The 72089-nt window shown below is 34.8% G+C and overlaps 5 protein-coding genes across 5 annotated transcripts; 3 read left to right on the plus strand and 2 right to left on the minus strand.

Moving 5' to 3' along the window:
• Nucleotides 1-743: 743 nt before the first annotated feature.
• On the minus strand, nucleotides 744-1376 carry LOC129940979 (5-hydroxyisourate hydrolase). The gene is made up of 2 exons (XM_056049512.1): nucleotides 1238-1376; nucleotides 744-1151 (listed from the first exon to the last, which is right to left on the minus strand). The coding sequence occupies exons 1-2, from the start codon at nucleotides 1280-1282 to the stop codon at nucleotides 777-779; spliced, it is 420 nt and encodes a 139-aa protein (XP_055905487.1). The 5' UTR covers nucleotides 1283-1376; the 3' UTR covers nucleotides 744-776.
• Nucleotides 1377-22704: 21328 nt separating this feature from the next.
• On the plus strand, nucleotides 22705-23822 carry LOC129939586 (RIP-like protein). Its single transcript, XM_056047654.1, has 4 exons — nucleotides 22705-23041; nucleotides 23113-23190; nucleotides 23246-23496; nucleotides 23566-23822. The coding sequence occupies exons 1-4, from the start codon at nucleotides 22910-22912 to the stop codon at nucleotides 23744-23746; spliced, it is 642 nt and encodes a 213-aa protein (XP_055903629.1). The 5' UTR covers nucleotides 22705-22909; the 3' UTR covers nucleotides 23747-23822.
• Nucleotides 23823-27297: 3475 nt separating this feature from the next.
• Nucleotides 27298-28453, plus strand: LOC129941774 (60S ribosomal protein L7). Its single transcript, XM_056050501.1, has 3 exons — nucleotides 27298-27454; nucleotides 27538-27843; nucleotides 27941-28453. Exons 2-3 carry the CDS (start codon nucleotides 27539-27541, stop codon nucleotides 28398-28400), a joined length of 765 nt encoding a protein of 254 aa, XP_055906476.1. The 5' UTR covers nucleotides 27298-27454; nucleotide 27538; the 3' UTR covers nucleotides 28401-28453.
• Nucleotides 28454-36080: 7627 nt separating this feature from the next.
• LOC129953977 (DNA topoisomerase 2) lies at nucleotides 36081-52586 on the minus strand. Its single transcript, XM_056067546.1, has 5 exons — nucleotides 52313-52586; nucleotides 40818-44837; nucleotides 40605-40736; nucleotides 40316-40540; nucleotides 36081-36964 (listed from the first exon to the last, which is right to left on the minus strand). The coding sequence occupies exons 2-5, from the start codon at nucleotides 44823-44825 to the stop codon at nucleotides 36899-36901; spliced, it is 4431 nt and encodes a 1476-aa protein (XP_055923521.1). The 5' UTR covers nucleotides 44826-44837; nucleotides 52313-52586; the 3' UTR covers nucleotides 36081-36898.
• Nucleotides 52587-57658: 5072 nt separating this feature from the next.
• LOC129941100 (MAPK regulated corepressor interacting protein 2) lies at nucleotides 57659-68023 on the plus strand. The gene is made up of 3 exons (XM_056049649.1): nucleotides 57659-58441; nucleotides 66803-66944; nucleotides 67171-68023. Exons 1-3 carry the CDS (start codon nucleotides 58425-58427, stop codon nucleotides 67312-67314), a joined length of 303 nt encoding a protein of 100 aa, XP_055905624.1. The 5' UTR covers nucleotides 57659-58424; the 3' UTR covers nucleotides 67315-68023.
• The last annotated feature ends 4066 nt before the right edge of the window (nucleotides 68024-72089 follow it).

The following is a 72089-nucleotide window of genomic DNA, read 5'->3' on the forward strand; positions in this document are numbered from 1 at the left end:
AAAGGTAGCGACTGCATTGCAGGCCAAGCAATGTAGTTGAATCCGCTCACACCAGAAGGAAGAAGAACTGGACGACGAGAAGCTAATGGCACATTACAGTCGAGGCGGAATCAGCGTCACTAGGCAAAAGTTGGAGGGAGCTGAAACACATCTCCGGAAACCGTACTCGATGGCGCGTAGGCGTAGTAGAGGCCCTATGCCCCTTAAGGCGTTCCCAACGGACTTAACAGGTCTGAGGACCTAAGTGAGTAAGTAACAAACCGGTTATGTGTCTGTCGTCCTAATCACAAATTCAATCCCACATACAAAATTTGAAATCCTCTTAAAGTCTTACTAATGATTGATAATATGTACGTCCCTTAAGTATATTGTTTATAGAAACACTAGTTTAAGTGCGAGAACGAACTGTACTGGGAACTAAAAGATAAATATATGGGTTTCGTATTTGAACCGCAAGCCACAATAAGGTCACTTGCATTCCTACATTTTTACAAGTTTATTGATAACAGGTTTGGTAGACCATAAATTGACCTTAATAGCGATTTTGCTTTTAAATATTGGTTGATGGTTGACCTGTAACGCTTATCTTTTGTTTATGAATATTAAACACTTAACATGAACCTCATGTAAATTAGAGACAGCTTCCGAATTCTTTTCCACACCAAGTGCAATATCTTATCTTTAAGTCTTTTATCTTATGACTTTTGAGATAAGAGAGTCTAATCCAAACAAAAAAAGATACATTATTTTATTGTCAACTCAATTTTATTACTTCATTATGTTCCACGATAAGTTGAATAACCAAATGGATTCAAAAGTAATGGAACATGATAGTGTTGTCCACGTTCACATTCAACAATCACTTCAATTAGAGGATAAAAACTCTTGATTTGATTGGCTTCAAAATACTTTCGCACATCGAAACTTAATTTAAAAACACCACTTTGAAATTGTTCCTGGGTTAGGAGCTTCCAAGCTCGACCATCATGATCTGTCTGCGATTGATTTAGCTTGATCCATGAGTCATTTTCAAGACGAAAAACTGTTAGAGGTACATTTGGTGCAGGTGTTCCCTTCGAAGTGTCTAAGATGTGAGTTGAAAGTGTTCGATCATCATCTGCCATTTTAACTGGTTGCACTTCTTCAAGGTTCTTAAATATAATTAACAGAAATAAGAAAACCAAATTTAACAATTCAAAAATAAACAATTCAAAGAATTTAAATCAGTATTTTTAACCTGCTTAGTTTCAATGCGAAGACGTACTCGCTCCCAACTACTCATAATGAAGACTGTCTGTTTATTTTATAGCTTCAAGTCTTATTGGATTTTTTGTTATCCAAGCTTGACAGTATTTGAGTGAACAGTAATCGTAATCGTATGCATTTTAAATATAAGTGTACTCACTCACAGTTAGTCAAAGCTTTTATTGTAGTCTTTTCGTAGATCTTCGTTTGCAGTTGCAAAATTGGCAGAAGTGTAGCCTATCATACATTAAAAGTTTTTTTTGTTTGTCTTTAAAGCGGGTTCACATTTTAATCTTTTTGAGACGACTTATTCTGACGTTCTATCAATTTATGTATATCTCCTTTTAACGATGAAAATGCAAAGACCTTACCTTAATTAAGTCCAATAAAACGCCACTGCCGTCAAAGAATAGTGTGCTTTTTGTATTATCATGAAGACATTTGTTAACGTTCTTTATGGCCGCAATGTGGCGTTGTGAGGTTTTATATACGAATCTCAAGTTAAAAAAAATTGCTATAGCTAATGTCACCACAGCCGCTAGGTGCCGCCCATTAGAGTTTCCAGACAAAAGATGAAGGTGCTCAATTTTAAACGATTTATTAAAAAATTAAAGCCATTTTTAGCTTTTTAAATTAAGTCTAAAAAATGATTTCTCTATAATTTAAAATTATTTAAACAAAGTAAAACCACCACGGAATTGCAACTTTAATTTTTAGCAAATTGCTAATTATATATGACATATAAACAATTAATCTTATAAGAGCCAAATAAAAAGGTCCGTACTGTTTAGACATGTTTGAATAAGTTTTTTTTATAAAAGGCAACATAATTGACAATTTAACAAAACCAAAATAAGGTTTAACATAAAGTTTCTACTTAGTAAAATTTTAAGCCCTTCACAATAAGTTGTTTAAAATTTTGCACCAAAGATTTAAACAATGTTCATAAAATTTCACATAATTTTTAGTTTCCAATGAAAAGTAATTTTCTTCCGTTTTTAAATCGAAACGGAATTTAATAAAAATATGTAAAACGAGCAAAACATTATATATTAGGTTTGGAAAGCACGCACACAATTAATGTTGGGATCAATTCATCGCACACATAGAAAATTGTAATCAATCTTCCACTAATTTATCAGAAATTCATGACAATGTTCAAAAAGTATGAAAATGCGAAAAACTCATTTAAAACTGCTTCCCTGACCATAAATGGACAATTTTTTTTCCCAACAGCTGGTTTATGTTAAAAGAACATGGGAATTATAACCCAAATGGAAAGGGTTAAAATGTTTTGTTCCTTTCTATCGGATTATTGTGTTTAACGTTTTCTTCTTTTTTTTGTAGGGAAACGCCAATACCAAAATGAATTTGGTGGAGCAACAGTCCCTAGAGAACTTTGGCCTAATGACTTACAACAATCAAACATTCCTGTGTACGACTAATGTCAGGAATGGAGGGGACCTATAATTTATATGCCGAATCCGAATGGCTAAAAAAAGAACTGCATGACTTACATTGACTTACTTTTGACGCACCAATTTGATCTATGTAAGGCGTATGACGTTTCTGTCGCAATAAAAATAGAGCTACCAAATACTTCATTTGGTTTATCTTTGTTTTTTTTTTGCATTAAAAAATTTGTAAAGAAAGCTTATTACTACTATAAATAAATAAATTGCGTGGCGCAACAGTCCGTTGAGAACTAGGGCCAAGTGACTTACAACTCTCAACCATTTTTGTTTGCGAGTAGTGTTGTCAGGAATGGAGGGGACCAACAGTTTATATGCCGAATCCGAACGGCTAAAAAAGAACTTCATGACATAAATTACTCTTAGGGGATTTGTAAATTCCTCGTAAGAGGTAGCACCCGTAAAAAAATAAACTATAGGTGCACAAAACATCCTACGGAATAATAATAATTTGTATCGGAAAATTTTTCAGTGAGCCTTTTGTTTATTGACTAAATTTTGACGAACCGAATTGATCTATGTAAGGAATTTGACGTGTTGGTCGCAATAAAAATAGACCTACAAAACGCTTTATTTGGTTATCTTTGTTTCTTTATAAAAAAGTTTGTAGAGAAAGCTTAATATTATTTCTCCAGTAATTTGGGAAACTCTCAGCGATAGATAAACATTTTTTAAAAACGATAGTTTACGATAAATTTCCTTTTTTGTTCAAAGGAATAATATTTCCTTACCAAGATGGTTTTGTGAGAGGAAGATTCACCTCTACTATTCTTGCTCTACTTTCAAATTATGTCCCCAAACAGTTCCATTAAGGTTATCAAATTGATGTCATTTATATAGATTTTTCCAATGTGAAAATTGTAGGCATCCATTCCGGAACGCTGTCGTGGCTTTCTTCCTACTTAACGAAACGTAACCTATTTGTTTCGAAAGATAATATTCATTGTTCTCCTACCATCTAGCGTACCGCAAGGTAGTCATCTAGGACCATTATTATTCTTAATATTTATTATTGACATGACTAATGTCTGTAACGTGGCATGATGGTTAGTGCGATGGACTGTCAAGCGAGAGGTCTTGGGTTCGATCCCTTGCGAGGAATTGACAAATTCTCCAAGAGTAATTCTTGTCATGAAAAGTGCTTTCTCAAATTTGCCGTTCGGATTCGGCTTTGAAACTGTAGGTCCCTTCCATCCCTGACAGCAGTACTCGCACACAGGAATGGTTGAGAGTTGTCAGTCACTAGGCCCTAGTTCTCAAACGGACTGCTGCGCCACCCAATTTTTGTAATGTCTGTAAAAATTCATACCGTCTTCTTTTTAAATTCTTTAGAATCATTAAATCTTCTAGAGACTGTCAACTTGTCAAAGACGATCTTGATCGTTTGACTAATTATTGTACGACCAGTGACTTGTTTGAATGTCTCCAAATGTCATTGTTTTATAGACGTCAATAGCTGGGTTTTTTTGGTATTCCATATAAGAAACGTAATTAGTTACGCGAAAAAGGTCTTTGGAAAAAAGAGTTTTTTATTTAACCACGTCTCGCTATCAACTGCCAGCTTTATCAATTATTTAATTCAATGAGAATTTCTTCAGCAGATTTGATTTACAAAATATTATATTAGAACAATTTCATCATACATTTTTACGTGCGGTTTGGGTTACAATAAATTGGAGGTAAATGAATGCAAGGCACAAAAAATGCGCGTGCTTTGGGAACTAGCTTTCCGTGGGAAGTGTACTGATATTTGATATTAACAAATGTTAACGGACTTTAGCTCTATGGGAAGCGGATTGAGTTTAAAGGGGAAAATATAGAATGAGTATGGGGTGAATGAAAAGGATATGTAACCTATATAGTACAGTGAGAAATTGCCAAAAAGCGATCAGCAGTAGTCCAGTTTTTACATTTGAAAGTTGATACAATTGAATATTTGCCAGAATAATTTATCAAAAATTCAAAAAAATAGCGATAGACCAGGGGTGAACTCGGGTAAGCTAATTTTTAATATTTGCCTATCAAAATCAAGAAAGTACGACATGAAATAAAAAATTCAAGAAGGGGGTTTGTTCGTAGACTACTACATAAACATGTGGTGTTGAAGCGAGCTTCAAGCTCTTCTCAATTCTTTATATACCTACCTGAACCAAGTTGAAATGATGTTGATTCCCCGATCGGAACCGAGTCAAGGAACCTGCGTGGAGGAGTAGCTTTTACAGATAATGGTGTGTTTATTTACATGTTTGTGTACACAAAATATAGTTTTGTTTTAATCAAATAAAAAAAATGTATATGGAGTGGGTAGCATATTCTTATATGGTGCTGAACTATTCTGTTCTTCATTCACACGAATCTGAGATAGTTTGATTCGCTGTCAAACTTAATAATTTTTAAATCTTCCTGTATGGTGGAAACATCAAAAAGATTTATTTAATCTTAAGTGAGATAAACGTTTGGTTTTATATTGTTTTCTCTTGCAAAATAAGCCCAGCTAGTGCATTTTCATCAACAAAACTAAATAATATCAACAGTAACACATCGATTTTTTTCGCCAATGGAAAACACATTATTCCAATTGCACATCTACTCAACGAACACAGCCATCTAGAGACAAATGCAATATCAATCGTACCAACATTTGAGAATAAAAACACATAATATCCATTCGAGACTCGTATAAATGTCAAAAAACCATCCGTAGTAAGATTCTGCTTTAACTTTTATAGGAAGTATCCATACTGCGGGTATTGTTTTTTTCCAACAAAACAGAAGTAATATTTAAGAAAGAGTTTTAAAAAAAAAAAGATTAGGGACTTCTATTTGATTGCCAATTAACTCCATAAAAAATATCGAATATGCCATCGCAAAATCCAACTCTATGCAGTGGGTTCATAAAACGTAATTCATCTGATTGAACAGATTTCATATCTATCTTAGAATATGGATGTGTTATACGGAACCCTCATTACAACATTTATTCTATTAGAATTTAAAACATTCAGAGAAAGTTCACTAGGTTCGTTATATGGAAGCTTGACTGACTTCTAGATGTAAAATTGTTGATAGTCAGTCACTCGAAACCCGTCGAGAAAAATGTACTCTGTATTTTTTGTCAGCGATATTTTGTCCTGTCGTATAAATAGGTTGTCTCTTCTGTCTTTAATAGATTTATATGATCCAAGTCTGCTTCTGAGAAATAGTTCTCAATTTTTTAAAACGATCATAGGACAAGTTATGCCAAAAATGAACCAAAAACTCGCTGTGTCCGTGAAGTTGATCGCATTTCTTATGTTTTCGATTTTAACTCTTATATTAGTCATTTTATCCTTAAATCTAATATACAACGTAATTTTATAATACATTTTAAACATTAATATAAATGTACATATGTACATACCACGTTTTTGTTGAAATTTTGTTTCTAGTAGTCTTTAAGAATGCATCGTCGAAAAAATGCACGTTTCGAAAAATGGTCCAACAAATCGAAACCTTCACAAATGAACTACAAAAAGTGCGAAAGATGAAAGCTCGAGAACCTTCTGGTGAGGTTCGACAACGATTCTACTGCCAGGGAAGATGTCGAGAAGTGGTGCCGAAAATGCGATACCTGTGCTGCCACCAAAGGCCCGGACAAAAAGAACCACATCAAAATGCAGCAATATAATGTCGGAGCACCCTTCGAAAGGATTGCAGTAGACGACGTGGCGGGTCCATTTCCGGAAACAAATAATGGAAATCGTTATATTCTGGTCGTCATGAATTACTTCAGCAAGTGGCCCGAAGCATACGCCATTCCAAATCAAAAAGCCACAGTCGTAGACCAAATTGTCTTCAACTGGGTGAGCAGATTCCGCGTTCCATTAGAATTGCTATCCGACCAGGGAAGGAATTTGGAATCAAACATATTCCAGGACGTTTGTGGGCTTCTTCACATCAAAAAGACAAAAGCAACACCACTCCACCCACTTATGGTCGAACGGTTCAACCAAACCCTGGGGGAACATCTTTGCAAAGATGTGGACGACAACCAGCGAGATTGGGATCGACACATTCTACTGATTTTGATGGCGTATCGAAGTGCAAGATATAGCTCCGTCTGAGATTTTGATGGAAAGGAACATCAGGCTGCGGAGCGAAATAAAATATGGATGTCCCAAGTCGGAGCCACAAGTCGAGGATGACTATATGGATGACCTCAGAGAAAGACTCTTTTGGATCTACGACAAAACCAGGTTGAAAATAAAGATGTGCAGTGACCGAATGAACACACGCTACTATATATAGGAGCGACAACAACAGAGTTCCAGACAGGAGATCAAGTGTGGCCTTACAATCCCTATCGACTAAAGGGGTTGTAACCGAAACTTCAATGGGACTGGGAAGGTCCATAAAAAGTCATTACAAAAATTAACAACGTCTTGTACCAGATACAAAAGGGAGTCAGAGGAAAACCTACATTGCTGCAGTGGTGATAAGAATGATGTATTTGTTTGGGACGATCAATCCTAACGAGGGGGCAATGTATCTCTTTTACTCTAATATCGCGTTATAGTAGAAAAAGAACGTAGCACCCGTTTTATTTGTAGTAGTAAGCACTTGTGTAGAAAATTTATATTAAGTGGCATCATCTAGTGATTAAGAGGAGAACTCGCTTCGTTAAGTATCGAGAACATTCAGCGCCTACAAGAACCTAGTAGTTTCTCGAACCGATTTGAGGTATATAAAAAGGCGCTCAGGAACGAAGCGAATCATTATTGATTGTGAAGTGCCATAAAGTAAAGACTGTGTTTGTAAAGTAATAATTGAAAGTGTTGACTAAATAAGCTTAGAGCGATTGAAGTAAAGTGAATTTGTGTTTTATTTACAAAGTGTAAATAAGTTCCAATTGTCGGACCAAGCCGAATATTACAGTATTATCATGGAGCTATTTTTGTTTTGTACATTCGCCGCAGCCTCAAGGTGGCGGTGGATGTTTTACATATAAAGTTAAGTCAATCTGCAACTTAGATCAATTCATTTTATGAGCTGTTTTAGGCAAGTAAAGCTAAGGGATAAAGATCTTTAATTGTTAGATTTTACAGCATAAATATGGCACACTTATACAAAATTAATTTTTGACCAAAAACTTAAAGAGTCATCAGTTTAATTTATATAAGGCATTCGGTTGCGAAAGTTCTTAATCAAGATTTGAACACCAATAAAAACTAACGCCCATGTTCCGGATTTAGATAGAAAGTGAATTGAACTCACTTTTGAATTTCACGTGAAATGAAATTGCATGTTCTTCAATTCGATCGATTTCAAAAACTTCGAAATTGCTTCGAACTGTCAGAACTGAAGGATCAACGATTTTTATTTTGTTTCTGAAGTTAAATTTTTGCTGTTGTGAAGATGGATGCAATGTTATTGGCAATTTTAAGTGAAAGAAGGAAGCAGAATTCAAGTAAAAAAATAAGAAGATGAATTTTTCGAGACAAATCAAATATATTGGATTTACTTGACAGAATGTGTGTGAAAATTACGTAGAATTGCTCTGATAAATATAGTAAATTCTTGATTCCCTCTTTTAAGCTTTCATTGTAATTTTAGATTAAGCAAAGGCGCTTTTTTATATGTTCTAAGGGAAATAAAACCTTTTATAATACCGTCGTCGATTTCGTCGAACTTGCTGCAACACTCCGATTTCTAACAGAAGGAAGCTATCAAAGATTTGAATGCTTTCAAAAAATGGAACAAACCGAAATACAGAACGTCCATTTGCATGTTCGAAAATCGACGAATTGTGGAACACCCCAGTTCACTTTGGCAAAGTGTATTCACAATAAGTTAAATGAAGAAGATGGGCATGAGACTATCCACAGAAAGTTTAAGGCACACGATAAATTTTTAATGATTTCTAAAAACAATATTTGAGTGTAGGAGTTCATGCCTGGATACTCTAGTATATTATTTCGGGAGATGTGTGTTAATTGGATACAATTTTCGATTACATTTACGATAATATTTTGAAACTTAAAGATTCAATCTCGAATGGTAGTTATTACGAAATGCAAGAAGACCAAAATCACTTTCCACAATTAAATTAATTCAAATTATCAAAGATACCTTTATGTCAGATTTCTTAGATCAAATTTTTGGAGTTACAACATTGTTTTAAAAGAGCGAACTATTAAGTCTAACTTTAAATCAATACAAAAACTTCGTTCTTGAAACTCTTTTACAATATTTAGGTTAGGTAGTTTTTCAATTAGTTCGCATTTTCAGCCATACCTACAAAACTATGTATGTATGTAAATACTTTTGAAACAAAAGCAAAAATCTATGCCTTCGTCGAAAAGAAACTTTTTTTGAGTACAACATAGATTTCAATTCTTATTCAAGTCGATAACTTTGTTACGATACTCGTAGTAGGTTAGGTATTGTGAAATCGAATTTTTCAATTTTTTATTTTATTTAGGGAATTCGAAATGTTCTTGCATTCTACTTCTAGAGTCTACTTCAGAAAATGAACGTAGTCATCATCATCGTCTCCGTCGTCGTCGTCCTCGTCATCAGTTCCAGTTCTATATAAAAGTCTGAGTCTTCGTTTTTGTTACAAAAATATATTTCCCTGAAAAGGTTGCAATATTTTCGAAGAAAAATATATGTATATATGTAAATGAAGTTATTATTCCGACAAAGTTTACTATGGGCTTATAACGTTTACCAAACCAATTCTGTACTCTCTGTATAGTCTTCGAGGCTACAATAACAACAACTATGAACGAACTATGCTGAAATACATTTTAATTGGCTTCAATCTGAAAACATTTGAACTCAGTCAACTTTTAGTTATTGGCAAGGCGATTTTAAAAGGATATCTGGTTCTGGCGATGAAACACAAATTGTTTCGATAACTTGAAAATCGGTGAATTTTTAATTGCCAAGAGAGCTTGAAATTGAATATTGTTTAATAAAAATTTATTGTTGTGTGATTTTATGTATAAGTGAGAATGCATATTCAGGACCGCGAATATCGTTTATAGTGTCTTCAGCTCAGCACTTTAACATAAAAGTCACCGTCAGTTATTATGATGAGGGAGTGTTTTTCCTTATTCAGTGGCGTTGCAAAAAGGGTAGACTATAAAAATACCCAAGAATCATCCATAGCTCAGCAGTTTGAGTTCACTGGCTTGAGCAGATTAACACCAGTTGAGGCAACATTGAATTTCAGTTAACTTGCCAACTTAGTTGTTAAATAACAAGGCGTTTTTTATTTTGTGGCGTCATGTTTAGCACGTAGGGCTGTGATGCTAGAGGGCATGGGTTCCATATTGTGCCCTTTAAAAAGATTTTTCACGGTTAACACATGTTTTGACTAATTGACAAATCCTTCAAGAACAATTCTTGTAATGAAAAGTGCTTTCTCAAACTTGCCGTTCGGATTCGGCATAAAAAACTGTAGGTCCCCTCCATCCCTGTCATGAATTGCACACACAAATGGTTTTAGTTGTAAGTCACTAGGCCCTGGTTCTCTATGGACTGTTGCGCCACCTAATGTGTATATAGATGAATCCTGATTTTGATTTTAAATTTAACTTAACTAGCCTAGGGTTACCACTCCCAAATACTTTTAAAAATTTGACGTTAGTTAATTGTCGGATTGAAACCAAAAGAATTCATATTTGCAAATGTGTTGTCAAACATTGCTTCCTAATTGAATTTTTACCGATATTGACCTACTCAGAATACCAATTAAATTTTAAAAGATGAATAAATTTCGTTATGTTTTTCTTATGCTGGGCAACGCTTGAGATCTTCCAATTAAATGAAACTAGCTTAAGGTTTGATGTTCAAATGGTTGACATGTGCATTCAAGAGGACACAAGCGTCCACAGGTTTTTCTCAAAACCCTCCTCTGTCTATCAACTCCTACTCTCACCACGCGTGGTGAACATCGGGTGCCTAGTACCTCAACTGGAGATTGGACTCTAACCCCAGTGGAAAGTTGTTGAGGGCAGCAAACGAGAGAGGGGGGAGGTATTTCCCTTAAGGCCTTATCCAGACGGCAGCGAAAAATTTCCCGAGATGAAATCAACGGTGGCGTCTACAGTTCGAGTGAGGCTGAACTCCTTAGCGAACACCTTATAGGTCTTCTACGACTTGTTCGGAGCCCAGGCATATAAGGAGCGGTTTATCCGGCTCCCCGTCCTTGGAGTTATACTAAGGATCTGGCCCTCCAGGTTGGGTGTTGTGCCGTCTAGGTGACTTCCTGACCACGTACAAATCTCTTAGTTGCGAAGCACCAACAAGCTTTGGATACGGACTGATTTACTCTTGACAATCTACGCAAATGAATTAAGGACAACGAACTTCGTATATGCACGTGGAATGTTATGTCCCTTAATAGACCACGTGCAGCCGAAGAATTAGCGGAGGCCCTAGACTGCTATAAAGCAGACATTACCCCCATCCAGGAAATACGATGGGATAGGCCGAGCAAAAAGAAGATGAAAACCTGCGATATTTACTATGGTGACTGTTACCGAGAAAATTAACAGCGCTTATTTGGATGCGGGTTTGTCATTGGAGCCAGACTTAGGCAACAAGTCTTGAGCTATAGGTGCATCAACAAGCTAGAAAGAGAAGACATCTTTGGTGGAATAATCGGGAAGAACAGCCTGCACGACAACACTTCCGACAACGGGTAGCCAGTACGCGTTTTCCACACCTCAACATCCACAAAGTAACTTGGAGTTCTCCAGATCAATCTACTGTCAACCAACTTTCCGAGGAGCTAACATCGACTCGGACCACTACCTCGTTGTAGCCAAGCTAGCATTTCGGGTTTCCAGAACAACTGCAGTCAATGCTGAGGATAAGGAAGGAAAACTTCTGCAGACTGTATACTGGCGACAACGAACCGAATTCCGCTGTCAGGCAGGATGATCCATTCAACATAGACGACGAAACCCAACAATCCCGTCCAACCGACTTAGACGAAGTAAAGATTGCCATATCTAAGCTGAAGTCTAATAAAGCCGCTGGAGCGGATGGCTTGGATGCCAAGCTCTTTAAAGCAGCTGAAAATAATTTGTTAGGAGCATGCACCAACTTATTCTTACAAATAAGTTGATGCATGCCCGATGAATGTAACCTTAGTATTGTTTGCCCAATCCTGAAAAAATGAGACCCTCTAGACGAATCAATATACTTAACATTGCTTACAAAATCTTCTTTGCCATAATATGTAAACGTCTAAAGCAAATCGTCAACAACTTGATAGGTCCTTATCAGTGTGGTTTTAGACCAGAAAAGTCCACAGTCGATCAATTATTCACATTACGGCAGATCGTGGACAAAAACCCAAGGACAACCAAAACGACACCCGCCATCTTTTCATCGATTTCAAGGTCGCATATGACAGTATCTACAAATTTGTCCGTTTTTGCAGGATGACCACGGAGAATTCACGCCGCTCCATAAAGGTTGGAAACAACTTAACAGAACATTTCGATGTCAAAAAAAGTTTTAGACAAGGTGATGCGCCGAGCTCACACGTCAACACTAGCGTATGCTGATGACATTGACATAATCGGAAGGACTCAGCTTGATGTCTTTTGTGAGTATTGAGGCAGAGGCGGCAAAGAAAGATCCCACAACACCGACGTCTTGGTCAAAATGTCACCATCGACAGAAGTAACTTGACTTCGTCTACTTTGGGTCGTTTCGAGAGAAAAGTTCTTAGTGTGATCTACGGTCCCGTATGCATCGAAGGGAAGTAGAGGAAAAGATGGAACGACGAGCTGTGAGGGCTGTGAGGGCTGTACAGCGACGTTAATTAAGCCAGAAGGGTAAAAGTCCAACGACTAAGATGGCTGGGTCACGTAGACTGCATGGAAACCAATGCTCCGGACCGGAAAGTCCTCGAATCCATACCCACAGAACCGCGTAGTAGAGGAAGACCCCGAATCAGGTGGATCGCACAAGTGGAAAATGAACTCACCCAACATGTAGCGCGAAACTGGAGACATCTAGCTATGGACCGAGTTAGATGGAGAAGTTTGTTGGGTGAGGCCCTAGTTTACATAGGACTGTAGCACCACCTTAAGTAAGTAAGTAAGCTTCAGGTTTGACGAGCATGCTTCTCAAATATGATAATGTTAACCTATCAAGCCATATATGTATTTAATATTTAACAATCCATTTTATCAAATCGCATTAGAAAAGCAAACAAGTAGCTCAATCAACTTAAGGGCTCTCTTGCACTACATCAAAAAAAAATTCTATTTTTTAGTTTTAAAGACATTTTTTTGTTTAAATCTCTTCTTCGGTTCCCTATCTCACATTTTGGCATTTTTAATCAATCTTCTACTACACTACGCCACTGTTTTTAACATTCGAACTGAACGGACTGAAGGAAGTAGGTTCCTCTTTGTTAAAGAAAAATCAAGCTATATGGATGCATTTATCATTGTAGCGACGGACAATAATTGGTATCTTGACCTTAAATATGAAAAATAATTTTGTATTATTACTCAACAAAATGGTGAAGGGAAACATGAAAACCCTGAAGTGAGAATGATATTCGAAAAATTGTCATTAACACGAAAGATAAAAAGGTATTTACGAAGTGTAAAAATTTATGTTAAAAAAATCAGTTCACATAATTTTCATACGTTCAGACTTTATCCTTTTAACACCTTTCGACTCTTTTATGACGTTTCATCAAGCATTAAATTGTCGGAACGTAACTTTTTTTCCGTTAGCTGCAATGAGGAATGTCTTTTAAGGACATAAATATACATACGAAAGAACATCTTAAGGGTTTTTTTGAATGCAGAGTTCATTTAAGAAACCGAACGAATGTCTAGAACATGTATCGAGTCTAATGACATCTGTCATTGGGCGTGTTCCGGCACCATTTGCAGTTTGCATTCTTTGAATACAAATTTACATGAAGGAAATTAGTTACAGTTTGAGGTGTCATTAATTTCAAACTTGGAATTTTACACAAATGTGGACTTAAGTTACTAATAAAAGAGATTTTTCTAGTCTAATTTTTTAGTCAACTTTCCAATTAAATTTTTAACAGCTGTCTAATCGTATATTTGACACTTGGCTTACTTTCATTACCTTCGTTTGATCCTGCACATTACTTTATTCTTTTGACGTTTGATTATTGTATCCTTTTTTTAATTTTTTTGCTTGAAATAATTGGTAGCCAAACACAACAAAGAATGTCAAGTCGTCTTACAAGAGTGAAGTGTAAACACCGTCTTAAAAGCTTGATGGAGAAAGAATTTACTGAGGTCCAATTTAATTCCACATTAAAGAGTTCTATCGTGAATCTTTTGTATTCAGGTCAAACAGTTAATTGAATAAGTTAATGACATTTAAAGGTCTGTTTGATAACATGAAAATTCATTCAAAATTCAGCTTGAATCGAAATGGTTTTTAATCTTGCAATTTAAATGAAAATTAAAGATTTGTTTAATTGTTTTTCATTTAAAACTCGAAATATCAGTCGATGTCTGTCTTTATACTGTCAAGCTTTATGTCCTTAAAGAGAATCCATCTGAGATAATAAGAGGTGTTGATGTTGGCAGTCACCCATCAGCGTCAGAGTCGTTGGTTCATTCGTACAATAATAACGAAATCCTGATGCCTGACTGTATCTACAAAAATTTATATATATACTCGTAGTACGTTCATCTGGGAGCAGACACAGCAGATATGGAACTGGTGGAGCAATCATTTTGGAAGCGGCAGAAACACTAAAAATGACTACGAAAAATTTCATGGTAACAGTTTCCATGAGAATACTACATATCTACAAATGGCAACTACATTACACGACAATATAGCAGCACAAAAGGGATGCCCCAGTTTGTGTCCATGTCACCACCCCATTATCGCATACAACAAGAATTTTCTCTCAGGCCAAATCACAAAGTGTGCCCAGCCAGAAAACCGGGAATAGACCTCCTCTATAACCAGACAGTGTTGAAACTTAAAATATCTTTAAAATTGTTTCACTATATAGGTACTTTTTAGGTTTACATATACCTATGCACATTTTATATGACACAAAACGACTCCTTGTATTTTGGAGAAATGAAGGAGTGGATCATTTTGCATGTGCAAGTTGATTTGCAGGACGTTGATAATAGCAATTTCGGTCATGTCTATGTAGCTTGTGCTACCGGCAAAATCCTCATTCAAACCCTCCAAGTGGGTGCCAGGCGGGCAATGATCACCACAGTAGTCCTGTGCGTTTTTGGCAGGATGGTGATTAGCTAAGGTTGAGTTGGATCGCTGAATTGTTGTAACTCCTCAATAGTGCAACGTTCGGAAACCCAATTTAATCATAGTTTAGAGGTTCCTAATTTCAGTGGTGGTGTGAGCGTACTAGTACGAAAACCGTGCCGAAGAATGAAAGGCTGGGGGATAAACCAGCCGTTAACGAGCTCTTTCGGATGCTGTGGCAAGGTCCGTCATATTTCTGCCTTACCCCGGCAAGCGGCTCTGCCGGGGCTGACCGTCTTTCCGCTCTACTCGTGGGAATAAAATGAAAAAATCTAAAAATAAACAAACAAACAAAACAATTATTAAACAAAAAAATCGCACCAAGGCTGCCAATGCGGTCACATCACCTGAAAAGGCTGTCGAGCCAAATCAGGTGTGTGAACGTGTTGTCAACCCTGTGGTTGCAACTAGTGGCGAGAGTCCTTCTCCCTCTACTAGCCGCAACATATACTTAAAGGAATTACCCGTCAGTGGAACAGCTGTGACGCTCGGCAGTCCCAATGGCGGAAATTCCACACCCCACCTCTTCCCCGCTCCTGCTAGGACGTCGCAAGCGACCCCAAAAAGGGACACCCCATCCGGAGAGACAAAATCTGCGACATGTGGAATTGACTCAAAGGGTGAGGGCACACCCGGATTGGCATCGGTAGCGATTAAATCTGGAGGTGGACCCACATCTGTGATACACGGACATAGTTCTGGGCCGGCCAAAAAGAAGTCCAAGAAGTCACAGGCCAATCGAGACCAACGCAACGCCGAAAGGATTCTAGCCGCAGTCGGTGTCATACCGGCGGCGGAAAGAACCCCAGAGCAAACGCGTAAACTCGAGTGGGCTAGTGGCTTTCTTAGCAAAAAAGCTAAACCGACCTGCGGAGACTCAACGTCAAAGCGAGATAGGTCTTTCGAGGGTGACAAGCCCGAACCAAAAAGGCAGAAGGTGCTTTCCAACAGCACATCAGCCGTCAACAAAGATCTCTCCTTCAGCGACGCGCTCAAAGGTAAGATCATTGCCGCGGTCATTGACAGGAGTCATGTGGATGGTAACATCTCTCATGATCATTGGGCAGAGGTCAAGGCTCACCTCGGTTTCAGATTTTTATCTGTTATCGAGGAAAATCCGGGGCCTCTCCCAGACACAGCCGATGCAGGATGGTACCAAAATCGCATCAAACTCATCGCCTGTGGTGATCAGAGATCTTTCGATCTATACAGGGCTGCTGTCAATGGCTTGCCAGAAGTCTGGCCGGGTGCCAAGCTCGAGGTTGTTGCAAGGGAGAATATTCCTTGCCGGCCAAGAGCACGTATAATGGTCCCGGCTCTTCACAACTGTCCAGACATGATCATGAAACTGATCAAAACAAGTAATCCGGACCTGCCTACTCACGACTGGAAAGTACCAAAGGTTGAGAAGGAGACAGTGGGTCACTATAGATCGGCTCTCGTGCTGATCAATAGGGAATCACTGGCTCCACTGGCCGCGACCAAAGGTGTGATTAGGTATGGTTTCGATGAAATCATGATGCGTATTTATAAAAAAGATGAAGATACGCTAAACACGCCCCCCACAGAAGCCTCTTCAGCGGAGGGAATCGATTCATTGGCAACGAAAATGGAGGTCGATGCAACACCAAAAGTGGAACCATCGACATCCACTGCCCCAAATAAGCCATCCGACGTGGAGGCTAAAACTAAAGTCGACAGTAACTCCGACATGGAGACTGAAGACGCCACCTTAGGCATCACCCAGAGTGAGGAAGACCTGCTTAGGTCCTCCTCAGACGAGGAAAACGCCGACAAAACAGTGGTGGAGGTTGATCTGACTAATAGTAGCAATGCTGCGATTAGTACAGATTAATCTCCATCACGCCATCATGGCCACAAACAACCTGATACTCCGACTGCATAAGAACAAGGAAGACATCGTCTTAATACAGGAGCCGTGGGTCTCAAACTCCATCATCAGAGGTCTCAGGACTCCTGGCTATAAAATATTATATGCATCGGAGAAAGGTGAACCAAGGTCATGCATGTTAGTAAAAAATGACTTAAACATATTTTTACTCCCCAATTACAGCGACAAGGACACCACCACCGCTGTCCTAACAACAGATAAAGCCACCTACTGGCTCATATCCTCCTACCTTGGCCACGACAGCCCAATTCCAGGAAACACCTTGAGGAAGGCAATTGCGGACGCGCAATCGAAAAAAGTTGGTCTCCTAATTGGTTCAGACGCTAACGCCCATCACACGGTATGGGGTAGCTCTGATATAAATGAGAGAGGTGAGTACTTATTTGATTATTTACTAAGCACTAACCTACTCATAAGTAATATTGGTAATGAACCCACATTTGTAACCAAGAATAGGAAAGAGGTACTTGATATTACACTTACCTCTGACTCGATCCACAATATGATTTCAAACTGGCATGTCTCAAAAGAGAATTCCTTCTCTGACCACAAATACATTCAGTTTGAGCTCAAAGATGTAGCAAATACATCTACGGGATTTCGAAATCACCGGAATACCAACTGGGAGCGTTATAGGGAGGTACTAGCACAACTGCTTAATCATAACCTTCTTAAAAGCTCCTCCAGTAAAGATGAACTAGACCTTTCTGTAAATCATCTCACCGAAGCCTTAAATGAATCAATGAGATCTTCATGCCCTGTAACCATTTTAAAGGGTAAAAAGAAACCTCATTGGTGGCATAAAGAATTAGAACCATTCAGAAAGAGCTGTCGTAAACTCTTCAATAGATCTAAGTACACTAGATCTCCTTCTGACTGGGACTTATACAAACAAGCTCTAAAGCAATATAAAAAAGAATTAAGAAAGAGTAAGAGGTCTTCTTGGAGAAATTTTTGTGGTAAAATAGAAAATACTTCAGAAGCCTCAAGACTCAGGAAAATTCTCTCAAAAAGTCCAACAATACCTAGTGCTTTAAAGACAGAAACAGGCACATGGACTATCACAGATGAAGAATCTCTTAACCTGTTATTAGACACCCACTTTCCAGGTAGTTCTAACATACTCAACGACTTAACATCAGAGTCTCAAGCTTCTACAAGCGATTTAGTTGATCTAATAACGCGGGAAAAACTGCAATGGGCCATAGACAGCTTTGATCCATATAAATCTCCAGGACCAGATGGAATCATTCCGGCCGAACTACAAAAATGCTCAGACATGATTATTCCACCATTGGAAATCATTCTGACAAGCTGTGTAAGGTTGAGATATATTCCCAAAGCCTGGAGAATGGCAAAAGTAGTCTTCATTCCCAAAGCAGGGAAACCCTCACACGTTAACCCTAAAGATCTACGACCAATCAGCCTATCATCCTTCCTTCTTAAAACCTTGGAAAGATTGATTGAAATTTATATCAGACATAATTTAAAACCATGTCTCATTTCCACAGCTCAACATGCTTACTCTAAGGGAAAATCAGTAGAATCAGCACTTCACTCACTGGTACGTACTATTGAACATTCCCTCGAATACAAAGAATATAACCTGGTAGCGTTCCTAGATATTGAAGGAGCTTTCAACAACGTCAGTTACCAGGCGATCACAACAGCAATGGATAAGCTGAAATTAGAGAAGTCACTCATAGATCTTATAAGTCTCATGCTCAAAAGCAGGACAATAATTTCTAACATGAGAAGTTTTACTACCACCAGATCGGTGAATCGGGGCACTCCCCAAGGTGGAGTCCTTTCGCCTCTTTTATGGAACATGGTAGTAAACGACTTACTTACAACATTGGAAACAGAAGGTTTCAAGGTGATTGCCTACGCTGATGACGTTGCGATATCCGTATCTGGGAAGCACCCCCAAGTTCTCTCGGAACTCCTACAAAATGCCCTAAACAGGCTAACTAAATGGGCTAATCAATGTGGATTGGACGTCAACCCACACAAAACAGAATTAATACTCTTCTCGAGAAGATATAAAATTCCTCAGATTAGCCCACCAAAGATTAAAGGAATACCATTAAGCTTTTCCGATCAAGCTAAATATTTGGGCCTCATTTTAGACAAAAAACTAAATTGGAAGGCAAATATTGATGAAAGAGTCAAAAAGGCTACTGTAGCGCTTTTTACTTGTAAAAAGGCCATAGGATCAAAATGGGGCTTCTCCCCAAAAATAACCCACTGGCTATACACTTCGGTAATCAGGCCGATACTCATTTATGGAGCCGTCGTATGGTGGACGCACTGGATAAGATGGTAAATCTAAATAAACTCATTAAAGTCCAGCGGTCAGCAGGTATGTGCATCACAGGAGCACTTCGCACAACACCAACTGCAGCACTGGAAGTGCTTTTAAACCTAACACCACTTGACATCTTCTCTAAAAAGGTGGCTGCCAACTCATGTGTAAGGCTTAGAGCCACCTCTCAATGGACCAGTAACAATACTGGACATACAACCATTCTAGATAATTTCAGATCTATCCCAGATCGCTTAGACTATACCACCCCAAAAATGGTATTTGGTAAAAGATTCCATGTGTCCATCCCTTCAAGATCCTCCTGGGAAGAAGAGGGACCCCTGGAAGACGATGCGGTACACTTCTACACTGACGGTTCAAAGACCGATCACGGAGTTGGAAGTGGTATCTTTTCAGAACAACTGAATCTCAGTCTATCCTATAGACTTCCCAATCAATGTAGTGTGTTCCAGGCAGAAGTAATGGCGATAAAAGAAGCACTATCCTGGCTCAAAGAAAACGTTATATCTTGTAAGGATATACGTATCTTCTCGGACAGCCAAGCCGCTCTTAAATCTCTCGCGTCTGTCTCCACAAACTCTCGAACAGTCCACGATTGTCAATCATCTCTGAAGGAGATGACGGAACAGTTTAACATTCACCTCATTTGGGTGCCGGGCCACAGAGACATTCCGGGAAATTGCAAAGCCGATGAGCTCGCCAAAAACGGAACACTTCTGCCTTATGTTAGACAAAAACATAACATAGGAACACCACTTGCTACATGCAAATATCTTCTCAAGCAATATGCTTTAGAAACAACAAATACTAGATGGTCACGAAGTACCACCTGCCTGGCAACCAAGCAAATATGGCCAAGTATTGACTTAAAACGGTCAAAAGGCTTGATATCACTAAGCAGACAAAGTATAAGCTCTACAATTGGAGTAATAACGGGACACTGCCTCATAGGTAGACATGCTCTGAGGCTAGGGGTCTACACAAATGACTTCTGTAGAAGCTGCATGGACGAGGAGGAAGAGGAAACAGTCCAACACCTTCTATGTACATGTCCAGCACTCTCCATTAGAAGGAATTACTTTCTCGGTAATCCCTTCTTCGATAATACCAGTGAACTGGCAAATATTGACACAAAACGTCTCTCTAACTTTATTAAAAGCACAAAATGGTTTGTTTAAATTCATTACTCCCATGAGTAACCTCATTAGTGGTATCACAATGGACCCTTGAGGTCTACGTGTGTCAATGATATCTAGACAGCCACTCTAACCTAACCTAACCTATGTAGCTTGTGCAATTTATACATATAACTATTTTATTTTGAAAAGTTCTCGTCTTGGTCTTCAGCAAAGCAAATCCTGTGAGCAATTAGTTGGTGGTTTTTGGGGAAAGATGAGGCTCATTATTGGGTGATATTACCCTGACATGAAAAACCTCTAATGGGAAATCAAGTGTACGTCATTTTGAGTAAATAAACTTTGTTTATTAGTTAAAAAGAGAAAGAAGTGGTAAGCAGAACCAAGAAACTGAGTCAAGAAGGTATCAATCAGGAGAACAGGATGTACTTGAGGTTAAAAATACGAAATTGGTCTAAATTCGTACCCGAACTTTTGGATAATATCACAGAGAGCGGACACATTACAAAGTTAATATACGCAGCTTTACAAAATATAATGGGTGTTTTTAAAAAAAAAATAAAATTTTAATTTAAAATTAATATCTGTATTTAATTATTTAAGGTGGCGCTACACAAACCTGGGCCTCAACCAACATGCATCTCCAGCCAGCTCGGTCCCTAGCTAGCTGTCTCCAATTTGGCATGCCAAGTTGCTGCATGCGCCACTTGAGTCTTCCTCCACTGCGCCGTCCCTATGGATTGGATTCAAAGACATTCCGGAGTGTTGATTTCCAAATCAAACATCTTATTCGTTGGATTTTTATTCTTTTAATCAGGTCATTGTTCTTCGTTGTATCTTCTCTTCCACTCCCCATTTATTCAGACGGCATCAAAAATACCTCGAAGAATTTTTTTTTTCTCGAAGCATCCTAAGACACTCCCATCACTCTTTGACAAGGTTCAAGCCATAAATGAGAACTGGGATAATGAGCGTGTTATAGATGGTGACTTTAGATACTCGAGAGAAGATTTTACTACTCAATTGCCTTCTAAGTCCAAAGAAACATCGATTTGCAAGAGTTATTCCTCGTTTAATTTCAGCGCTGATGTTCTTAACTACATCGAGGTTATAGCTGTCCATGACGTTGACGTTTTGTCTAAGATGTAGTCTTCAATGAACTTTCTTGATGACAGTATATTCTAAAGAGACATTTGAAGTTCATGGGTTTTTTCAAAAAAACTACCCTAATGGAATTTGTCAGCTGTCAACTGATTTATTCATAGTCAGCCTCAATAACGCTTCCAAATTGTGTAAATTTATATCGAAAATCATGTTATTTTTTCAAAACTTAATTTTATTTAGCGTTTAAGCTCACTTTTAGTTGAATGGTAACGTCAATAATTTAAATGTCGTACTTAGAGTTATTATAATTCTTAAGTATATTTTAAGACATGTATCGGTCGGTACATTTAAAATTCTAAGTGGTGACAGCTATAGAACCACAGAAGCTGTGCTTTGGGGCGCCTTTCTATTACCGCAGCACGAATTTCCTTCTGATTTTTTTTTACAGTTAGGTAGAGGTCTCAATAGAATATGTTTTAAATATTAAGGTGAGGAAACATCTTTAAGTCATACAAAAAATATTTTATTTTTGTATTCCGTATCTTTAGCCTTAAACAATTTGTTTAACCCCCCCTGCTTGGGGTCACTTTAGGATTTGGGGTGGGTGCGATTTTGGGTATATGCAAAGTACTTTATACATTTGAGCACTAAAATCAAAGAAATCCCCAACAAAAAAAAACAAGTACGGCAACACCGACCAAAAAAAGAGAAGATATGTCAAAATCAACCATTGTTTTGTATGTGAAAAAGTGAATAGTGAATGTGAAATTTAAAATAGAAATAAATGTTTCCTCGCTCTGAAATTGCTATAGTTATTGTTTATTTGCACATATCTATCAAATAAAAAACAGCGAGTCAAAATTCATCCTGCGGTAATGGAACGTTGAGCATTGCTGTAAACATTATTTTTGTCCGCATATCTATCAAATAAAGAAAAAAATCACATGTGAACATTCGTTTTTTGTAAAGGACAGTTACCCTGTAATGATGTTACTTGTTTCCTTATTTACAAAGTATGTATTAATATGTCGATTAAAAATTCCCTTAATGCACAAAACTCACTTCCAAAGTCACGTCATGTAAACGTAGTCAATATTGTATTCTTTTTAGTCTTTACTCACCTTTATAAGATGTAAACACAAACAAATCAACGAACACACCCGATTCTAACTTCCGGTTCATTCAATGTACTAGATTAATGCAATTGGAAAACAATACACAACACAGCTGATTTTGATTGTCACTTATCGCGCTCGCGCTTGTTTTAAAAGTTTTGATCAATTATTTTTGTTTGTTTTTGTCTTCGGATTTGGATTTTTTTTATATTTTGATATTTTTGTACAATTAAACAATTTCTATTGAGTCTATCAATTCAAAACACAAACTAATACACTTCGCATGAACATTCATTAGTTCTTTGATAATGTCTTATGTTCAATGTCCAACGAGCCCAATTTTCAACACCAGTGTTGAACAAAAGAAACATTCACGGCAAGCCGCGAAAGTAAGACAATTTCAATTCGGTTCCCCACAACTTCGTGAATTACTACGAGAGGTATGTTTTCATTTCAATTTTGAAAAAAGTCCTAACAAAGAATTTATCAAATCATTTAACCAACCAAACAGAAGTGTCGAATCCGAGTCAGAGAAGCCCGAAAAACAAAATTCGATGGATCCCGTTGTGTAGGAAAACCGGGAGAGAATGTAAGTGTAGTTGATTGACCATTCTTGACTTTTCTAATTTGAATTGATTTTCCAGAGTTTTGTGAGTAAAATCCTACGACAAGAATTAGCCGACCTAGAAACTGACTTTGATCTACAAGAACTCATCTACACAGAGTTAATTGACGAGATGAACATGTGGTTTGTCCAGCAAATGGAAGATGAAGAGGAATATCTAATAAATGTCGGTGACAATAATGACGAAATTGTATTCTGCCCAGTGTGCCAAAAGTCTGAGATGAAACTCCATCCAGACACCAAGCTAGTCGTATGCCAATGTGGAGTTTCGTAAGTCATTTAAAGTTCTTCTCGAAGTCTTTTAAATAAGTTTATCATTTTGAAATTTTGTTTCCTTAGGTTCAATTTCAATGGAAACCTTCTACTTCTTGGAGAGACTTTGAAAAAGACTTTTGCCCAACATGAATTGAACTGTGGTCAGATGTTGAACTTTTTTGTGGAACAAAATTCATCGAATGGAAGCGGAGCAATTCTCAATACGATGTGCGAAAGTTGCGATTACTTTATCAGCGTTACTTAACTTTGTTCTTTACTCGTTTTGTTTTTTAATTGTAGTCTCCATTTATTCATGTTTATAAATTATAGTTTTTCTTGAAGTTTGTTTTGTTTATTTGAACGTCCATTTGTGTATGAATTTCAACAGATGTAGAGTGTCAAGTCAATCGGTGAAGGCTCAATAGGGCGCCTAGCGCCGTTATCAAACACCAAGGTAAATTGGTTTGTGATAAGGGCCGGACAAAGCATATGTGCAAATGCACAGGGCGCACAATTCTGGGGGCACATTACCAGGAGAAAGATAATGTAATCTGATCAGTTTATTTTTTTAAGTTAATGACTGTTGTAAAGTCTACTTTCAATGTATATCTAGCCTGATGCAGAATGCAGATTGTTTCAATTGTTTTTTCTCTTTCTTGGTTAATTAAGATTAAATAAATAGATAACAGTTTTTAATAGAAGCGATGTATTTTGTGACAAGACAAGGCCGGAGTGTGACTGACTCAGTTGATTTTAGACAAGCTGAGTAACATGGAATTTTAATAAGAAACTGACGAAGCCAAAGTTATGATAATGGTTCGAATATGAAAGGTAAAGAAGCGGGTGTTCAGAATCGAATTCAAACAGTGGAAGCAGGACCATTTTTTGTTCCATGCTCGCATTCCTTAAATTTAGTGGTTAATGATGCTGCTCGGTGCTCATTGTATACAGTTAAATTTTTCGATACAATTCAAAGTTTGTGTACCTTTTTTTCAAGTTCCACAACGAGTGGGATATTTATACGAAACAAATTAAAAGTTATACTTTGAAACCCTTTTCTAAAACTAGATGGGAGAGCATGTTAGAAGCATTGAGGCCTTTAACTGGCATAAAAGTTTTAGAAAATACAAAAAAAAAAACAGTTTAATTTTAATGCGTTCCGATGAAAAATTTAATAGGTAGGTTTATTCAATTAACCGAGCTTATTGCTAGTTCCCTAGAAATACTAAATATGTTTCCTGAAGCTTTAGTACCCGTGGCATGATGGTTAGTGCGTTGGACTGTCATGCAAGGGGTCTTGGGTTCAATCCCTGCCTGTGCCAGCTTAACTTAAAAAAATTAATTTTCGCGGGTACTGCCTCTTGCGAGGAATTGACAAATCCTTCAAGAGTAATTCTTGTCATGAAAAAGTGCTTTCTCAAACTAGCCGTTCGGATTCGGCCTTAAATTGTAGGTCCCTTCCATTCCTGACAACAGTACTCGCACACAGGAATGGTTGAGAGTTGTAAGTCACTAGGCCCTGGTTCACAACGGACTGTTGCGCCACCCCATTTGATTTTTTGTTTCCTGAAGCTTCATTATTGCGATTTCAACGGAGAAAAAGAATTTATGCTGATGAATGTAATCAAACTATATCAGACACGAAACAAAGCTTTAAAGTAGATTTTTTTTTTCAAAATTCTTAATGAAGCCATTCAATCAATTACAAAAGGTTTGAACAGCTTGATACACATAACATCAATTTTTCATTTGTATGTAACATAAGCGGATGTTTAAAAAATAAAAATGTATGTGCCTTATGCCTTAATTTGCATAATTTTATAACATTAGGTAGTTTTAAGGAATTACATGGAGAAGAATTGTTTCAAGAGTTAACCGTAATATCCTCGCTTGTTACACTACAAAGCTCAAGTGTAGATATGCTAAATTTAATTTTTAGTTCAAACCTTGAAGATTTTGCTCTCCAAATACAATCCCGGTCTCTATAGCTTCAGGAGAACGTAGTTTTTCTAAACTTAAAATTATTAAAAATTGTCTTGGGGCCACCATGACTCACGAGAGATTGGTAGGCTTTTCTATAATGTTCATTGAAATGGAATTATTAAATTCCTTAGACTGTGATGTTCTCATTTCTGAATTTGCAAAATGTAATGCCAGAAAAGTAAGTTTCCAAGTTTTAACGTTTTACTCTGTTCATTTCATCGCTGCATTTAAGTTTATGATTTAGGGCTCCTTGGGATACCTCAATAACAAAAACAGACACTGAAAGCCTACCTTCTGGGTAATGTGTGAAAGGCTTATGCTTGTATCAGTTTGTGTGTGAAAATATAAAAAAGGGGCGCTTTCTACTAATCTTGCACAGGGCGCAAGATTGTCTGGGGTCGGCCCTGTTTGTGATGCAGCTTGAATCATACTTAAGTTTTTAACATTGAATCACTTTTTAAAAGAGCTGATTTATGTAAGAGAATACTTAAATTTGGGGGAAGATTCTGAACTACTGAAGAGTATGACTAATGTAGTACGAACTGACATGAGGTAACTCGGTAGGTTATGTTTTTAACAGAACTTTTAGAGGCTTTAGTTCATTGGTGCTAATAAATCGAAATCTAACGCATTTAAGGATACACAAGCTTGAATAATTAGGGATAAAAGTTGAAACACTGAACAAACTAACTCTTAATTCTAGGTTCCAGCTACTTAGAACCTAAACAGCAGACAAAATTCGTTTTAATGTTTCACAATAACTCAATGAGTCCAACTAGAACTTTATGAGTCAATCAACTTATTAGAATCTTAACGGTTTTAGTAACTTTAGGGAAATGTAACGAAGTTCGTAATTTGAAGATGAATTCGATGAGTTTTTGTACAGAGTTGTACAGCAACCAAGAAAACGCGTATTTCGAATACAAACAAACTAATTGGAACCCGCACCAAGTTTACAAATTTTTAGGCAGTATTTTCTTTAATATAAAACGTAATTTTCAACGTAACACAAAACCAAGTCAGGATTACATCCAAATTTAATAAGATTCAGAAATAATGCAATAAATTGGAAAACAGCCGAAACAATGAGGAATTTGTCAAAAACTTTACAAAACTAGAAACTTGGACTAACTTACAATTAGACACCGTATTAATTTATGCATTTATGGAAAGATGGATGTGAAAAGTGCAATTCGCTACCAAGAGGATCAAATTGGAAAGTAGTTCAAAACTTTACTTCTATATTTCAAAATAGACCCTTAATATAAATAAATAATTTAATAGTTAAAACTTTCAACACTGGATTATCTTTTAGTATAAAATGACATTACTATAATAAACATAAATTGAAGCTTGGCACTTACCCTCATAAAATAAAAGACGCAGCGGAAAATGGTCCTCGGATGAGTTCAACGAAATGCGATCACTTTTCCACGTCAAGTTTGTGATGTTTATTGCTTTTAGAAGTACCCAAAAGAAGGTCTACCAATTAATATCAACTAATAACTTTAGGAATTAGGAATAGGTTAACAGATTATACAACGTTTTAATTATTCCTTTTTTCTCCTTACCTTTCTTTTGTCTTTGCCACTTGTTTTATTCACTTGCCCACTTAATTCGGCCTAATTTTGTTAAAAGATCATAACTGGCGGATCTATTAATGAAAAAACCAAACAAACACTTTATTAATTAAACACCCAAACTGTAGAAAGTTATTATAATAATAAATTATCGTAAAAACCTTTATCATCAAAAATATTTGCAAATTAATAAATTATTTTAGTTGTTTTCGAACAAAGACAAAGACAGACAACTACATTACGTTTCCATCCTCATGCCACAACAATCTATTACATTAAATTTATAATTTATTTCGAAACACTTCCCAATTAAAATGGCGCTGTACTAAAAAACCAGGCCCACCAACCTTCACATCAACTTCCTTCTGCCAATTCCTTTTCTCTTAAAACGTGCATAGTGACAAGTTTAGGTTAGTGATTTTATATGATATTTTGATGAATTTCATTGTTTATTCAATTAAAAATCCAATGCTAAATAATGTTTCATCTGCAGAATGACTGTCGCAGACAAGAAAAAGTCCAGCGCACCAGCTAAGAAGCTGCCGGCCGTCCCGGAATCCAAATTGAAGTTCGCCAAGAAGCGCATCAGCAGACGTGCCATCCTCACCAAGAGGAAGGTAAAGCGTAGCGCTGTTATTGCCATTAGGAAGCGCGAGAATCTTATTCGTGCTGAGAAATACTCGCATGAATATGCCAAGGCCGACCGCAGAGAAATCAAAATGAAGCGTTTGGCTAAAGCCAGGGGACAATACTACGTTCCTGGAGAAAGCAAATTGGCTTTCGTTATTCGTATTCGTGGGTAGGTGTTTTTCTTCTTATCTTGTCTAATTAGTTTATGCGCCGGCAACAATTAAAATTCTTGATAATTTATTGTTACTTTTTTCTTTACTGTGCAGTATCAACAAGGTTGCCCCCAAGGTACGCAAGGTCCTCCAGCTGTTCCGTCTGCGCCAAATCAACAACGGTGTGTTCATCAAGTTGAACAAGGCCACCATCAACATGCTGCGCATTGCTGAACCCTACATTACCTGGGGATACCCCAACTTGAAGTCGGTCAGCGAACTCATCTACAAACGTGGATTCGTTAAGCACAGCAAGCAGCGCATTCCAATCACAGATAACTTCGTTATCGAACGTAAGATGAGCAAGAAGTACGACATCCAGTGCGTGGAGGATTTAGTTCATGAAATCTTCACCGTTGGCAAGAACTTCAAGTACGCATCGAACTTCCTGTGGCCCTTCAAATTGAACACACCCACCGGAGGCTGGCGCAAGAAGAACAACCATTACGTCGAGGGTGGTGACTTCGGTAACCGCGAAGACAAGATCAACAAACTTCTTAGGAAGATGGTCTAAGCGTTAGGATTTTAATGGATAACTTTTTATTTTACAAAATAAAACCAAGAAAAGACTAAAATTCACCTGAGTTATTATTTTGATTAATTTTTGTTATATTTTTGCAGCTGTAGTTGAAGTGGATTTCTGTTCTTGGTCTTGCAACAAGTAAAAGCGTGCAACATAGTCTACATGTTTTAATTTAAAACTGTTTTGAGGTTTTCATAACTAAGTTGTTGGCTGTTTTCAAAAAGTAAAGTTATTCGCTATCAAACAAGACAATTTTAAAAATGTATTTTATATATTTAATAGCGGTTACTCCATACTGTTTACAAAACAAAAATATTGGGCAGCTAAATATTATTATTTATTTAGGTACAAATTAATTTAATCCAATGTATTAATTTTCCATCAAACACCACTTAAAAGCACCATTTTATTTTAACCAAAAATAAGTTAATTTCTACTGAAAAGTAAACTCTTACGGTGAGCGAAAAAGAAGACACTTGCTTAAAGTGAAAACATGCAATTTTTGACTGACTGGCATTTTGACTATTGTCAAGAGCAAGTATAATAAGATCACTTAGCTGATTGTCAATATTTAATATTAATTAATTAAATTCAAGTTGAATTTGTTATTATGTACAAACTGGGGAAAAAACGCAAATTTCTCACTAAAAGAAAATAATTAGCAATGTTGCCTCTTATTAGTTTTTTTCAAAAAAATAGTCTGGAAGTGGAGCGAAAACGAAAACTGTAATTTTTCCGATTTTGAGATCGAAATGATAGCCACATGAAATATACATTAAAAAATCTCCTGTTTACAAAAATGGGTGTCCAAGACGTTGCGGTTACAGCTTCCAAGATGCGTTTTAATATTTTTTCAATTTAAAACCCTAACAACTTTTTTCCTAAAAAGTGTAAGCAAAATAATAATATACCAAAACTTCAAGGAATTTTTTTTTAGATAGATAGATAATTTTTATTCATTCAAGCAAACTTAAAGCTAGATACAATATATGTAAATGTTTTTAGATTGAATGAAATTAGTGAACATTCGGTAACTATAAAAGTTAGTGTTGAATGACACGCCAAATAAATTAATTCAAGTAATATCTGATGTGGGGTGACAATCAGAGTAATTATTTCAAAAAAAAAAAATTGAGCTAAAATTAAGTAAATAAATTATTTCAAAAAATAAACTTAACAATTCAAAAATAATATCCAGTAAACAAAAAATAAAAACAACAAGCAAATATTTAAACTATGTATGTTTGTGCTTCTTAATAGGATAAGGTTCTCAAAAAGGATTCGATGCATTCATAGTCATGTGTGAATAGCCAATCTCTATCTTTTTTCAAAAAAGATCTAAAAGAAGTAGTTTGTCTTATAAATAACGGTAATTTATTAAAAAGTTTTGGAGCTGTAACTGTGAAAAAAAAGGAGAAATGTGTTCTACGTATTCCGTATTGAAGCTTTGAATGCGCAAGACCGTTATAAATTACTTTTAACACTTTTTCCGAGCAAAATGGTTTTATGAGGTACATTTTACGAATAACCAACATCATGTGTGATTTCAAGCGAATATTCCAATTTAATTTGAAACCGATTTGAACACCCAAGTATTTGAATTTCATCACTGACTCAATTTTAAAGCAACTATCGGAACATAAACTATGAGAATAAAAATTAAGTTCACCACATTTATGAATAGGTAAGCAAAATTGTTTACAGTTATGGGCATGAAATCAAAAGTTATAATCAAAAAGACTGTTATCAGAAAGTTTAAAAGTTACTAACTTAGTTTTCTCGCTTATAATAAGCTTATGAGCAGCAAACCATGTCCTAAGGATTTCTAAATCTTCTTCAATTTGACCACCCATTCAAAAGTAGTATTAAACTGATAGGTGTATGCTATATCATCTGCAAAAGCAGTTGGGGAACAATTTAATTTAAGATTGAAAAGAGAATTTATATAAATTAAGAAAAATAATGGACCGAGAACGGAGCCTTGTGGGACTCCATTTTTTAAAGGAAGTGAGTTGCTAAAAGTTCCGTTTACATTTACTTTTTGTTCTATTTCCTTTAAGTAGGATTAAAGCCATTTAAATATAACACCACGAAAACCAGCATTATACAGTTTGTTTAACAGAACGTCTTGGTCAACCTTAGTCATATCAACGAAAAGAGCCATGGTAGTTTTGTTGCAATTTAAACTGCTATATAATTGAGTACACAGCCTTAAAATAGCGTCTTCGGTAGACATTCCTGATCGAAATCCAAATTGATTATCGCTCAAAAATTTATTTTTGTCCAAGAAGGAAATTATTCTTGCCTTAAGTTTTTCAAAAGGCTTTGAGAAAGTTGAACATTATATTAAACAACGGCCTTAAAGTAAACAAAGCACAAAATAAGTTGTTTTACAACAAAACTTGCAAACTTACTTCAGAAAAAAAAATAAAAACACAAATTTAATTAAAAGTTTTAAATATTTCTGTAAAACCTTGAGTAAACTATGTATGTATATGTTTAATTGGAGCAAAGACATGGTTGCTGCTCCTTAAACCATTGAAAATTTCTTTGTAAACGAAAATGAAGACATTGAAACTGAAGATATTTAACAATTAAAAATGCACCCCTAAGATCTTCTAACATGCACATTCTAATTAGACAAATTTTCTGATATACATAGCAAAAAGTTATTGGGATTCTTATGTTGAAAAACTATTAAAATATGTCTGGCAGGCAGAAGGCTGCAACCAAAACGTCTTGCAAACACATTTTTGCAATCAGGGGAAATTTTATTCTATTTTGGTGCATATAATGGTGCGTAAATCTAGACTGTCATATAAATGAGTTTTGGTTATCACTCCACTTCATTTCCAAAATTTGGATAATTTGGAAAAATACACGAAAAACATTGAAATTCCACGTCACGTTAAATGTTTTATGTTTTTAATTTACTCAAAATGATTATTTAACAATTTAAAAAGAGTAGTAAAGTACAGCTAAAGACATTGAGCGGCAACCCTAGTGAGGGAATAGAATCATAAAAACCTTAATAGATGAATACATGAGATACAACTATTATCCGTGGCTTTGACCTCGTGGTTAAATCAAAATATCAACTTTAACGAGTTAATTGTTTAACTTTTCACAATCAAAAGAACAAAGAGGAACGAGAGGAAACGCTGTCTATTGTTAAGGGAGTTGTAACAATGGCGTGAGGGTTAGTGCGTTGGACTATCTGGTTAGATCAATATTTATATTTCTACAGACATATAAATACTGCTCTGACCAGGGCCAGGGGAGCCTTCACTCTGACGAAACGGCTGTTTTACTGCATTTGGCTTGACCCCAGAGTGGAAGGTAAGTTGTCCTGTGTGGTTCAGCGTTGTCCTTTCCCAGATGAAGAAGTTGCGGATGTTCGTGCGGCTTATATCGAACAGCCGAATCTTCTTTCGGGTATTACTATTATAAAAGAGGGGCTTGAATCAGAATTGATAGTTTCGTGATAAAACTTGTTCGAGGTCACATTTCAAGAGCTATGTCTTCGACCAACAATTGAATTTTCGGGGCGTTCTATCCCAACGACGAGAATTTACAGGTAGGATAGATTGGCAGTTCTGCTACCACGTCAGACGACTATGGATAGACGACTTGTGTACAGTCGGGACGTCATGGCACAAGGCGGAGCAGAGCTCCTTAGGTTCAGTAGGGCTCTGTCCGAACTTGACCGAACTGATAGGATGAAGCAGGAGAACCAGTTTTGGTGGCTTCAATCGGCACTTGATAGTGGGTAGTCGGGATGGGGACGAAAAAGGTTAGATAGTTAGACTTGCTGCTGTGTTTGTTCTAATTTTAACTAGTTTATAGGTAGAATATGTGTTTTAAATTTCATTTTAATTACCTAATTTTAAGTAGTGTTTAAGTAAAATTAAAAAAAAAAATATTGGTCGCATTCACAAAGCTAGTGGCTACGTAGTCAAGGGATTTTGATTGGCTAAATCTAACTACAAAAGTAGTTGAAATCTCCCCTCCGATGTAGTTTAAAAATTTCGGCTACAAAGTTAGTGCGCACTAGTTTTGACGTTTCACAATCAGCTTCCCGGTAAGGACACAAAATGAAATGAATCTTTCGGTATTTAAATGCAAAAAATATAAATCAATCATATTATATCTTCTATTTGGTTTTATTGAATTTAAAAAGAAAAAAAAAAAAAAACTATTTAAAGTTCTGAAAACACAAATGTTTCTTTTTTATATTTGTATTTGTTATAATATGACATTTCTACATTTTACTAGCTCTGCAGTTCAATTTTGCATTCAGCTAGTTAAATTTTGACTATGTAGTCACTAGTTTTTTGAGTACGCAAATTTTTTTTTCACGGGTATTTTCTCTTGCGAGGAATTTGATTTTCTACTTTTAATGTTTGCAATTGCGCCTATTTATTGTTATAGGGAAACTAACTTTAATGAAAAATTGAAGCCTTTTGAATTGGACTGTTAAATCTATAGGAATTATTGGAATAATTAAACGGGTGACGGTGAACATGGGTAAACACTTGTAATAAGTTCAGAGTTACTACTTATTTAATTACAACAATCTTCCTTTAGTGTCTCATAGTCCTTTGCAACGCGTTTTAACTGCCCATTTCCTATTTGCAAAAAGAAATTAGGTTAAGAAGGGAGGTATTCTGGGGTGGAATCGCGTAAGGTGATTGTTGATTGTTGACCATCAAAATTGATGATTTTGCTCCACGTAAGGTGATTTTCAAATTGACTATCACATTTTTACTATGGTTTGTTGGTGACAGCTATTTAGGTGTCACTTTCATATATTGTGATAAATTTTTTTGTGAGAAAGATAATTTGTGTGAACTTCAGCTCCACTTTAAATTTAAAATTTAGTAGAAAAATGAAAATATATGAAAGTTAAAATAAAAATAAGTGAACAGTAATGTATACTTCAATGCAAATGTACTATTAGAGTACCAGAACGAGAAATAACTATAAAAAAGTTTAACTTCTGAGAATCAACTTAAGGAATAAAGCAACTTGGAAGTTCCTAACCTATTGTTACTATGTAACTTTCTATGAATATTTATAATTATATTTAATTTATAAATAAGTTATTTACAATATTATGTATGTATACAAATTATTTATTTGAGATTCTTGAAAAATGTTCGATTGACCAAAGAAACGTTTGTGTATGTTTTGCGGTTGCTCCTATATCCTTCAACTGGCTGCAACTTTAAATCTTCTTGGGGTGTTTATCAACGACTGTGCAGTCGGTTCTATGCCCACTTTTCATTAAAATTGAGCCCTTAGATTCAACAAAGGAATATTTTTTGTTTTGAAAAATATAACAAATATTTTTATTAATTTATAACTAGTATTAAGTATAGTTAGAGGTATACTTACATTTTCGCAGAAACAATACTTTGCAAATTCAAAATTCAACACAATAAACGAAATAGCTGATCGAAATGACATTTATACCTGTTGCAATTTGTACACAGTTTCCCAAACTTGGGTAAGTGCTGCCAGCAAATAGTAAAGTTTTAGCGATCACTTTACACAGAACAAAGAAAGGTTGATAATCAAAATTGACTATCAAAACAGTGACAATCAACTGGGTCTACCACGATATCTAGAAATTAATTATCTAGAAAGTAAAAATCTCGAATATGAAAATATCGAAAACAAAAATCTAGAATGGAAAAAATCTCGAAAACAAAAATCTAGAAAATAAAATCTCGAAATTTCAAAATCTAGAAAAATAAAATCTCGAATGCAAAAATCCAGAATGTGTGTTTGAATTTTTGAGGCAATGTTGAAAATTCGCGTGAATTAACAACATTACTCGTACTTATGTATAAGTTTCGTTCGCGTTTTTGAACAGTTGTCTATTCATTTAAGCTTTTTTAATGGAGATGCACGACAATAAACTCTTTTGACCATCATTTGTTTCCTCACAAACACATAGCGTAAATATTCCTCTAAATAAAACATCATAAATAAGTAGCATTCGAGAGGCTTAATTTTATCTACGCTTAAAATGTCTTACTTTCCCCGTTTAACACCTAACAATCTCTTACATTTACAAATGAATACCCACAGTAAATGTTTGCAATGAGTCAGATAAAAATATTTTATTTAAAAAAAAATTCAAATGAAAACCAATTAATCCAACAGAAAAAAACAGACACCTTTGCAAAAGTTCCTAGTTAAAATGTTAATACAAACAAAAAACTTTAAGGTCCAAATAATCTTCCCTAATCCCCTCTTTCTAGTGCCTACAAACATGCAACTGCAAACCTCGATACTGAAACTTATATTTTTGCAAACTAAACATGTTTTTTCGGCTTTAAGGCGTTTAAGATTAACTCTTCATTTAAAATTCGGTGATTATTTCGAGTCCAAAATAAGGATTCCACATAAAATTAGTACAATAAACACATTATTAACTTTTCTTCATTAAAATCCTTAAGAGTTTTCTTCATAAAGACCTTAAAAGAGGAGTCAAAATTGATTCTTTTTAGTAACTACAGCATTAAGAAAAACAATCACAGGATTAGTTTGTTAAATATTAAAAAAAAAGAGCTATAGCTTTTGGCTCCTAAGACATTTTTTCAAAAAAATAATCACAGGAAAAACCTTTTCCCAAGGAATATTTCATTTTCTCAAAAGTTTTGTGAATCTCCTTCGAACGTATAACCAATTCCATCCAATTTCATCACAACCAAATTTGTCTATTATTTTTTCGAATCTTCAAAATGTAAAACGTTAATGATTAATAGCAATTTCCTTTAGAACTTTGTACAGCGTTACCGAAAGCGACCATAGGTTAGGATAGGTTAGTTTAAAGTGGTTGTCCATGATGGAATAAGTGACACTAAGGCCAGTTTAATGGCCCTTTGTCATACCACATAAATTTTGAGGCTTCCTACTAAGCTCAATGAAACCAGTTTGAATCCCTTATGAAACGTGAGAGGCTACAGTAGCTTTTTTGACTCTTTACTTTAAATTGCTTTTCCAATTTAGTTTTTTTTTCTAAAACAAGACCCAGGTCTTGGGAATTTTAATTGGATTCCTTTAATAGAGGGAGGGTTGATGAATGGAATTTTGTATCTTCTCGAAAATAAACTAAATCGGTTTTGTGTGGGTTAACACCCAGTCCACACCGATCAACCCAAAGTATTAGTCTGTCTAAGGCATTTTGAAAGAGTTCTTTTAAGGTGTGAAGATGCTTTCCTGAAACCGCTATAGCAACGTCGTCCGTATAGGCATCAATCTGAAACCCTCCGCATTCAGACTAGTTGGGATTTCATTTACCACTAGGTCCCAGAGGAGGGGATAGAACACCACCTTGCTGTGTCCCTCTACTAACGATCATACTAACGAAATAGCATCATCAGAAATTTAATTAAATGATGTTCTTAAACGACTATGAAGCTGCTGAGCTGTTCGGTGTTTTTTTTTAGCACCTGAGTGGCTTGACTAGAGAATATGAAGCAACTTGTTTTCATTCGATTTAAATCTTCGCGCCTTATAATTACCGACTTCAAAACCATCAGTAAATTGTCTTTCTATGATTTTCAAATTTAGAATCAATGATACGATCGTTCCGTCGAGTCGCTTCCTTAACAAGCAATCTTATTTCACGAACGCAAACTAATAATTAAGAAAAACAAAGTTTTATTTATTTTATTTTTTGTTTTATTTATTTTACTACGACAATGTAAGTGTATTTTTGTGTTTAATATCTATAAAATATGTACAAAGAATATCAGAGCAAACAGTACAAATGTATATAAATTCTCCTGGCAATAATTATTATTCTTGATATTATATTATAAATTTCTTTAGTTTGATCTTCACTACAATATTTGTAGAGATCAGACAATTGCCATCCATTATATAATATATATTTATTTGCATATTAAAAATATTCGAAATAAGTTTCATTATTACGGTAAAAAAAATACAGACATTGTTCTTTTAGTTTCAAAATCAAGGCAAATAAAATTGCAACATAAATTAAAAAAAAATTGAAATTTATGAAACTTAAAAGAAAAACTAAAACACAAAATTAGAACTCCCAAATTTTTCTACATAATTTAAAATAAGAAAAAAAAAACTAAAGACACTAAAGAAAAGAAAACAACATCATAAATAAATACTCATTGTTAAAACACATATTACTCGGAGATGATTTTGTTTGTTTTGAATCTACGATGAATGCAAGTGTTGTTTTCTAATTGTTTATAATTTAATCATTTCTGTGAATAAAAAGTTTGTTTTTTGTTTTCTTAACTTTAATCATTTTACATTCTCGATTAATATATATTTTTTTCTAGCCGATAATAATGTAAAATTCCAATATTTTTGAATGGAGTGAAGATGATTGATAAAAATGGCAATAAATAATTGCCAAAAATACATTTGTTAATAATATTAATCGAAATAAATACTAATTATTATTTCAAGTTTTTGTTTTTGTATTATTATTTTTATTCAAAGTCCGAATCGCTGTTGGAATCGGCGATCACAATCGTCTTTTTCTTTTTATGACTTATCTGTAAAAAAAAATGTCAAATAAAATAAAATTGATTAATTAATTTGAAAAACAATGTGAACAGATTACTTATGGGGTTAACGCTTACTTTGCAAATGTTTGAAGATGTTGTTTGTTTGTAAATGGGAAACTATCGCGAATTAAAAATTTCCTTATCGTTTTATAACCTACATCATTTTTTTTTAAATTGTCTACTTAAGTTTGGGAAACAAATCTTGCGGCGTTGAAACGAAGAAGAATGTGCATTTTGTACTATAACGAACCACCATTGTGCTTTTTTAGCCATAGTGATTCTTAGACAGTTACAATTCCAGAAATGTTTGTTACTGGTGGTAGGAGAACCCGTAGGTGACTCAAGAGCAGCCTATTGATTCGCCGAAGGTCACCGAATTTATGGAAGTAGCGGCATGAGTCTTAATGGCATCCGTCAACATTTTTTTGATAGAATGGTTAACGGCGAACCCTACCAACAGCTTTTAACGATTTTTTGCGCCCGGAATTAGGTCGAAAGAGAAAAACTAAGACGTATCGGTATATCCAAGAAGACAGTGCACGTGTCATTACGCGCAGAAATCTTATGGCAATCGCGACGTCTTATTTATCCGTGTGCGACTATGACTATTCATATGAGAGCGAACACGGAATGGATGAATAATCGCCCATTATGACATATCTTTTATATGGCTGGCTTGCTTTTATTCGTCATTACAAATGCACAACAACGACTAGAATGAAATTTTTAGTGCAAGACGCCTGCGCACCTATTTTATTCATTGAAGTGTGGATCGTATGTGGAACTCATGTCAGTGCAATACGAGAGGAAAATTTTGTTTTCTTCAATTTCTCTTATTTTGGCAATGAAAAATCTAATTTTAAGGCGACAGTTATAGCTTTCATTGGTTTTCATCACTGACATTGGAATTTTCTTAACAGGTCGTTTATAGCTTCCTGATTGAAATCCTCCGAAAAACTTTTACTGACAGATATCTCTCATTGGAATCGTTGGAACAATTCGTTTCACTTTTGAACATAAAAGTATCAGCTGTTCAGGAAAATGAATTTCCGTCCGGAAAATAGAAAAATACATTTTTAGAGAAAAACAAATGTGCAATTACACTTTTTTTCTCAAAAAAAAAATTATGTGGGTGATTTCCGATCGAAAAGTATATATTTTTCATTATTAATCGAAGGGAAACATAATCCAATATCGATTCAAACATTTTCCCGGATATTTTCAATGATAGCTATAACTGGTCTCTAATAACCTAAGCTATATTTCCACATTTTTCTTGCACAAAAATGATTTAAAATTACATTTATTCATTCATTTGTCGATCAGTCTCATGCGAATAGACCTTAAGTCCACACAAGATCCTAGCTCAAATAGAAATTTCCATTTCCAATTTATCTACAGTAGATCTTTCTTAATCATTTGAAAAAATTGATATACCTTTTATTAGACACAAGGATCGTGGTGACCTCTGCCTTTGTGATAGGAAGAATAAGAACTTTAGGCATAGAAAGTGAGAAACTACATTATTTACAGAAACTCCTAGCCAAAATACAGGGATCCAGGAATCCAGTGGTTGTTTTTTTTGAAACCATAGTTTATTTTGACACTGATAGCTTATTCCCATGGTAACCGCTTCGGGTGCCTATAACCTCAACTGGAGGTTGGGTCCCAACCCCAGAAGAAAGTTGTTGGGGGTAGCAAATATGGGGGGGGGGGTGTTTCCACTAAGGCACTTCTTATCCAGACAGCAGCGGAGGAATTCCCGATATGAAATCAAAGGTGGAGCCTACGGTTCCAGTAAGGCAGAACTACTTAGTGAACACCTTATAAAATGCTTACTTGACAAATTGTTAAATGTCAAATTATTGTGATGTAGGTCAATATTTATTCATCGATTCGATTTTCAAGAACTAAAAAAAAAACATTCCGGTAGTTTTTCCAAATGGACATTTTTTTTATCGTTTTCCTCGATGGGGGAGATACCTCCTCTATTTAGCCATCAAGATAAGATAATTAAACTTTTTGCAAGTTTGTCAGTTTAACAATTTTCTCAACAGCTTCTGGACCACCCACTGAAGAAATGGCTATTTAACTGTTTAGCCATCATAAAATTACAAACAAACGATATTTGATCTATTGGTATTTGTATTTGTAGTAAAAATTTTAGAGTTTTTCATCTTCCAATAACACGCCCAACATTTGATGGTTTGAAAAAAAACATCAGATGCGATAGATATTGATAACATCAACCCAAAATTCGGATTGATCATCGCCTGATCTACACCAGCTAAAACTAAAAAAAAGGAGAATATGGGACCTGCCCAGCTAGAAGCCAAGAATGGGCTGTACAGTGTACATTTACTGTTTAGCCCAATATTAATAATAACATTCGATTTGGTTTTCTATTCAGTGCCAGAAAGGTGACTTCTTTGAATGATTAAGCACTTTGTCGTTTACCAAAGTAGGAGTATTTTGTGTGTCCTAAACAATAGGATTTGGCTTAAATAAGCGACTAAAAAAGTCCATAGATTTCATTCAGAAAAGTGACCAATACTGTCATTTTAATGGCACACTACTTGCAATCTTTCTTTCCATATAATGCCTAATCCCAATGGTTTTCAGCTTTGTGTCCAAACAAAAAATTTGGAACCAAAGCGAAGCTTTTTAACGACATACATATTAATTTTTGGCAAATGGTAGCCCATTCCCTTTTATTGGGATTATGTTAGATTAGATTAGATTACCTTGCATGGATAGAGTTAGACACACTTAGGTCAATTCTTGGCCCATTACGATGTCACAACAATCTTAAGACATTCTTCTAAAGAGTCTAAAGAGCCTAGTGATATCAGTGTGTAGGATCTTACGTCGTTTGTGAACCAAACCCGGGCAAGTACAGAGAAGGTGTGTAATTGTTTGCTCCTCTTACTTGTCCATACAACTTCTGCAAAAATGATTTGAAAATATGCAGAGCCGCGTGGCGTGCATTAATATTATGCAGCGTTTTAATATAAAAGCTGCTCTGAGATGTCAAGCACGTTTTAAGTCAAGAATATGCCAAATCTGTTACGTTCACTGACATGTGGGTTTATTTATTGCGGAGTTATTACCAATTAAATTTTCTCCCTCTAAGAAACATTAGAAACATAAATCTCTCGGAATGATAGAGAGAAATTTAATTGTCATTGAATTGGATTTTTGTTCGAGGGAGATTCACTTGGCACAAAAAATACCCAAAGGCTTGGTAAATATTTCCACATAAACAACATATTTTTGTACAGTTTGATTGATGAAACAACAAATTGATCGATTCAAATTTAGTTAAAAAATAAAACTTACAGATTTTGATTCCTCTTCGCTGTCACTTGAATTCTTCTTCCTCGACCTTTTGACAGCTTGAATTGGCGATTCACCATCAGACGCGGAATTCATACTCTTGTCATCTTCCGACAATAACTCCATTCTATGACTAACTTCTGCGACTGCTTTGTTGTCATGAAGAACAAGTTCTTCATCGTCATCTTCCTCTTGATCAGAATCAAGAATTCCCGAGTAGTTTACTTTCTATAAATTAATACAAATAAATATAATATATGAATAAACAAATGTATAAAAAAAATATCCTTACCTGTGCTGCTGCTCGTCGACCTGGCCTATCGCCTCTGGGTGCAACTGAGACTTTCTTTTTCACTTCAATATCACTGCAGTCAGTGACTTCACCTAGGTCTTCTTCATCATCAGAAGTTATTTTCTTCTTACGCTAAAATCAATAAAATAAAATTGAAATTAAACAACTTACAAAACCCAAACAACAAAAAATTAATTTGACTCATTTACTTACACCTCTTTTCGGCTTGTCAAAGTTCAAAGTTGACTGCTTCAAGCCATCGGTCTTTTTCTTCGGAGCACCGGCTTTTTTAGGTTCCTTTGCTGCACCAGGTTCTTTTTTGACGCGTTCCTTCTTAACTTTAGCCCCTTCAACTTTAACACCACCCTCAATCAAAGCATCAAACTCATCCACTTCCTCGCCGCCGGTCTCTGTCACCGAGTTATCACCTGTCACGCCCTTCTCCTTTTTGACCTTTTTGGGGCCTGCGTTTTTGGATGCCATTTCGTATTTTTTCAAAATTTCAGCTGTCAACTTGAATTTAACTTCAACGCCCCTCGGATCGGGGAAGACATCATCTTTGCCGGCCTTGGCAGCTCCACGCTTCTTCAAGGCTACATTTGCCTTTGCCTTACTTGCCATGGCCTTGGCAGTCTTCTTATTTATACCTAGTTCCTCAAGACGCTCTTTTTCTTCGACCTCGTCCATTTTCTTTTCCAAATCATCGAGATCGTCAAGCCACAACATTTCAATGGTTTTAGCCCTAAGGGCTGCCAATTCAGCGAGTTTCTGATCACGTTGCTTAAGCAGTTCGTTCTTGCGCTCTTCCGTCAACATCCACATTGACATACCCAATAGGTAATCAAATTTCTTGACATCGGTCAACTTCTGGAATGCCTTCTCTGGATCGACTGGCTTTTTCTCCTTCTTCACCGCAGACGTTTCGGCTTCCTCTGCCTCGCCGTCATCTTCATCAACTTCCTCATCTTGATCCAGTTTGATACGTTCCTGCCACTCCTTGACCGGATCGGGTCGGTAGCCACGTTTAATGAGTTCATCAATCATCACCTTACGCTTCTTGTTTTCAACCACAATGGTTCTGTCGCACTTTTCCACAATAAAACGAGCTTGATCGGAAAGACGGTCAGCCTGGGCAGTAAGCTGGCCGACAAGATATTCCTTGCGCTTTCCATAGTAATCCAAACGAAGAGGGAAGAACTCCTTGAGAATGTCCACAGCCGTTGGGAATCTTCGGAGGCAGTTGACATGATCAAATGCGTGCATCTGATTGCAGGACAAACTGGTTGTTAGCTTGAACACCCTATGGAAGCCACCATCTTCGTGGTAAAGGCGATCGAATTCTCCCGGTGCAAACGTAATCACGAATTTCACCGTTGTATCAGTGTTGTATTCTTTGTAATCAGAAATTACGGCCTTGATCTTTTCGGTTCCGTGAAGCAGAGGTTCAAGAACGTTCTCCTTGTAGGTCTGAGTCCATGTTCCCACAGGCAATTCTGTGATTTCTACCTTATCGTTCTGAACAACCTGGATGTTGCCAGCAATCACATAACGATTGTCAGAAACATAGTCAATGACTCCCTTGAAGTTCTTATAGAACGGATGCATTACGTGGGGTTCGTCCTTGTTAAGCATACGTCTAAGGTTCGAAATCAAGTCTCGGGGGTTGTAATTGGGAATTTTGGTTGACCAACCTGTTCCGATACCGTCAGCTCCATTGACCAGAACCATTGGAATGATTGGCATATACCAGACCGGTTCGATTTTCTGATTATCATCTACTTCGTATTGGAGCAGTGGGTCATCAGCGGGATGGAATATCAGACGAGCCAAGGGAGACATAATAGTGAAAATGTAACGAGCACTAGCACAATCCTTTCCACCAGTCAATCTTGTACCAAACTGACCGCGGGGCTCTAGGAGGTTCAAATTATTAGAGCCAACATAGTTTTGGGCCAAATTGACAATGGTCATTTGCAAAGACACCTCTCCGTGATGGTAAGCTGACATTTCGGCAACCGAACCAGACAACTGTGCGACCTTAACTTCTCGCTTGTCGTTACGTTTGAAGCAAGTGAACATCACCTTCCGCTGACCGGGTTTGAAGCCATCGACCATCGATGGAATGGAGCGCACATTGTCGGCATTCGAGAAGAGAACTAACTCCAAGTTGATGAACTCTGCATAGGATACACTTTTTGTACCTTTGGTGTAAAGGTATTTCTCCGGAAGACCCAAAAGTTTCCTTCGCTTACATTCGTCCATGTGATTGCGCAGCCAGTCTTTACGGTTTTCGATACACTTCTTGGAGAAGGCCATAACGATGTTGTCATCGTCGTTAGATCCGTCGTACTTGAACAAGATTCGGTGTTTTTCCATGTCCTGGAAATATTCTTTCGCCTCCTTGGAGGTCGAAGTTCCCAAACCTTTGTAGTATTTTATATTGTACGTGTGATTATTGGGTGTATCGTTCTTCCACTCCTCAAACTCTGGCAAAGAATAGAAGCTCAATTCCTCGTCTTTTTTGGTGGCCTTCACGATGGGGGTTATGAATTCTTCGAGGAAGGGCAGACGCAGCAACTCTGGCCAATTGGTGTGGATGAAATTGATCAACAGACCTTTGATATGCGAACCGTCCTGATCCTGATCAGTCATGATCATGATCTTGCCATAGCGCAACGATTTCAAGTCATCGAGTTCGAGATACTTCTTCTTGTACTGCAGGCCGACAATTTTGATCAAGTTATTTATTTCAGCGTTTTCCAGAATTTGCTTATGGGTAGCTTCGCGTACATTCAGCAGCTTACCTCGCAGCGGGAACACCCCATATAAGTCCCGACCAATAACACCAAGACCAGACACAGCTAAAGACTTGGCTGAGTCTCCCTCGGTCAGAATCAGTGTGCACAGATGGGAATTTTTAGTACCGGCTTCGTTGGCGTCTTCCAACTTTGGAATTCCCTTGATTTTGGTATTCTTCTTGCCACTGGTTTTGGCAAGATCAGTCTGGGCTTTGAACTTGGCCCATGTCAGGACCGCTTCAACAATACCCGACTTAGAAACATTATTTACGAACTTCTCCGACAAAGTGCATTTAGAGCCAAAACTCTTCGGTTGCAATGTCATGTTCTCCTTGGTTTGGGAATCGAATGTGGGGTTCTCAATCAAGCAATTCACAAACACCCACAGGTGAGATCTGACTTGGAAAGGCTTAATATTGATTCCTCCCTTGTTCTTCTTCTTTATGTTCTCGATCAACTGTTTAATGACATTGTCGACGACATGGTCAACATGACGTCCACCCTTAGTTGTAGCTATCGAGTTTACAAACGAGACTTGTTGAAAACCTCTGTCCGAGGCACAGACGGCAACTTCCCAACGATCACTGCAGCTCTCATGAACAACCTTCACTGGTGCGCCGGTATCCTCGCTGTTGCTGATGTATAAGTCTATGTAATCCTTGAAGTTCTTGACTGGCAACTTGTTGCCATTCAAATATACAGACACTCCCTTGGTGGCGGCTGCGATATCGTAGGCACGTCGCGACATCAGAGCCACAATATCATCGTCTAGCTTATCCATCTTGAACTTGGTCAGATCTGGTGAGAAGGTGACCTTCGTGAAGTCAGTTCCAGCAAAATCCTTGATTTTCGGCTCCGAAGCTTTTGTCATGTTGGATCCCCAAGTTTGCTTGAAGCTGCGCTTAAATTGCTTCGTCGCAGTTTCGAGTGTAAAAGAAGTACTGAAAATGTTGCACAATTTGGCTCCGTAACCATTACGACCACCGGTAACCTTTTTCTCGTCATCATTATAATTGGAAGATGTTAGCAAGTGTCCAAAGATCATTGTTGGCACATACATTTTTTCGTCCTTGTGCATTGTAACCGGTATACCTTGTCCGTTATTCCAGATGGATATGGTATTTTTCTCTTGATCGATGTCGATTTTTATGCACGACATACTCTTGTCACGTTGTTTGTTGTCGGCAGCGTTGACAAGGATTTCATCGAAGATCTTGTAGAGACCCGGGACAAAGGACAATTCCTTTTGGACCATTTTATTTGTTTCCGTATTAAAAACCCACATAAGTTCTTTGGTTTGTTCGACGGATCCAATGTAAGTGTCAGGACGAAGGAGGATGTGTTCCAGTTGGGATTTTTTCTGGTACATTTTTTCAATAGAGACCTGTTTAGATCCCCCCGAGGGGGTGCTGCCATTCTGCATTGTTGAAGTGGACTGAAAGTAAAGAAAAAATGTTCAGGTCAAAGGAACTTGGAACTTTATAGTTTGTAAGGTTATTTCCTTAATTTGTTTTTTGTACGCCTTGTGTATAAGGATTGTCGTTTGTTGCGTTAAAAAATTACCTACTTAGCTATTAGTTTAACAAACAAGGCATTGTGACTTAAAGATTTATTGTGCCAATTTCTAGAACTGGATAAGAATATTTCAACTGTTCTGCTTCAAGTTTATATCTTGAGTTTTTTTGAGTTGCCTTATGTGTCTATTATTTGGGTGCATGAGTATACTGCATTATTCTAAAATGTGATCAGGTGTTTCTTCGTGGATGTTACAAAACCTACAAGTGTCAATATCTTTTTGTGCCACCATGCCTATTCTACTTAAAATGAAAGCCTAAAACTATAAAACAAGTTTGTTAGTCTGCTAAGGCTTTAAACCCCATCCCGACTACCCACTATCAAGTACCGATTGAAGCCAAAATTAATTCTCCTGCTTCACCCTATCAATTCGGTCCCGTTCGAACACAGCCCTACTGAACCGAAGGAGCTCTGCTTTGCCTTGTACCATGACGTCCCGATTGTACAGGAGTCGCCTATCCACGGTTCGTCGTCTGACGTGGTAAATTAGCTGAACTGCCAATCTATCCTGTATCAGACCGCATCTATCTAAAAAGAGGAATGCCTCTGGTGGAATAAAGCCGCTCAAGCATGCACTCTCAAAATACTCATCGGTCGGATAGAACGCCTCGAAAATTAATGTGAAACAAGTCTTATCACGAAATTGTCAATTCTGTTGATTCGAGCCCTGTTGTCTAGGATATCGTTGGAATAGTAAAAGCCCAACCATAAACGATCATCGGCCGTACGAGGGCCATGTAGTAAATTACCTTCACTCTGGGGTCTAGCCGACTGCTGTAAATAAGCCGTTTTGTCATAGCGAAGGCTCCTCTGGCCCTGATCAGAGCAGCTTTTATATGCCTATCGAAATATAAATACTGATCTAACCAGATACCGAGGTACTTCACTACCCTTTTGCCCGTTTATCGCTGCCCGTGAAGATCAACGATGACGATCTTGCAAGTATCCCGCGTGACCCTAGCCAACGTAGTCCGGAACAGAATTCTAAGAGAGTTCTGGAAGAGAATTCTAATAATCAACCTTTCGCGCCGTTCTGTACGCGATTAGATCGTCGGCGTACGCAAATTTCCTTTGTAAGATTACCTATCAGATCACTAGTGTAAATGCTGAAGAGAATCGGAGAATTCACTGCTCCCTGTTGAAGACCATAGTTAATTTGGAATGTTTTGGTAGAAGGAGAAGTATCTTTACAATGAATTTAACTTTTTCAACTCTAACAGATGTCGTGATCTAGTAATTCCGCGTTTTCATTGTCTAACATCTGAACGCCAGTTTTTTGTCAACTCATTTCCGCGAGAAATAAAAAGTATTAATAACAAGAAAGTATTAATAACACGAAACAAATGGGAAAGGAACTTAAACTTTACTTTAATAATGCATAGATTAAGTTAAATTCGCAAATTTGTAAAAATGTGTAAATCTTGAATTTAAATCAATTATGTACATTTTACAAGCTACACTATAAATAAGATATTGTATCTTAAAGTGTAAGATAATCAAGAAAATAAATAAATACTAAAAAGTTACATTGCCACTTTTGACAACAAACTTTCTACCGTTAAGCATATCATAAAGTATATACAACAATAGTTTGCTTATGCCAAGCCTGCTCAGTTTTAGGTAAAGACTCTCTACCATACGGTGTCAAAGATATTTCCAAATCAACCAGAACAGCCCCACACACTAACCACCACGCCCCGGTTACTACTTTGCATTGTAGCTAGCTGCAGAAAAAAGCATCTTTGTGTAATGCAACTTTTAAATACGGGTTCAGACCGAAGTACAACTGACAATGGTTCTTGAAAGTTTTTAAAGAACATTTGTTTTACTCTATATGTTCCAAAAATTGATTTGAATGATTTTTCCGTTTCCTTGAATACGAAGAAAAACCACCAATTTTAAATCACAAAATTGTGAAAAAAAGATAAAATCCATATCCTATAAAAGCAAACGCAACTAATAGGAATTGGGACAGTTGCAGTAACCGTGGTTTTTGCACTTACTGGGTTATATTTGTTTATATTAAATATTTTTTTAAGTATGAAAACGAAATGTTCGAAATTTAAAGAAAAATTAAAGCGTTGGATATTTTGAAATTTTGTGTTTTTTTGGGAATTAATGCTTTTAATTAAAATTGTCCTCTCTTTTATTTATTGAATTCGTTTTACAAACTAACGTTAGAACTTTAGACTAATATTACATTTATTCTTAGATTTATAATTTTACAATGCTTTAAGCAATTTGCAAGAAAAAAGCTAAACTGAAGTATTGAAAAATGTTACTTTAAATGTTTTCTTTTAAAATTATCGCTTACGGAATATACTTGTTGAAAACTGAAATCCATTGGACTGTTTTTACAATAATTCGATCTACTTGATAAAGGATGTAAAGGAACGTGTCTTCTAATACTTAAACGGAACGTTTAATTTTTCCAGAATTGATGGTGATATGACTGACCCATTGATTAATTTTATAATGAAGCACAGGTGAATGTACTCTCTGTGCGTAGAAACGATGGAAGATTTATGAGCATGAGCCTATTGGACCATGGGAAGAAACAGAGGCAGAAGCGCCTGAATCTTCTTTGTACTCCTTCTATTCTGTTTATTGGTCTTACAAATGATATATAAAGAAGTTTAAGAATATAATGGTAGCGAAAATCATGTTAAAACCGTTTTATAAATCCGAGTGTTTTATTTGCTTTTTTAAGAATAGTCATAATGATTTGTAAAAGTTAATTTTGAATCAAGAATAATACCTAGGTATCAGAGAGAGTTTAAATAAGAAGAGACTAATTTATAATTGAAAGTCAAAACATTTTGTTTGCGTGTAAAACACATTGATTAACATTCGTCTATGTTTAGTAAAAGCTTATTTATAAAACACCATTCGCGAAAACTATTTAGATCATCTTGTAGGAGTAAACAGTCATCAAGTGAGTCAATACGTTTGAAAATTTTAATGTCATCAGTGTAAATTAAAACAGATGAGTGTTTTATAATAGAAGGTAAGTCGTTAACGTACAAAATAAACAGTAACGGTCCTAAGTGGCTACCTTGTGGCACGCCAGGGTTGGTATAAAAATATGATGACCACACATTCCTTGAAACTACGCTCTATGATCTATTATATAAGTACGACGAAACCCAATTAACAAATTTATTTTAACCTTGGGATTTAAGTTTGGAAGTTTACGTTTTATGACACAATTAATCAAAGACTTTATTGAAGTCTGTGAAAACATAGTCAACTTATTTCCATTTTTTAAACGAATCTAAACAAAAAGAACCGAAATGAAAGAGGTTAGTAACTGTTGACTTATTTTGAACAAAACCAGGTTGACTGTCACATATTGTAGACTTAAAATTAAACGATATGACTTTACAAATAATGGACTCAAATAATTTAGAGATGACGGACAGTTTTGCAATAAGACGATAATTTTTTATTTCTATGTATATGTCGGAACTCTTCTAAATTTCAGAAAAAATTGAAGATTTGAGCGATTTATTAAAAAGAATATTTTGTGTTGCCTTCAGCTCTAGCTACAAATGGTCTAAAAGCACTTTCCTCTCCTTTAATGTGGCATATCAACAATACCATTATCTTTAAAAAAAAAAAAACATTTTTTAATTCTGATAAAATATCACTTCTTTCTTTTTTTATTTTTCAAATCGCAGCCCATTCAAATGAACAAAGAAATGGATGCGTTTTATGTGTATTGTTTTTACAAGTAAATTTGTTCAGGTTAACTTGTTTAAAATTAACGGTAGGAATAGAGAATTAAAAGGATAGAAAGTTGCGCTAGAGTCAAGTCCGAAAATCGAGCTCATACAGTACATATGCACAATCAAAATATACAATTTAAAAACTAAAAAACATTTTTGAAATAACCCGTTTTTTTGCTAATTATATTGCAGAAGTTAAGTTGTGTAGAATTTTGATAGACTGGAATGACTTAAAGTTACAAATATTAATGGCCAAACACATAGGTTGAGTTCGAACTGAGGAAAATATCTCAATGGTATCGGTCATTGTCAGTGACGGCGGTAAATTGTCGTTTCAGCGCCATTAGCAGCAATGGGAACTTTGTTACTCCACTAAGTTTTTCAATTTTGTGATTTAGGTGTGAAGCTTTTCAAAATTCAGCTAATGCAAAAATTGGAGCAACACGGCTATCACAACGACGAGTTTTTAGTGAATGGGCTCTTGGAAAGTTGATCGCAAATTAAATTTTTTATCAAAAAATTGTGAAGCTCATTTCTGGTTGAATGGATATGTGAACAAGCAAAACTGCCTGTATGGAAAGAGTCACCAATGAAAATAGAAAAAGTCACTGTTTTGGAGCGGTTAACGGGCTGGCGAAATCATTGGAATTTGTTTCTTCAAAGATGATGCGAATTGCAATGTTACTCTACATGGATAGTACTACTGTAGTATAATAACAATTTTGTTTTGTTTAAAATGAAACAGCTTCAATAACATGACATGCAGTGACAAGACGGTGCCAACAGTGTTGCCGAATCTCATGATTTATCATGATTTTTCACCCACATCTCATGATCTCATGAATTTATTGAAAATCTCATGATTTTTCAAATTTTCCTTCAAAAAAGAATAAGAAAACCAATAGTTTTTTGAAAACTTAATTTTAAAAATATAGATTATATAAGTCCCAGAAATCAACTTTCGTTTGGGAAATGTATTACGGCGTAAAAGTAACGCTTTTTTTTTGGAAAATTTTTCGATTGGCAAACAAATTGTTCAAGGCTTCCAATGCTGTTGTTTTTCCTTCTTAGTTAAGGGTACTAAGCAATTATATTCCAGATTCAACTTCAGCAACAGAGTCTTCACAGATATGGAATCAATAACAAATGTTGTAAACAAAAATGTTCAGTCAATTTTTCCTCTTAACATTTTTCAAATCTAGTGGGTGAAGATTGTTATCAAGATAGATAATGAATGGAGAATGCTAGTGAATTCAAACATTAAAACAAATGGCCAATCAAATGAAAACGACCAAATCAAACTAGCCGATGATAGCTTGGCATATCTACTCTAGTCTAAATTTATATTTGAGGTATTCTCACTACCACATTCTTCAGCCAACACTGAAAGATTATTTTCAAAAGTAACATTACTCAAAACGAAAATTAGGAACAGACTTGATGAGGATGCAATGATTGGACTAGTGAAATAAAAAAAATTATTCCGACCTTATTTAAATAAAAGTTGTTTTGTTGTTCAACTTTTAAAAATATTCTTCAAATATTAAATCATATCCACCGTACTATAGACTTAAATAAAGATTTTATGAATTTTTCTGAATTGTGTTTATTTTGATTTCCGAAAGCTTTTAAAAAACCTCTCGTTAATCATAATAATATACCTATATAATATATTTTATTATTATACTTTTTTTCATTTTTAAACTCTAAGCAGAACACAGCTTAGAGTTTAAGCATGTCGAGTACACTCTTAAACAGAACACTTTGAGTTTAATTTTGAAAAAAATAGGCATTTGTTATAAGGTTATACTTTTACATGCTCTTAAGTTAAGTTTTTAAACATTTGTTCGTTTTATTTATAGTTTAAACAAATAAATTAAAATTTACTTGTTTTAAAAACGTTGAGTAAAGACTTTCTATTAAAATATTAAGCTTATTTTTTGTTTGGTATATACATTACGATACATACTTATTATTAGCTAGAACTTTTTACAAAACCATTAGCTCAGTCATTTTATTCGTTTTGGGTTCATAGAGCGGAATCTAATCTAACTCCGATTAAAAAAAAAACAAATACAACATGAACGCTCTGATGTGTTTGAGCTAAAAAAGGAATAGGTACAGATCTTGTATTGACTACTCTGAGCTTAATAAAAATAAAAAACGCCTATCGGTTAAAGTAAAACAATTTTTGAACTGCGAAGTTATTGTATGCTCCTATGACCTATTTACTATCAGCCCTATTCTGCTAAACGTTCACGTGAATGTTTGTATTCTGCTATCCGCCAGGATAAAAGAAATTGCTTGAAAATGCTTATAAATTGATAGCGAAATAAAATTTAAACAATAAGATTGCCTTTAGAAATCCAATAATAAATATTGTTAAAGTTTTGCATTCAAAGGATGCACGATATATTTTGAAGTAAATGTAACGAATCATTCACGTGAATCGAAAGATTCGAACGAATCTTATAGCAGAATAGGCGTGTATGATACTTTTAATAGTATTTTATTTTTGTATCTATGAAGCCTACTAATTTCCGTAATACTTTCAAATTGCACGGACCAAGCATCAACCATTAAGAAATCGTACGTTTTTATAGTTGTTTAATTTTAAAAATCAAAACTTTCGTACATTAGTTTCATATAGGTAGTAAGTGATGTGCTTTTGGCAGTTTTGAGAGATGCCATTTACAAGTTCGTGTTCTAAAAATATCAATTTACTATCGAGCAACTCTACTGTACCAAAGATACAGACCAAATACCTTTAAAAAAATTGAAAACACAAGCGTTCGCCTTTCTAATTTATTTTAATCATGTGCTATACATTTCTAGCCTCCCTAACCCTAAAACAATTATTAATGTATCTATTTCAAAGGTATACATTTTTATTTACCTATTTTCTATAACTATAAATGATGAAATAAAATAACTATTTTTCACCTAAGTACATAACTATCTGCTATTTTCACCCTGATAACGAATAATTATTCGAGTGAATCACAAAATTTACAGACCAAACTAACAAATATGTTTGATAAATAAGCATAAAACATAAGTTTTCTCGTATTTTTCTTTAAAAAAGTCAATTGATACAAAACAAAATTAAACATTAACTAGGCAAGTACATTGAATAGACGGAACACGCTTGGACGCCGGCATGTCCCGCGCAATCCAGTTTAGTTAAACATAGGTTAAAACCATTTGGGGTAGATACTACATTGATACCCATGCATTTGCAACGCTAGAAAAAAGGGCTCAAGAGACTAAAAGCAAGAGGTAGGTAGATGTCTCATTTGAGTTGCTAGAAACAAGTAATAAAGCAAGATCGTTGTATAGGGAATAGCTGCGATTCGTCTTGAATATCAAGTACATCATAGAAGCTACTAACTAAGATAATATTCAACAAAACAGCTAAAAATATTACTTTTTCTTTTCATAAAACAAATCGAGAACTAAACTATTGCGCCATTTTGATTCTGTAACTTTCCCATCTTTTAGCAAAAACCATAAAATTACAATCGAAAACGAACAACAAAATATACATAATGCATAAGGAAGGTTGGTTAAGAAGATAGCCATAGCCGGGGTAGTGGTAGGTACTTACCTTTTTTCCTTGGGAACAGAAATATTCAACTTTGAAGCTGTAGCACTTTTTTGCAACTTTGTGCAAACGCGAAACAAAACACTTAATTAAGATAATATTAATTGATTATAGTTTATTTGTTGTTTGTCCCGGCGATTATTGCATTCGCAGGTTTATTTTTATTTTCTCCTGCTGTGCTGTCTATTATTTTATTATTTTCTTGTTGTTTGAAATCAAAGAAAATTGCAACAAAATTGATTAGGCTTCGTCCGTTGCAAAGCCGACGACTAAACAAAAATTCAAAGATGCCAAAATCTCAAAATGGAAGTACCATTCGTTGATTTTTTGTTTTTCTCAACGAACATGAACGAAACTTTTTTTAATTTTAACAACTAGCGACATCTGTGTGGTCAGACGGAAAAAAAATTGCAGGTGGGATTGTTGTTTTGTGATGGATATATTTTTATGAGTTATCTATAACACGGACGTTTTCATGAATGATATTTTGTTATTATTTTATTTAAATATTGATAATTCAAAGATGAAATGATGGTCCAAACAAATGTTTGTTTTATACGTGAATGCATTTGACTTATGCAAAAAAAAAAGAATAAAGAGCCAAGTCCAGAAGATATCAATTTCTAAATAGAAGAGATATACAGAAGTCGATATTGAAGTGAAGTTTCATCTTTATTATAGCATCTTCCTCTGCACCAGTGTCGCCATAATGTTCTGTGAAACAAATCCTTATATTTCTTCGTTATTTTGAAGTCTTGTTATTATTTTATTAGCTTAGGTTTTGTTGAACTTTTTTTCTAAGTGGATTTAAATTTCCAAATAATTGCAATATGTTCAACATCTTTTTTAATGACTTAAAAGTACCTTTAAATTCTCGTTTCAAAACTACTTAAAGAAAAACACTTTGAAAGCAGTTTCTTTTGTTATTGAAAAAAATATTTTCTATTTTTTTTTTTTTGTATTTGGAGCTTGTGTTATTGTTTTTCGGTTTTCTTCATTATACTTTCATTTAGGCTTGCAACAATATTGTACTGTCAAAAAGTTATAGCATTTTATAGGAAGTAAAAAGAGTTATCATCTATGTATTCCTTGCTACTTTTCTTCAATTATGTGATTGTCCAACCAATTAACAGACAGAACTAGCGCAGATATACAATTTTGTCTTATAGAAGACAGTTTTTGTTGAATTTAATTTGGTATTTGTGTTTTTGTTTGCAAAACAAAGGCAATCACGAATTACGTTAAAATTGGTCAGTTTATGTTTCTTAGATTTCTAAGAATTTTTTTCAATCAGATTGACAGAGCCGGCGAGTTGAATGTACAATTCACTATTCATTGCCACCTAGGAATCGAATTAGCTTTTCATTTCGTTTCTTCCTCGCAATAAAGAAATTAAATCACTAAAATTCTGTTCCCAGATTTCTGGCAGTGATAATAAGCGGGCCAAATACTTGTCTGATATCAGAAAAACAGAATGATGGCGAGCTATTGATATCTCGTATTCCTTTATTGGATGGCAATGGCAGTTAAAGACTTGCTAGTGGCTTCATTAGAATTGACAAATATACTGTAAGGCTAGGCGCGCACATGCAACTTTTAGTTTAGAAATTGTTTGGTTTCTAAACTCAGCACTATAGACTTATATGAGAGTCCGCGCAAATGCAGAAACCCAAACTGTTGACACAAACTAGACGATCAACTCAAACCAATTTCTTAGTTTGTGTCAAAAAGAATTATAGGTAACAGTGCGGAAATTCAACTAAATCGTTGAATAATTTTCTGGAAGTTCAAAAGAGAGAAAAATTAAGTCAAAGTGAATAAATGTTTCGTGTGTATTGGTATTTTTCGTTGATTTCTTTCGGAGTTGCGTATGTTTAGGCGATGTTTGGGCAAGTGACGATCGAACTATTTGGTTTCGAAAAAGTTGCATGTGTGCTCCTAGCCTAAGGGATATATTTGTGAACAAAATGCTTGAATTCCTCTGTTAACGAACAAAATCAATTTATTTCTTTTCAGTTATACAGGGTCCGGCAAAAAAAACTCAATTATTTTTAGACGTTTATATTTAATGGTAATGTTAAAACTTAGTAATTATTTTATTTAATGTAAAATGGCATAGTATTTAATTTAAAAAAAATTCAACAAAATTTAACTGTTAAATTGTTTATTTATTTGTCATTGCCTTTTAAAATATGGAGCCCACAGCAAGATCAACGTTAACCCATTTTATTTTACAAAAATGTAGCCAAACACAAAAATGTAATCAACAATTCAATGTAATAAAGTTTGGTCAATGTTTTCATAATGGTAGATTGTGTGCTTGTTAGATTTACAGTTTTTACAAGAAGGACAAGTTATAAGTTCAATCACTATCAAAATTTTCCAAAAATAGCTTTAAAAAAACTTTTTATTTGCATGATTTACCATACCATGTTAGATCATCAATTGTTTTAAAAAAATGTTTTATTTTTAGTTATTTGCATAGTTTTTATTTTAAGAGATATATTTTGACTGTTGTGCTTTTATTCAAGTATCATGGTCAAATAGTTAAGATTTTTAACAATCAAATAACAAATCATTGGAGATTTGTTGAAATGATTGAAATATTAAAGTGAATGATTTATTCAAAAACAAAGTAATTTTGTTTAGCTTGGGAAAAAATAACGAATTTAAAAGTAGTAGGTACCTCATCTAAATCGAACTACAAAATTTATTTATGCAATAAACTAATGCTTTACGTTCATTCTTCTGTCTTCTTTTTACCATTTTTTAAAAATAAATAAATATTTGATTCAGGACAGTTTTTAAAACATTAATTTATACGTCATAAAAATAAAGAAATTAGGAATCGCAACAGTCCGTTGAGAACTAGGGCCTAGTGACTTACAATTCTCATCCATTCCTGTGTGGGAGTTATGTTGTCAGAAATGGAGGGAACTTACAGTTTTAGGCCGAATCCAAACTTGAGAAAGCACTTTTGATGACAAGAATTGCTCTTGGAGGATTATTAAATTCTTCACAAGTCATTAGTTTTTATTAAATTTCAGAGGAAAGTTGAGAGCAGCTTCAATTTTTGCGATTTTTTATTGTGAAAAACTCCATCCTTGACGACAGTACTTTCACACAGGAATGGTTGAGAGTTGTAAGTCACTAGGACCTAGTTTTCAACAGAGTGGTTCTCCACCAATTTATTTTATTTTAATGTTGTGAAAAATGTATTTTGAAATTTTTCATATTGAGAGTTTGGTGATAAAATTTTTTTAACAAAAGTCGCTCTTAAATGATTTTAACAAATTTCAAGGACTCGTAACAATGACACTTAAATCTCTGTTTTGACATAGCAACGATAGTTTGAAACATAATATACCACTGAGCTTAGGGTCTCTTTAGAACAGCTTTAAATTATTACGATGAGGAAACAACGTTTAATCGTATATAAATGTTTACGGTTGAAATCCTTTTTTTGACTCACCTGCAAAAGTTTTTTGAATAGGATAATAAAGAGTACATGGTTTTCTGTTGGCATTTGAAGACTAAAAAAAATATAACATTTTTTTTTTGTTCTATACAAAAAGCACATACATATGTTAAATATTTATGAACAATTAAAACAAATAAAATAAAAACAAAAATGTTCAATAAAATCTTCAAAAAATGTAAGCATGCCATCACTGAATCAACGAAACTGTGAGGAAATGTAAAAATAAACCGTTTTTGTGTTTTACATGAAAAAATTAGTTAAAAATGTAATAATACTAGCCCAGATTTTTAGTGCTGAGTTAAACCCAGAACTAGTTAATCTTGAATTCAGAGTTAAATTGCGAACCAGTTTTTTAGTGAGGGTTTAATGTTGACCTCATGAGTGGCATCATTACTTTTGGTATCACTGAAAAATCACAGATTCAGTTGTCAAAAAACTATCGGAAACGATGAATTTTGACATTTGTTGACAGCCACCATCAGTTGTTTAATACTATGGGTCATATTCATAATTGTTTGCTAAACTCTTGGTAAGTTGTTACGAAGAAAGTCCAGAGTTTAGGCTATTTATAAATAATTTTAAACCTAAGTTTAGAGCTAAACCTGTGGTTTAACTATACACATAAGAAATTCTGTGTTTAAGTAGTCATTATCACAGCCAAATGTCATATTTGATTTTTGTTTGTAAATTGAAAAGCTGAAAAGTAAATCATATGAAATAAATTGTATGTAAACTTGCTGGTGTAGCTCTTCTTTTTGGCAATTTTCGCTACAAAGTTCTTTGTCTGACTACGATAAGTTTTCCTGCCGTTTGGGTTTTATATTTTCCTTGTTGTTCATCTAAAATATTATTTTACACTGATAGTTGTTTTTTTTTTTAATTATTTTCTATAAAATAGTTTTGTTTTAAACTCCATAGAGGAAATATATTATTATATTATATATATTATATTATAATATATTTCCTCTATTCGAGGAATGACAGCACAAAATAACCAGTTTAAAAATATAAAAGTATTTTTTTTCAATTTGACCTGTCATTTGAAGTATAATTGTAGTAGAATACAACCATAAACTGGAGTTTTACTAAACACATCATGCAAATTGACTATGAATAAGAGGTGTGTTTATTAAATTAACAAGCCTTGAACTATAGATCAAGATTTCACGACTTTAGTAATTCTCTATGGATACGTGCCTATGTGTTGTTTGTTTTTTAACTATTCAAAATGAATAAACGAAAATCTTACTTTTTCTACAATAAATTAATTAATAAATTAAAATAAATCCACTTAGTTCGGAGTCATTGTTTCTTTTAAAAGAATACAAATATTATTCCATTGCAATTTCAGTATCTGTCAAAAGTATCCGATCTTTAAACCAAACTACTCATCAAATTTGTAGGGTTGACTCAGAGTTAACTACAAGATTACAATATATTGAAAGACGTGTTTCATCAGTTTAAGTCTGAAACTAGGATGATCTCGCACTGAAAAAGTGGGCCTAAGTCAATAATCTATCAAGTAAAGTATCGGTGCCTTAAAATTCAAGTTTAACCATTTCAGATGTACAAATTTTGTTCCACTAATTTATCAAATATAAATAAAGAGAGATGACAGTTCTGGGATCTACTCGGAGCTAAAATATAACAAAACAACAATGGCCACTTATGTAAGCGAACCATAGATGATTAAAGTAGTGCTTGCCCACCCTTAAATCATTATTTTCTAATGTCACTTTCTACTGCTAGCGGCTTACAGCTCTCCTCAATTATCTCTCTATCTCTTTGTTTCGCAATTCTGAGAAGTCATAACAAAATCCAAATCCACTGCAATTTTCATTTGTTTTGTTTTATATTCTTCTCAAAACATATTTCCATTTCGTTCTCGCTGGCTTAACGTTGCCCACTACCGAACGAGACAACACCTATGCAGTCATTTAAATTTGTATGTCAAAATTAATACCTAAAAAAAAACTTTTATTTTTCTTTCGTGTCATTCGTTATCGTTATCTCCTCTTTCGCTGTATTCTCGCTTTCACAACCAGACAAAAATCTTCTCCAAATCCAAAGCCAAACCAAAAGCAAACCAACACCAAGTCCAAATCTACTGACAGACTAAACTAAGCAGTAGAGTGGCAGTAAAAGTATAAAATTGTTCAAAATTACGGGGAGAGGTCAATGTAATCTAAATCTACAGATTTAAATTACCCAGCAGCAGGAAAATACCTATCGCAGATAATTGTAATTGAAATTGATTCGCATTCGAGCTATGAAAAGTTGAAGTTAAAGTTGCACAAACTTTCTATTTTCTATTGCTTGCTGAAAGGAAAAATAATTAAGTTTGCTGTTGTTGTTTTCTTTATCGTGGAAGTTCTTTTTTTCCGACAAGAAAAACAGAAATCAAAAGGGAAAAAGTGTCAGTCTCACAATCACAACTCTGAAAAAGTTTGCAAATTGAGGAAAGAAAAATCCCCGCGTCTTCTTTGTTTGTGCCAAAGCCCAACACAGCACCAGCAACGGAATAATACAAAACAACTGAGTTATTTTGCAATAAAATCAGCTTGTGCAAAACTCCAAGTATCCACTTTTACCTAATCCTACCCTCGTCGTAGTCGCATTACGAAAGACACAACTATGGACCGAAACAATGGGTAAGTTCCGTACTAAAAATTATTATTGTTTGCTTTAAATTTTCCTTGTTGTTTGTTTTTTTGGGATGGGATAAAAACAACTAATTCAATTCGATCAAATATGTGTTTTTTAGATAAGAATCCATTAAGAACGTAGGCACCTCCACACCTGAAGAACTTTGATTTCACCTAACCCATTTACAAAATATCGATTTAAAGTTCTCTCGTTTAGTTAAAACAATGCCAATGCAAAAATGAAAATGCAATGTGCAACCTTGAATGATTCGATTTTGTGTACAAAAATGCAGATGTTTTTCAAGGATCGGTCCTTGGACCTGTATACCTGCTCTTCTTCTCTTAACTATGCAGATGGATAGATTGTTGGTAATTACCTGTTCCGTTGACATAATTGTTCTTGTTGTTGATTTAGTTTTGTCGAGTTCTGTTAATTCCTATTTTTTATTTTTGTTAAATAATCATAGTGAATTGCATTAAGTCTTAAAGATTTGATACATCAGTTTTATTGCTGAATCAATTAAGGTCACTTCTTCGATTCCATTGAAAATAAAGCTAAAAATCTTTCACTGCTAGTTTTGAACTCTTCCCGGCTTTTCGGGATAACCCAAAGAGTAAACGTTGCCTTATAAAACAAAATGTTTAGACACAATTTTAGTGGTCAATCGATAGGGTATTACAATATTTGTATTTATTTCTCAATTCTCATTTCTCAAGCATTTAATTAATTAATTACAAGGTTTACATTTTGATGCGAAAAAGGTAATTTCTAAAACTCTCGTTCGCCTAATTTTACCATCGATTCGCAAATCATGATTGAGTTCCCAATTTATCAATTGTATGGTAACGATTTGTTGTAACCACCCAATTCAATTTCAAGCCTATTCAAAGAAATAAAGTTGAAACGTATCAACCTATTGCTTATTGTGTTTATGAATAGTTTGTTTCAAGTATTGAACGTCAACTTAAGGTGAATCCACAAAGTTTTTGGAAGTATGTGGAGTTTAAACTAAAATTTGACGGGTATTCTTCCAACACGTCATAAAGAAGAAACAAGTCACAACCCTGTCCAATATATTTCAGATTTTTTTGAAATGAAAGTACTTGTGACGTTATTACAGATACTGATGAGTATCCCCAGTAAGCACCCATAAGTCTAGGAATCTCCGACTGTTCTATACTAACTTGTTGAAAACCTAAATCCTGGTCCTGCTGGTCTCATGCCATCATTGTTTATTCCGTTTAATTAGTCATTTAAATGTTCTGGGGTCCTACTGTGTAACTCGATTCTAATTTTGATTCTATTCGAACTCACTTCTGATTCTACTTTCAAATCGTACTACGTATAAAAGTAGAATCAGATGTCGGTTAAACCAACTTGTCTTCAAAAAATGTTGTACTTTCGAGTTGTTTGAATGTTCTTAAAACAAGCAAAACAAAAAAAAATAAAATTTTTGGACAATAATAATCATTACAAAAATGGACACCATTGAAATTTGGTTTAATTTGAAAGGCAATGAAGAACTTGGCCTTGGTGCTGTTTTTGAAATCCGAGCACACCTGAAAAGAAATAATGAATTAATAAGGGTTTTGTTACTTTTTCCATCCTTTGATGTCCCGTTGTAGTGGACCTTCTGCATTGAGATTTTGGGACAAATTTGTCCACGTACATACAGTGTCGGACAAAGCAATAGCACTTAATATCATTGGGTTACAATTTCTTTAAATAAGTTTCAAAACTTGAATAAATTTTATTAGGTGAGCTTATGTAACCTAGCCTATGTATTCCAGAAAAATATATATACATACATTATTTACATACTAAAGAAAAATTAACAAAAGATTTAACAATTCATGGAAAATAATGGCGACAAAACTAAAGCACATTATTAAATTCTGTACTTAAAGCACTTGTTTTTCAATATTTTGTTGCGTAACCATTATTTTTAATTACTGCTTGACATCTACGAGGCGTTGACTCGATTAAGTTAGTTATAATTTCCTGGGGGATACTTTTCCAAGCAATTTCAGTTTGAGCAAAGAGCGAATCCTTATTCTTACAGCTACTCCGGTTAATCGGACGATCTACAATGTCCCATAGTTTCTCTATGGGATTGAGATCTGGGGACTGAGCTGGCCACTTCAAAACGTTGATTTTATTTTCCAAAAACCAATTTTGCACTTATCTTAGCCGTGTGTTTTGGATCATTGTCATTTTGAAATATCCACTTTAACGGCATCTATTCTTCCGCGTGTGGCAGCATGATGTTTTGAAGGATGTCTTTATACATAAAGCGATCCATTATGCCTTCTATGTTATGAATTGGACCGACTCCAGCACCAGAAAAACATCCCCAGACCATAATATTTCCTCCTCCGTGTTTTATTGTTCCTCTTGTGAAACGTGGGTTTAATCTTTGGCCTTTAGGCCTGCGGACTTGCCTTTTTCCATCGGAACCCTGCAGATTAAACTTGGACTCATCCGAGAATAACACCGTCTTCCATTTAGCAACAGTCCAGCCTTCGTGCGCCTTTGCAAAGGCGAGTCTCGCCCGTTGGTTTTTCTTCGAGATAAAAGGTTTCCTAAGAGTTTTGTACGAGTGAAAACCAGCGTCCACAACTGTTCGTTGGACAGTCCGACTGGATACAGACAAACCTAGTTCACTTTTAATTGTTGTTGCCAAAATAAAAGGGTCCTTTTTAACCAGCCGGACTATCGTTTTATCATCTCGTATAGAGTTTTTTTTGGTCTTCCACCAAGATGCCTGGTTTCCAAGCAACCTGAATTGCGAAATCAGCTTATTATTCTCGAAATGACGGAATGGTGAATCGCGTATTTGTTTGCTATGCTGGTCACCGATTGACCTGCATTAAAATCCGCAATTATCTTCTTTTTAAAATCGGTGGGATATTCGTTACGAACCATTTTCATAAACTTTACACTTAACAAAATTGCAACTACTCTGTGACTTTTATATCAACAAGATGATTATTGTGTAAGCTTAAGTTATCTTAAATAACAGTAAAATTTATAATAGAGTAGAAAGAGACTAAGTTGATAAAATGTGTACGTGCTATAGTTTTGTCGCGGTTGAAATGCAAAAATCTCTCTATTTGTTGTTGTATTTACTTTGTATGAAAGTATTACAGTTATTTTTACTATTTTTTAAAAGCTGAAGCATATCCTCGCAACACAGAAAAAATCTTTTAAATATATTCAACTTTAATAATTTTATTAAGAAATATAAAATAAAGCTTAATTTAGTGCTATTGTTTTGTCCAACACTGTATGTTCTGATTTTTGTCTCACTTCGGGTGATTTAAAATATTCTTTGGAAAGTTCATGATCTATAATTTTATGGGTAAAATCTGTAGTGATATGCCTTTAAAATATCATTCTCCTAATTGCGAAAGATTACGTTTGATGCATTTCTATTTTTTTTATCATAATTTTATAACTTTTAATTCTAATCTGTGTTGCGCCACGGATTGTTTTTCAACTGAGTGAGTCGACAGTTTTAAGTATTTGGGTGTAACTTTAGACTATAGGCTTAGTTGGAAAGACCATCTGTAAAGATTTTTTTAACTAATGTTATTAGATAGATTTTTCTACTCAGCCAATAATGTGGCTTGTTAGGTTTAAAATTTTAACTCTAAGTTGCAGTACGGGATAACTTGTTGGGGTGGAACACATTTTAATAAATTAGAACCTTCTAACTCCTAGCTTTTGGTTTTTTTAAAAATCTGGAACTGCTTCGAGGTTCTACGAAAACTGTAATTTACGCGTGAAATCCAGTTATCTTGTCAAAGTACCCACAATCAAGAAAGTACATTTTTCACTCTTTTACAGTGTTACTGCGCCTCGTCTTTTTAATAAACTACCACTAGTCTTAGAAGTGAGCGAGTTAAATCAGTATATCTGAAAAATATTAAACATTGTTTTTTTTTTTTTGTAATCTAATTTTGATATACATCGTACCTTTTTGTGTATGATATTGCCAGTTGTATTACTCAATCATGGAAAGTTGCTTAAATCATTCCCCTTTCCCAAAAACGCTAAAAGAGATGAATTAAGACCTATTTCGATATTGCCATTTTCGTCGAAAGTTTTTAAAAGGATTCTTCAAAAGCAAATTTACGTCTTTCTATCTTCTAACTCACTGCTCTGCCCTTATCAATCTGGATTTCGGAAGAAACACAGCTGTGTTACCGCAGTTTTAAACGTTACTGATGAAATTAGAAAAGCATTAGATAGGAATAGGTTACGTTTCTAGTTTTGTTGGATTTTTCGATGGCTTTCGATTCCTTTAATCATGTCATTCGATGTAGAAAGCTCATGCTAAATTTTAATTTTTCAACTAATGCAAGAAAATTAATTTTTTTTTATCTAACTGATAGTTGGTGACACCCTGTCAAATTTTTTGCCGAATGTCACTGGTGTACCACAAGGTTCCATACTGGATCCTCTTTTGTTTTCTGCTTATGTAAATGAACTCCGATCTTCATTAGTTAATTGCAGCTGATGATTTTCAGTTTCACTTCAGCTGTCCACTTGACCTTATCGAACTTGGAGCTTTCTGCGTCAATGAAGACCTGAAGACAGTGGAAAATTGGCCATTGTCAAACGGACTTATGTTGAACCCTAAAAAATCCAAATGTCTTAATAGACAATCGGTTGACCTTTCATATTTTCATCCGAATATTCTGAGCAATGTTCCAATCGAACATGTGGTTACAGCAAACAATCTTGGTGTGACTTTTAATCGTCTTTTGACTTGGGATGATCATATAAATGGACTTGTTGGTAAGGTTTATAGAGTACGCAATCTTTAACTCCATTAAAAACGAGTTTGCTTCTCTCTAAAAACTTGGAAATTCCTATCTTGGTTTGTGGTTGTGAAATCTATTGTAACTGCAGTTTCACGAGCAGGCGAAAACTTAATGTAGTTTTCAACTCAATCGTTCGTTAAGTTTTTGGATTACGTACGTAGATATGATAAGATATCTGATTTTGACTCGCGCTTGCTAGAAATATATATTTCGAAAAATATATAGTATAGAAAATTATATAGTAAAAATCTTATTTTAATTATTGAGAAGTGTAAAAGAATGTCCCTAGTAGCGAGTCCCCCAAAAATTTGCTTACTCTACGAATACGAATACATTTACATCATAATCCCCGAACCAAATCAAAAAAGCAGTGTCAAAATCAGTTGATTTCCGACAAAATAAGAAAAATAAATAAAAGTTCGTTTTCCATCTTTCGAATCAGTTCTATTTGTTTTTGTCTTTTATTATTATTATTATTATATATTTATTAAACAAGTAATAAATAACATGCTAATATAATATTATTGAGCTTCTAGCTGTAAAGCTGTAAATTTATACAATGGTTTCAATTTCTTAGAGAATATCATTGATCTTAATTATATTTGACAAACTTGAGTATCTGCGTCTATGTTGCAGTTTTAGAGCAGGTGTTGGAGTTCAGAAGTAGTATTGCAGGTAGGACAAATAGGAGGAGGTGGAGCTGGGTGGCCAAGTCGCAGTCGGATAAAGTTTTTTATTTTTGATTTTTCGTTGTTTGTAGGGTATATAGGTTTTGATTTAGTTGGATTCACTCCTACATAGTAATGATTGTATCTTCTCCATTCGTTTTCTTGGGTGCTGGTCAGATTTCTTGTGAGGTTTGCACAAGGTCATTCTTGGAGTAAATATTGTAGAGGTTGGTTGGTGGCTTGCTTGCCAGGCTGGCGCCTTTATCCACGAGCTCATTGCCACGGATGCCAACGTGGATGAATTGGAGTTGTTGAGTCCAGTTGAGCAGAATTTTTGTTTTTTAACAACACTTGTTTTGGAAATTTAGAGTTACCAGATTGAAGGATGGTGAAAATGGCTGATGGTGTCTTCTAATATTTTTCCGGTTCAGTGTAAAGTTGACTTCTTTGTCGATTATCGAGTTCGACGAAAATATTAGTGTAGCATATAGTTTATATTTAATTTTTTCTCTTTGCTCTTCAAAAGTAGGGAGCCCAGCCTCTGTCAGGATGATTTTGATGCGCCAACACTACTTCTTGCTGTTTGGTGGTAGATTGGTTTTATGATCCCGAGTGTGGATTTCGAAGCGTTGCCATAAATAAAAATACCATAATCTATTTTACTTAATATAAGTTGTTTTGTTATATTACAAGGAGTGTTTACGTTTACGCTACTTTTCCTACTTGATAAATACTTAATTATATTAGACCTTGCAGCTAGAGATTTCTTAGGATCTAAACAATAATTGTACCAATTATATTTACAATTAAATATGAGCCTTAACATTTTTAAAATTTGTTACATTTTCAATTTCTACATAATTTAAATTAATTGACAGAGGTGTACAAAAATTTTTCCGATATACATGCAAAGCTTTGTATTTTGGTTACGAAAGTTTAGCTCCAGAAGAAACTTTCCATTCTAAAATGTCATTAAGAGCATTTGTGAGAGGATATATACATCATCGGCAAAGAGGTAGTATTTTAAAGACTTGTGCTTGGTAAACATGTCACATAAATATTGAACTGCAATTGAGAACAGAACAACAGATAATGGGGATCCCTGAGGTATTCCGTTCTGTAGTCTGTATGTAGCAGAATAGGAATTATTAGTTTTTATACACAATTTTCTATTTTTAAGAAAAGATTTAACTTAATTAAAAATATTAGGGCCAAAGCCTAAATCTTTAAGATTCTTTAACACTACATGTATTCCTATTCTGTCGAATACCTTTTCAATGTCTAGGGTGAGTATAGATGTATGGTTTTTAGAGCTCAGTGCTCTAGAGACATAATCATCTATAAAAAGCAGGGCGTCTGTACATCCACGATTAGTTTTAAATGTTACTTCATTTAGGTTAAAAGTTTTTTAGATTCTGCATACCACATGATTCGTTTTGCGACAATTTTTTCGAGGATTTTAGTGGTACATGAGACAATAGAGATGAATCGGAAGATATCTGGAGTAAGTTAATCTTTGTAAGGTTTAGAAATCGGAAGAATTGAGGCAGTTTTCCAGCTTTGGGGAATGACTGTGTTTTTAAGAGTCGTATTGTATAGATTCAGGAGTCTACTTTGTCTCAGCTGGGAGGTTTTTAATCATAGGGTACGATATTCTGTCCCAGCTTGGAATTTTACCTTTTAATTTATGAAGACAGGCTTTTAACCCCTTGGATCTTGATGACAAAGTTTTGTTAAAATATTTTAAAGAATCCACTGCTTACAAGGAAAATTCATTTGCAGATGGTGGGCCAAGGCTATTTAACTCTGTTTTTACTGCTTCCCAAAAGGAATTCAATTCCTCCTTAGGAATTTTCGAAAATCCTTGAGTAATTTCAGGTTTTTATTGAAGAATTTCATAAAGATTTAGGAACTGAATTTTATTTACAACTTTATTTGCCATTAAAAAAAATAAATAAAAAATATAGGTAAACACTTTCACTTTCTTTTCACGCTAAATATTTCTTTTTCGTAACTGTTCGTGGAAAAAACAAAATTGACTACTTAACTAAATTTCAAAAAAGCTAATAGAACTCTATTCTTTATAAAGCTATTTGGTAGGGAATTTCAATATCCTTATTTCCTTAAAACTCTGTATGTATCGTTTCATACTACTGCTTAAATACGTTTGTACAATTTCGGACCCTTATCATATTCATAGACTTAGTCGTTTCTAAAGAAGGTTTTTAAGATTTACTATACGTTTTCTCCATGGTAACTTAGAGTAGAACTGCCTCCTTACTTTGTTATGACAATGAATCAGTAAAACTTTCCAAACATTTTTGTTTTGTTTGTTTATCGGCACAAAGTTCACCAATAATGTGAAAAAATTGATAATCTTTATCCTGGTGAAACGAGTACGAACACTTGTGATCTACAATTTTGTCGGCTTAAAATAAGAACTTATAGTTGATGAAACGAAAAAGTGGATCAAAAATTTAAGTTGCATATTACAATTACAAGTTCGTGGTTATAACTAGTATTTTGGTGCAATAGGCCACTGGTGTCAATTAATAGTTGGCCAGTTTAAAAAATAAATTGGGTGGTATCGAACCCAAGACCTCTGGCATGTCAGTCCAGCGAATTAGGTTTATATTACAGAGATTTCTCACCTTTGTTGCCAATTGAAACACCAACATATTATTTGATACAAGGAAACAAAATTACACTTCAAAAGAGTGTTTTTAACGAATAAGAGTCTTTCAAACTTGTCACAAAATTGATAATAACACGAAAACCTGAGTTTCTATTGGTATCAAACATTTTCCTCTTGAAATTTATTCTGTATTTTATTTCAAATTAAAATAATATGTTTTTTTCTACTTTCTAGATACACATACATCAGACGCCAAGGACAAACGATAAATTCATCTTCAAATAATGATGCCAGAACAACTGCTTCAATACCAACTAGAGAACCTCTCACCCAACATGATGAATTGATTCGTTATATCAAAGAAGCATGGCACAAAGTAAGATATTTTTTGCATTCCTTTAAATTACTGAATAGTGACTAAATATCAATGAGAAGGCATCTTACAAGCTTTTTTTGTCTTGCTTGACACTGACTCAATAAAAATGATGGTCCTAATTCTTTGGTGAGATTGTTTCTTTTACAATAAATGCATTTGGAGTCGAATTTTAATTTGTGTAATCGAAAACAAAAGTAAAGTTTTAATTTATCTTATCTTATATCAGGTGAATGAACAAGGACCACACGGAGCTCCTGTCATCTATAGAAATGAATCTGATCAGTTGAAAAATTTCAAACCTTTCGATTTAGAAGAATACTGGGGCCAACGTCTCGTTCAAAATATCCACGTTTCTCATGGACATCAATAATAATTTGAATTAATATTAAATATTATTAAAAAAAAAAAAAAACAACTTTACAAAACTTAGTAACAAAAAATTAAAAAAAAAAAGAACGTTTTAAACAAAATTTAGGCAATAGAAGATTAGAAAACTAAAAACTGAAAACAATGAGCCAGTCCTCGTGTAAATATATTTCAATTATGCGAAAAGGGCTGCCAATATTTCTAATTAGAGAAACGAAATTTTAAAAAACTAAAACAAAAATACAAAAATTGCTGCCAAGGAACTACACGAAGAAATTCCAATTTAATCACAATTTTATTTTGTCATTGTGTCATTTATTTTTAATGAATTGTAAGTTTCGTGTTTGAGATTTTTGTTTTTTAAAGTTTGTTTTGTCGTTTGTTTTTGAGAAATTGACTGCGTTGTGTCATCAGCAAAATTGTATTCTATTGTAGTTCTTTTCTTATTGTATAACTTTTGTTTTTATTTTAAATTGCCATCCCAAAAGTTCTGCTTTATTGTTTTTAGTAATTATTTTTATTATTGTATGTAATAAATTGCACCTTTAACAATTGGAGGAATGTTCAGAAACAAAAATTTTATACCCTATGAATAATAATCGATAAGTATTCGTGTTTATGCTAAAAAAAATAATAATATAAAATATATATTTTCAAATTAGTGATAAACAATAAAATTTAACAATAAAATTAAAGAAAAAAAATTATAACAATGTTTTAATTGTACAATGCATGTAGTTTCAGATAAAAACAAATACAACAACATCAACAAAAATTATTATTGGAGATTATTTTCATTAACAATTTAAGAAGTTTTAATTACATTGACTTAAGATAAATTATACTTATTATTGTGTCCTACAAAACTTTCTAAAGGATTTATGAGTCACTGATTCACAAGCCTAGTGTAAACTGAATTTGCCCTAGAAAGTAGACAAGACAATGTAGAATATTCAACCCTACGACCGCAAAATATACGACACGACACAATTTGCATTCCATAAGTCATTTTCAACTTTTGTCACTCGTGTTGTTGTCGTTTGTAAACGTCAAGTGTGTTGAACGCTTTCAATCAGCATTCTGTAAGACGAAAGGAAACGACGACAATGAAAAAGAACGACGGTATCTTTCGTTTAAAAATTTGCTCACGACGAAGAAATGGAAGTTCGTTAAACTGTAAGTTTCCTTGTTAAATAATTTATTTTATGGAATTTAGTAGTACTTTATTTGCGATAAAAAAAAACAAAATATTTGTTCACATTTCCAGGCCCTCGTCGAGCTGATGGAGAGCAACGAGCAGTTGGCTAATGGCTGAACAACAAGGGTTCTCCAGTAAGAGATGGAGATGGTTGGCAAAAGGTTTGAATCGCTTACTTTATTAATGTAAAAAATATTTGTATGTTTTGCTTTAATCAGGTTTGGACCGACTTTAAGTTCAAAGTGAAGAAGAACATAAAAAACAATTCAAAAGGCAAACCGGAGGAGGTCCAAACCAATTGCAAATTTTATCTCCACTGGAAGATGCTGTAGCAAATTTGCTTAAATACAAACAGTAGTTAAACCCAAACGGAAATCCAATTGGTGTATCCCAGCTCAATTTATTTCCAAATACGTTAATGACTACATCCGGACATACATACATCAGCAAAAACTCAGGCTACAGATGCAGATGCTGGAAAATGGCTCCGTCGAAGTGGAGGGTGAAGTTTTTGAGCACCAACAACCGGAACATGAAACTGAAGCCTGCTTTCTTTTTATAATTAATTGTGCTTTTTCAAAACTTCTCATTCCACCTTCTTCATCATCATCACTATCGCTACTCGTGTTATAATACATTTCTATTTAATAACTTATTTATTTACCAAAAAATAAATAAAACCGCATTTGTTAAACATTGAACAATAATTTGTATTTAGACTTTAATTTTCATTTTTTCGAAAATGATAATGTCAAAACATTGTCTTATTGGGCTGAAAATGCATTGGAAATTGATTCGAGAATATTTACAATAGCCTGCAAATTTTTTAGCAAAACAAATTATGAAAATGCTACAACAAATATAAACCAAAAACATTAGTACGCAATAACGTTTGAAAGCGACATTAATCTTCTGCTAGAAGTGTTTTCTCGAATTGGAAATACATACTTAAAATGATAAAATTGAAATTATACCTTAAGTAGATAAGAAGTCCACGCAAGCCCCCAAAAGTGCAGATGAAGTACAAGAACGGAAAAAGACGGTTGTAGTTTTTAATATTTTTCTATTCATATTCCTAATCGTGCCATAAATTCTGTTACAAAACTACAAGACCTTGTTGCTCAAAACATTCCTTTGACATAAAATGGTAATCTTATTTTTCTAAGAATTTAAATTGGTTAGCAAAGAATAAATGTATATTTTTGGTTTCAGTTTCGCTAATGTTACCAAAAGTTCTGGCAAAATTGTCTCGTTTTAAAAACTACTGGGGACCGTAATTTTGTTTGCCGATCGGGTTCTTTTCCGATTTCCCATATTTTCAAGATAAGATGACCAGCCCAAAAAGTAGTTGTCCGGGAGTTGACAATATTTGCATGCTTATGCAAGAAGTACCAGAAAGAATGCCACTTAAAACCGTTCGGAAGATAAAGATAATGTCAGTAAAATTGGATAAATTGAATAATTAGGGATCATCTACACATAAATCATCATCATTTGTTACCACCTTGATTGCAAAAATTTATCGTAGAAAGATAAAAAGAGCTTTTACTGTGGAACTCGAGAAATGAACATGAAATAATTCTTGTTTTTTGAAGAAATTTAAAACAAAGAAAACTGAACCTATCGTTTTAATTATCAAACTTAACCATCAAAACCCTCTTTTAATGGTTTGATTGAAAGTCTCACTCCAAAGTGTCAGAAAACGCAAATTCTAAGAGTAGGTAAATGTGAAAACTGTTGATTTACCCTTTTCTATGGATTTGCACTTTTCAATGGGGACCGATGAATTCATCTACAAGATTCTTGGGAGACAAACTAAGTCAATATAATAGGGTTTAAAGAAGCTTTAGATTGGCTCTATTTAAGTCTATATTTAAAGGCCTAAGGTTATTTTTTGTGGTCAGAATTGGAGATCATGACTGAAAGATTCCTTACGAGAACTTTTAGATAGAGTTAACGCAAGCAGTGTTAAAAATACAACTAATATTATGACCAAATAAAATAAGCAATTAAATATTATATAATTTTTATTTTATTGTTATATTGTTCTTGAAAGAGTGGTGCGCAACACCAACGCCAATACAAGTGGCGCCATCCTTCAAAAATCCACACAATATCATTTATATGCAGATGACATCGACCAACCAAACGAGCAGTGACTGGTGCTTTCTCTAATGTCGAGTCTGAGGCGAAAAAAATGTGTCTTGACATTAACGAGGACAAAACGAAGTATTTACTGTCGTCAAATAGAGTCGATTCACACCGTAGACTAGACTTGGTCAAAATGTGACAATTGACAGGTACAACTTCGAGTGGTAAACGAATTTGTTTATCTGGGCACTGCTGTTAATTCTGCATAGGCGCGGAGATCAAACGCAGACCCTTGCTAATAGCTGTTTCTCTGGCCTAAGTTAGCAGTTGAGGAATAAGGCCCTATCGCGAAGTACCAAAGAGACACTGTACAAAACTTTAATCATCCCAGTCTTGCCGTATGGTGCAGAAGCATGGACCCTCTCCCAGGCGGATGAAGGATCTCTTGATATTTTCGAGAGGAAGGCTCTGCGTACGATCTATGGTCCGGTTTGTGTCGACAGGCAAAGTAACATCTGGTGGAAAAGATTTAATCAGGAGCTATACGAGCTGTACAGCGACTGACAAAAAACTGTGTGTAGGTACAACGCTTAAGATGGCTAAGGCATGTCGAGCGAATGAACACCGAAGCTCCAGCCCGTAGGGTATTCAACGCCAATCATGAGGGAACAAGAAACAGAGGCAGGCCTCACCTGCGGTGTAGCGATCAAGCTGAGGCCGACGCACGTCAACTTGTTATTCGAAACTGGAGGCAACAAGCTAGAGGTCGAGTAAGCTGGCGAAAGTTATTACTTGAGGCCCAGGAGCACAATGCGTTGTAGCGCCAACTTTATTAAAGTAAAGCAAGTAACAGAACTTATTAAACAATATTTTTTAAAGTAACTCCGAGAATGGGGCCAAAATATAAAATCTTTATATCTTCGAAAATTGAATCGTGAAAAAAATGTTGGCAATTTCCGATAAGGATGGTGATATCAGAAATTTCAATAGTTCCAAATCGATGAATAGAGCTTTCCAATGAGAGGTTTTAATATGAAATAGAAAAAAACACAACAACAAATAAACAACATGTAAGTTTCCTTTTTTTTTTTAATTAAGACAATTCTACAAAATAATAAATACAAACAATTTTGTTTTCATAATGTTAAATAAATAAAGATCATAATAAAAAAACCCTGAAGAAGTCGTGAGTAGCGACGAAACGTTGGGAAAAAGATGAAATAAAGTTTTTTATTTGCATTTGAGATCGATTGACCAAAACAGCCTGCGTTACTAAACATAAATCTACACATAGAAAAAAAGACTCATCTATGAATATTTATTTCAGCGTTAAAAGAAAAAGGATTCACATAGAAAAACAATAATGGCCAAATGATCCATTACCATAAGTCTTTAGATGTTAAAAAACAAGATCTCGCAAACAAGGAGAAACAAGGTTAAGTCTTGGGGAGAAACAAGGTTAAGTCTTGGTTTTTGAAATTTTAAGCGAA

The sequence above is a fragment of the Eupeodes corollae genome, chromosome 1 (genome assembly GCF_945859685.1).
Source record: "Eupeodes corollae chromosome 1, idEupCoro1.1, whole genome shotgun sequence".
Taxonomy (NCBI): Eukaryota; Metazoa; Arthropoda; class Insecta; order Diptera; family Syrphidae; genus Eupeodes; species Eupeodes corollae.

Bases quoted from the DNA above. Each gene is read 5' to 3' on its own strand.
- LOC129941774 (XM_056050501.1), top strand. From the start codon at position 27,539: ATGACTGTCGCAGACAAGAAAAAGTCCAGCGCACCAGCTAAGAAGCTG. The intron at 27,844-27,940 runs GTAGGTGTTTTT...TTTACTGTGCAG, and splicing joins TTCGTTATTCGTATTCGTGG to TATCAACAAGGTTGCCCCCA.
- LOC129953977 (XM_056067546.1), bottom strand. From the start codon at position 44,825: ATGCAGAATGGCAGCACCCCCTCGGGGGGATCTAAACAGGTCTCTATT. The intron at 40,541-40,604 runs GTAAGGATATTT...ATTAATTTATAG, and splicing joins GTCGACGAGCAGCAGCACAG to AAAGTAAACTACTCGGGAAT. The intron at 36,965-40,315 runs GTAAGTTTTATT...TTTTTTTTACAG, and splicing joins GCGAAGAGGAATCAAAATCT to ATAAGTCATAAAAAGAAAAA.
- LOC129941100 (XM_056049649.1), top strand. The intron at 66,945-67,170 runs GTAAGATATTTT...ATCTTATATCAG, and splicing joins TCAAAGAAGCATGGCACAAA to GTGAATGAACAAGGACCACA.
- LOC129940979 (XM_056049512.1), bottom strand. From the start codon at position 1,282: ATGAGTAGTTGGGAGCGAGTACGTCTTCGCATTGAAACTAAGCAG. The intron at 1,152-1,237 runs GTTAAAAATACT...ATTATATTTAAG, and splicing joins TTCGCATTGAAACTAAGCAG to AACCTTGAAGAAGTGCAACC.
- LOC129939586 (XM_056047654.1), top strand. From the start codon at position 22,910: ATGTCTTATGTTCAATGTCCAACGAGCCCAATTTTCAACACCAGTGTT. The intron at 23,191-23,245 runs GTAAGTGTAGTT...TTGATTTTCCAG, and splicing joins TAGGAAAACCGGGAGAGAAT to AGTTTTGTGAGTAAAATCCT. The intron at 23,497-23,565 runs GTAAGTCATTTA...TTGTTTCCTTAG, and splicing joins GTATGCCAATGTGGAGTTTC to GTTCAATTTCAATGGAAACC.